We start from the raw sequence: 72,089 nt of genomic DNA on the forward strand, positions 1-72,089 counted from the left end.
AGGCAAAGAAACAAATGTCTAGAAAGTTCAATTATCAAGGGAGGACAAAAGGTCAGATATGTTGGGCCACAGAAAGAACCGCCATGCTGAGGAAACATAGGATCACCCGCTAAGCCGTATAATTCCAATTTCTGGAGAACCAGCAACAAATCTAAATCAAAATTGTTGGACAACTAATTGAGCTGAGAAGAAATTAAGCACAGAGTAATGATCATCCAAACGCAGGTCAGCAAGAAGATAGGTCACTCCCGCTAAGCCATATAATCCCAATTTCTGGACAACCAGCAACAGATCCAAATCAGAACTGTGGGGGGGCTAAAGTTGAATTGTGGAGAATGAATTAAATAGAGGGGTTCATAATCATCCAAACACTGATCAACAAGAAGATAGGTTGCTCCTGCTAAACCTTATTAAGCCCAATTTCTGGAAAACCACAAACGAATTCAGAACTGCCAAGGACTAATTGTACTGCGCAAACCAAATAAATTGAATTGGGATGAAATTCATTATCCAACTGCAGATCACAAGTTTCAGGTTGGCAAGAGATCCTAAGCTTCATTATCCAATCAATCAAAACGACAAACAGAAACCAAACCTCCACCCTATGATTCATCTGTGCAGAAATACTACACTCCTGCATCTGCTGCAAGCAAAGGAGCACAAACACACACCAAAAGTGCGATCAGCTGCTACAATAAGAATCCACCAGGACCTCTAATCCACCTCATATTAGCTGATGATGCGTGATGAGAACCAGAAGACCACACCAGCGATAGCCATTTAAATCTGACCTGCTCAAATCCCCTTCAACATACAACACCAAAGGGATCTCCACATTCCAGATCCAATCCTGCAACCAATGTGTGGAGGAACACAACTAAACCAAACAAACCGTTGATAGAACACTGACCTGACTCACTGTACAGAGATTTGCCCATAAGCACAAACTTCCTAAATATGGCCTGCAGTCGACAGGATAAGAGTACAGATAACGAATTGAAACGCATAGAGATAGATTGCAAACCAAACGATTTTAACAGATTTCGACTCACTACCAGCACTCTCTGGGCTAAAATAAATCTGCAATCACAGGGGCAGAAGCAAAAAAGCCTAAATCAAAGGCATGAAGAAGTAGCTACGTGATATAAAAAAAGAGGAGGCAAGAGTTAAAAATGGAGGAGTCTCTTTTTTGTTTGTAGGATTTGCCAAGTTTGAAGCTCCATTCGTGCACCTTTGAGATAAATCTGAATTCAAAATATTGCCTAGTGAGAAGATCTTAAAGGTTATCTAAGTAATGATGAATTGATTAGAAAAAACTGCAAACAGATTCAACTCAGCATCAGGTTGGACTTTGCATTCGTCAAACCTGCAACGAGCACGATACGCCTCTGTAAATTATTGGAAAACTAGAATCAACTAAAGTATGCTTCAAACGAGGAGGTAAAAGTTGTAAGGAAGTTTGGGCTGAGAAGGTCAGGTAGACAGCACCGATTCCAATTATATCCCTTCCAAGATGGTTTCTGCAAGAGCTGAGAATGACAAACTAAGGCAGAGAAACTTGTCTGGTGTGTTCTAATTATATTATTGATGAGTAAGAAAATGTTGAGCCACAGAAGAACCGCCGTGCCGAGGGAAAACTGGGCCACCCGCTAAGCCGTGTGATTCCAACATCTGAAGTACCAGCAACAAATCCAAAATCCGAATCAGAATTGTGCCAACACTAACTGAACTGTGGAGAAAGGAAATAAACAGAGAGTAATGATTATCCAAACACAGGGCATGAAAGATGACAAGTCGCTCCCGCTAAGCCGTATAATCCCAATTTCTGGACAATCATCAACAGATCTAAATCAGAACCGACTAAAACTGAGCCGTGTAGATGAAGGAATTAAACAGAGGGGGTAATATAATAATCATCCAAACACAGGTCAAGATAGGCCGCTCCACCCTATGCCTTGTAATCCAATATCTGGAGAAGCACCAACAGATTGAAATCAGAATTGCCGTTGACTACTGGGGGAAAACAAGAAACTAAACTGGGAGGGATTTAATTATTATCCAAACTCAGATCACCGGCTCCAGGTTGGTAAGAGGTCGAAAGCATCATCACCCGAGAAGATTTGACCATATCAGAATAACCGCTGAACCGTAACCAGTCAATCAAAATAACGATGTACAGAAATCAAACTTCACATATCAGAACTCGTTATATGCAAGAATCCACGAGGGCCTCGAATTAATCCACCTCGTTCTAACGGATGATTAAATCTGAAATCACGGGCGAACGCAGGTGACAGGAACCAAGCAACCGATCTGAGCGAGCACGTACGGGAAACTGACCTTGCCTCGGCCTCCAGCTCCACAATTTAGAGCTCCAATTCCGAAAACCAGGCTCGACGATCCTGCAACCAACGCGCGCGGATGCGAATACGAATACGAGGAACACAGGATCCGCAGTTGCAAACAGAAGCGGACACACAAAACAGATTCAGAGATAGAATCGCAAACCAAACGGAGGCCACAAGTGGATGAATCCCCCGATCGATCGCTTCCCGAGCTCGCACGGAGGCGGAGGACACGGGCCGGATTCGAATGCCCTGCGAGCACAGCAAGGCAACGGCGACGACGAGTGAATGAACTCAAATCAGACGCGATTCGAAGCGAGGGACGAGAGAAAGGAAGGGGAAACAGTCGCGCAAACGCGAGGAGGCGAGAGCGGGGGCGCGGCCCGTCACGAACGAGAAAGGTCGGAGGAGGGACGGGACCGGAGCGCGGGGAGGAGAGGGCGCACCTGGGCGCGTTTTATAGCCGCCGCGGAGGCGGTGGGGGAGGGGGAGGCGGCCTGGCGCCAACCGGTTCCTTTCCTTACCGGACACGGCTTCGCCGCGCTGGCGGACGGGTGGGCGCTGGGCGGTGGAAATCAAAAGGTTTGGCTCGGGTGGGTGGGAGGACGGCAGGTAGAGGTAGGTCGGCAAAGCCACGCGACGCGCGTCCGTCTCGGGTTGGGTTGGGGCGTGGGACGCACCGAACGGACCGGGAAATTTCTAGGTTGCTCGGGTCGCGACGGGCCATGCGATGTGATGCCCTGTGTGTGGCGAGGTTGCCGTTGATCGCTGACCGTGTCCGCGAGGGACCGCGAGCCACGACGAACGCGTGGATGAGAACGTGGAACAGGCGGTGCGGTGGCCGGTGGGCGATTCTTGTCCCAGTCCTAGACGTGGTCCGCGGAATCAGCTGCCGCGTTTACGCGTTCGATGTGCTCACAAATTATTTTATTTAATAATTTAATAATTTTTGCAGGTGCACATCTCATGATCCTTATCGTCAGACTTAAGTTCACATGCGCAAGCGTGACCCTTTTATATTTGTTTGCGTCCACTCATTCAACTTTTCTTTCTAGTACATAATAATGAGTAACGCAGCATTCTAATTTTCCACCAAAGTATTAGCATTCTTCGTCCTTGCAAGCAGTTCATCTATAGCCTGGGCAATATTTAGTTAATCCTGATCATTGTTTTTAAGGCGTCCTGCCTTAGACGCTTAGGCGATAAGGCGCCCTGGCAGCGCCTTACAAATATGCCCGTCTTAGGCGCTTAGGCGTCTTTGCCAATAAAGGAAAACACGTAGTAAGTAGGCTTGCTTTTTCGTAGCCTAGGCGCTAAGGCGGGTGGTGCTCGCCTTAGGTCGCCTTGCCGCCTTAAAAACAATGATCCTGATAATGGCACTGTATAATACAACTTTTTTTTCTACTGGCTATACAACACATTTAATTCAACAGACCTCTATTATTTGTCATTCCATTTTTTTCCTTTGTTGAGGGTATAACCTGTGCTACAATGACTACCAAAGGTTAACTGGTTTTAATATTTCTGGGATAAGCAGCACTGCAGCAGGAACCCTTGACTGAGCTGGCTGAAAGATGTCAAATGTTGACGATGCTAGTGATCTCCTGGATGCCATAGGGGCTCATGAACTGAGATATTATTCTTGACCATCGTCGCTCGATAGCTGGTCGAATTATCGTTCACTGATCTCAGTTGAGATTCCAGATTACATTGGCCACGTGATCGCTCGGCCTTCTGAAGAGTGTTAATAGCACTAGGACTGTATGTACATCTGAAATATCTCAGAGCTATTACAGGACCCATGCCAACTCCACTGATTAGCTGAAACATTGATATCATATCGTCGTGAGAAACGTGTGTGCAATTATAAACCAAGCAAAACAACATGACAGCAATACTTACCAGTTACCAGCATTGTTATCCAGTATGGCGGCTGTCTACAAAGGCGGTACATGATAGTGTACATCCCAGCAGTTGGTATGGTGCTGAACTGCTGATACAGAAATTTATGATGTAGTAGAAAGCAGCAAAGTTTCCCCATATAGCCAGAAACTGCAGAAAAGTGAAAGGACTGCAAAATGGAAAGATGCGTTAGAACAAGTATAGTCTACAATGCATAAGTTGTTATAAGCATTATGATTCAAGATCTTTGCTTTCTAACTTCATCTCTAATGTCACAACAGACAGATGCCTGCAACCAAATACTTCATGAGAGAGCAACCATTGACGACACCTCCATCTCACTTTTTTCATTGGCATAAGCATTAATGGTGATTAAGAAAATAACAATTGCCTGAAACCAACCAAGAAAAGAAGAACCTCTCATCAGCCACGTCAAAATCTGTGCATTATTACAAATTGGTTGGTTCAGTCTCCTCTCCATGACCTTTCTATTTTAATAAGACTTCCCTTGCCCCCTCACCACAACCCGCACCAACCCATCCGCGTAATAGCAGCAAGAAACAAAGAATTATGAAAAAATGTAGTTCGTGAATTAACTTCAGTCCACCGCAAGAATGCCCGCTGTTACTAGCTTTCAGAGCACCTTCCATTAGTCACTAATAATGTGCAGATAACAGAGGCCATTCACTAGAAATACAATGTACCCACATTTCGTACGAGTGAAGGAACGCGAGTAAATAACAAGTAAATAATGTAGTTCATAGATTTAAAAAAAAAAACAAGTTGACAGTAACTACTTACTGAGTTTAAGAACTCATAATTCTAGTGAAATGCATGAAAATTATTTCATGTTTTTTGCAACTGTCATTTGCAGATTAGAAGCATCGCATGGTGCGCCAAAGATGTACTCACATGATATAATGATCGACCAAACCAACCAGCAAAAGTACTTGGATTAAAAGCCTGCAAAATATGCACATACTGTATTAGTGAAGGCAACAAAACTTGATTCCAAAAAATTACAGATAATTTATTGCATATACCAAGTTACTAACAGAATATATAGAACATATGGATGCTGTCAACAACAAATGAAAGGAGATATAATCTACCTTCCAGCCTGGCAGTAAAGTAAAATTTCTGGGTTCTGTGCCACTGTCTTTTCAGATAAATCCTTGTCCAGAGCAGTAGTTAGAACAGGAATGCTTGCATAGAAGACATTATAAGCCATCCAACTAACTGAATTGAATAAACTTGTTCGGCAATAACTGAAACAAAAGAAAAACTGCATGCATACAATATGAGAATGCTGACAAGAGCAACTAGTATCCAGTATGCTTAAATGAAATATGAGAAAGATATTACATATAAGATCTGAAGGTGAAATAAGGACTTGTGACTTTGTTTGTGACTTAAGAGTATCTGAATAAAGCAAATTGACAATGACTTGTAGAATGAATACTGCGAAAGGAAGGCAGTACGGTTGTGCGAGTATCGTCCATGGACAAGAATAAGCCTTTTCAAGAACCGGAAGTCTGCCAAGAAGGAAAAGCAGAAATCAAAAACCATCAGAATTTCAGTGCATTTCAGTGTTTCAACCATTATGTAATCAAATTATGAGACCAACAGTTGAGCAATTTCATAAAACACAAAAAATTATCTAGGTAACATATAATCAAACTCTTGCCCACAACTTCAGTTGTATTTTGAACATTTCAGGGGAAAAGTTACACTGTTGTTCACATCAACACAGCTTGGGATATACTTTTGGCTAGCTAAATCTTCTATGAGCTCCGTTTACATGAGAAACATCTCAAGACATTAGAACGATGGCCCAGTGACATTTTAAGGAGAAAGCATACAAAACTCAGCAAGTGGTTAGTGTTGCATAATTTACTACCACGGTTAGTATTGCACTATTGCATATGATTTAATGAGACTTAGCAACAATGAGCTGGAAGCCTGAAATGATAGGCATCAATGCAGCGGCTTGAAGACTTGGGAGTAGGGCGACACGACAGCCTCCTGCACCATCTTCCTTGGGTCGCCTGGATCGGGCCCCCACCTCACCTCGCTCATGTTGGGCGTCTCGACGAACATCATGGTGAACTCGCCCACCTTCTCCATTCGTCCTCGCTTCCCGGCGCGCAAGAACAGGTTGTTGCCTCTATGGTACGAGAAGATGCCACTCGTGAGCCGCACGATGTCCCCAGACTCGAAGGCATCGCACTCGGTGCCCCACAGAAGGAAATGCACCGCTGCCGTCTCGTCAGCCACTAGTGACGGGCATGTCTCCTCCCTGCCGTGCGCGTTTGCGTGGGCCGGGCGTGGCGCCTTGTCAACCACGATGAACGTCGTGTTCACTGTGTTAGTCGCTGCCGGGACGAGGTCCTTGAGCTTCACCTCCATCCTCCTGCCACCTATGGTTTCTTTGGCCTGCAACAGATTTGTTGATAACCAGAGTAAGTGTGCATGAACTAGCTACATTTGCATTACAAAAGTACGACCTCGCTGCATCTAGTCCATGCTCAGTGTTCATGACGAAACAGCGTTCAGCCTGTACTGGCCAATTGAACGAACACCTTGTGGTCGTCTAAGGAAAATCTCTAGATCAGTGTCCAGGCAATAGAACCAAACACGTGCTTGCCTTTATGCCGCCGCCTGAGTTAACCCTCGCTCTTCGCCATTTCTCCCCACCGGGGCCTCTGCTCCGCCTTATGTTTGGCTTGGTGCGATCCAATCATGTTGATTGCGGCAGGATCGGTACCCATTTTGTCCGGCCTTGTTGGGTCCATCTCCATCAGACGAACCACATCACCCTTCCACCCCATACTCTAGCCCGAGACACGACATCTCCCCCTGCTCCATCCCTAAGCAATTCCATCCACCACTACCAACTCACCTACTTAGTTTTGTAGATCAAGTGCACAGACTAAAGGTAGCTCAGTCAACTTCTACAACAGCCGCTAGACTTGGAAAGGAAAAACGGGAACTTGAAAATCATGGTTCCAAAATTGTAAAACAAAATTTAATGATCTACCATACCCAATAGAACTATCTTGCAGCAGGCAATTAAAGCACCTTACCCAGACAATCAAATGCTATTTTTTTTTCTTTTCCTGGTAGAACAATTCTAACCAGGGTAATTTTCATGTTAACAATAGAAGTACAAATGTGTTGTAAATTTCTCCTCGAATTTGAACAGATGAATCAATGTCATTGAAAGGAGTAGGGCATGTCTGTAACTCTATAAAAAAGACAACATGATGCACTGCCTAATAAATGCACCTCAAAGATTGCTAGAAGCCCTGTTTGAAAATTACAGAACAGATTAATACAATGAGTGAGAAACATGATTAATTAATTATCAGAAGACGACATTCCTTAGACATCGCAGAACAGTTTAGCAATAATAAGAATGGTGCAGCCCACATTCTGTTCTCAGCTAGATGCCAAATTCAGTCAGCCTAATACAAAGGTGGAAGCTCCTTCTAGTTCCTCTAGTATACAACAGAAAGAAACATTGCATTCTTGGTGGGTGCTAGTGTGTAATGTGGGTGCTAATGTTCTCATGGGGATATAGACTTGAATATTTAATTAAACCAAGCATCAAAACTTAAAAAGTAAAACATATTCTCCGGTGAGACATGTGAAATGAAGCAGCATCTCCGAGTGCAACTCTAGCCTACAAACACTATAACAGTAACACATAATCTGAAATTCTCTCTGAAAGAACTATATATAATCTGAAGAATCATACAGCAGCGAATAATGACAGGCTGCAACCACTTATTATATCTGTATGTGTAGTACTAAGCACCACAATATGGCTGACCAAGTATGTTCAATATGCGATACCGAATCAAGTGCTATCCTGGCTTTAGTTGCAAGCAGCTTCAGCCCTGCACCTTCTATGCAGTGCATGTTTCGGTTTCCAATCAAAAGCTACTGAAGAACTATCAGCGGCGGACCTAGGATACCCTATCCCACATCTGTTTCCTATGTAATCCGTGTGATGTTCTTCAGAACCAGATACTAACTACAACAGTGTTAAACAGTTGGTGTTAAATCCAGTGAGGAGATAGGTCACCCCACGACCCCACCCCAGTGGCAAAAGCAGCATCTCTGGGCTCTGGCCAAAGACTGCAAGGAAGGCTCCGGACAACAGGGGCCGGGGCGGAGGAGGGGAGAGGCGGAGGGAGGTGCCGGTGCCGGGGCGGAGGAAGGGGCCAGCCAGGCTGAGGGCTCCATCACCAGAGAAGAAGGTAGAGGAGATGCAGATCTTACCGGAGAGAAGGCGGCAGCCGGCAGTCGTCGTCTCCACTCGTCGCCCGCGCCGCCGCCTTCGCTTCCCTGTTTCCTCCCTCGGTAGCGCCTCGCCTTTTTTTTTAAGGAAAAGTAGCGCCTCGCGTGGACCCTGGAGCTTGCCTGCGATTCACATCTGCGGGCTAGGCCTGGCCTGCGATCGCGTCGCCCGCAGCGCATTGCTCACAGCCTCGCAATAATAGGCCGGCCCATGAGCGCAGTTTTTTTTCACACATGGTTTTTTCCTACGTCGATTTTTGTTACCTATGTCGGTTTTATAATTAAAATATTGCGAAATTAAAAATAATGTTCGTGATTCAAAAATCAAATGCAAAAAATGTTCATGAATTCAAAAATTTTGTGCAGATTACAAAAAATATTCACGAACTCAAAAATGATCATGAGTTCAAAAAATTGACAAATTCGAAAAATATTGTGAATGCAAAATTTGTTCGTCGATTTGAAAAATGTTCACGAAGTCAAAAAAACACCCATTTGAAAAAATGTTCTTGGATTTGAAAATAAAAGCTTTGCAAATTTGTAATACGCGTGAGGATTTTAAAACGATCAACTTTTCAAATAGTGAATTTAAATCCAAAAAAAAATTAAATTTCCAAATAAATTTTTGAAAAATTTAAAGCATTTTTTAAATTTATGAACATTCTCAAAAAAATTAGGTTCAGAACATTTTAAAACATGAAAATTATCTGAAATTGTTATCTTAACACTCACAATGAGCGATCTATATCATTTCCGCACGCTGAGGGTGTCAAGGTAACTCCAACTCGCCCCTAAAACGTCCGGACCGGGGTGTGTGGATGATTTTTGCCATCCTATGTCATGCCTCAAATGTCCGTGGGCTCATTTGGGCGTCCGCAATCCCACAAACTGGCCAGAAAGCTAGGGGAGGTTTGCGGACGTTCGGACCTCTGCCACGTAGGCATCCAACATCCCAGACCCAGCCAAAACTAAGGCTGAGCCCGCGCATTTGGACCATTCCGCAATGTTTTCGCATGAAAAAGCCTGCAATTTCCCACCATCTCCGCTCCGAGCGTCGCCACCCTCTAACCAAGTTCCTGCCCTTTTCATCGTCTGACGCCACGATGGAGCCGACGGAGGAGCTGATGGAGATAATCGTCGTGCCGCCAGAGTCGGAGGACCCATTGACTATGGCCGCCTATAAGGTCAACTCGGCCACACGCACCGCCACAAAAATAGAGGAGCGAGGAATTAGCAGTTGCGCCGCCCGATTAGCCGCCATCTCGTAAGCCAAAGATGGTGATCCGTCTGCCCCAACAAAAAGAGGGCTGGAGCCAGCCAACAAGGTCAAAAGGAACTGGTGGAGGAAGGAGGAGAAAGAGAAGCGGGAAGGGGCGACTACCAAGATGACAAAAAGATTTGAAGTCATCATGGAAAAGAAAGAGAAAGCATGTGTGAAGTGCCTGAAGGAAATATGCCCTAGAGGCAATAATAAAGTTATTATTTATTTCCTTATTTCATGATAAATGTTTATTATTCATGCTAGAATTGTATTAACCAGAAACTTAGTACATGTGTGAATACATAGACAAAACAAAGTGTCCCTAGTATGCCTCTACTTGACTAGCTCGTTTATCAAAGATGGTTATGTTTCCTAACCATAGACATGTGTTGTCATTTGATGAACGGGATCACATCATTATGAGAGTGATGTGATGGACAAGACCCATTCGTTAGCTTAGCATTATGATCGTTACAGTTTCGTTGCTACTGCTTTCTTCATGACTTATACATGTTCCTCAGACTATGAGATTATGCAACTCCCGAATACCGGAGGAACACCTTGTATGCTATCAAATGTCACAACGTAATTGGGTGATTATAAAGATGCTCTACAGGTGTCTCCGATGGTGTTTGTTGAGTTGGCATAGATCGAGATTAGGATTTGTCACTCTGATTGTCGGAGATGTATCTCTGGGCCCTCTTGGTAATGCACATCACTATAAGCCTTGCAAGCAATGTGACTAATGAGTTAGTTGCGCGGTGATGCATTACGTAACGAGTAAAGAGACTTGCCGGTAACGAGATTGAACTAGGTATTGAGATACCGACGATCGAATCTCGGGCAAGTAACATACCGATGACAAAGGGAACAATGTATGTTGTTATGCGGTTTGACCGATAAAGATCTTCGTAGAATATGTAGGAGCCAATATGAGCATCCAGGTTCTGCTATTGGTTATTGACCGGAGATGTGTCTCGGTCATGTCTACATAGTTCTCGAACTCGTAGGGTCCGCACGCTTAACGTTCGGTGAGGATCGGTATTATGAGTTTATGTGTTTTGATGTACCGAAGATAGTTCAGAGTCCCGGATGTGATCACGGACATGACGAGGAGTCTCGAAATGGTCGAGACATAAAGATTGATATATTGGACGACTATATTCGGACACCAGATGAGTTCCGGGGGTCACCGGATATTTATCGGAGTGCCGGGGGTTATCGGAACCCCCGGGGGATATAATGGGCCAACATGGGCCTTGTGGGACAGAGAGGAGAGGGCCTAGGGTTGGCCGTGCCCCCCCCCCCCTTGGGAGTCCGAATTGGATAAGGAGGGGGGCGGCGCCCCCTCTTTCCTCCCTCTCTCCCTCTCCTTCCTTCCCCCTTCCTCCTTCCTAGTTGGACTAGGAAAGGGGAGTCCTACTCCCACTAGGAGGAAGACTCCCCCTCTCCTTGGTGCGCCCCAAGGCCGGCCCGCCTCCCACCTTGCTCCTTTATATACGGGGGCAGGGGCACCCTAGAACACACAAGTTGATTGTTCCAAGCCGTGTGCGGTACCCCCCTCCACCATATTCCACCTCGCTGCTACCTCTTGAGCACTGCGTTGGTTTTTCCCTTGAAGAGGAAAGGGTGATGCAGTAAAGTAGCGTAAGTATTTCCCTCGGTTTTTGAGAACCAAGGTATCAATCCAGTAGGAGACCATGCTCAAGTCCCTCGCACCTACACAAACAAATAAGAACCTCGCAACCAACGCGATAAAGGGGTTGTCAATCCCTTCACGGTCACTTACGAGAGTGAGATCTGATAGATATGATAAGATAATATTTTTGGTATTCTTATGATAAAGATGCAAAGTAAAATAAAAGGCAATAAAAATAACTAAGTGTTGGAAGATTGATATGATGGAAAATAGACCCGGGGGCCATAGGTTTCACTAGTGGCTTCTCTCAAGAGCATAAGTATTACGGTGGGTGAACAAATTACTGTCGAGCAATTGATAGAATTGAGCATAGTTATGAGAATATCTAGGTATGATCATGTATATAGGCATCACATTCGCGACAAGTAGACTGACTCCTGCCTGCATCTACTACTATTACTCCACACATCGACCGCTATCCAGCATGCATCTAGAGTATTAAGTTCATAAGAACAGAGTAATGCTTTAAGTATGATGACATGATGTAGAGGGATAAACTCATGCAATATGATATAAACCCCATCTTGTTATCCTCGATGGCAACAATACAATACGTGTCGTTTCCCTTTCTGTCACTGGGATCGAGCACCGCAAGATTGAACCCAAAGCTAAGCACTTCTCCTATTGCAACAAAGATCAATCTAGTAGGCCAAACCAAACTGATAATTCGAAGAGACTTGCAAAGATAATCAATCATACATAAAAGAATTCAGAGAAGATTCAAATATTTTTCATAGATAAACTTGATCATAAACCCACAATTCATCGGTCCCGACAAACACACCGCAAAAGAAGATTACATCGAATAGATCTCCACGAGAATCGTGGAGAACTTTGTATTGAGATCCAAAGAGAGAGAAGAAGCCATCTAGCTAATAACTATGGACCCGAAGGTCTGAGATAAACTACCCACACATCATCGGAGAGGCTATGGTGTTGATGTAGAAGCCCTCCGTGATCAATGCCCCCTCCGGCAGGACGCCGAAAAAGGCCCCGAGATGGGATCTCACGGGTACAGAAGGTTGCAGCGGTGGAATTAGGTTTTCGTGGATGCCTCTATTGGTTTGGGGGTACGTAGGTATATATAGGAGGAAGAAGTACGTCGGTGGAGCAACATGGGCCCCATGAGGGTGGAGGGCACGCCTGGGGGGGGGGGGGGTAGGCGCGCCCCTGCCTCGTGCTCTCCTGGTTGATTTGTTGACGTGGACTCCAAGTCCTCTGGATCACGTTTGTTCCAAAAATCACGTTCCCGAAGGTTTCATTCCGTTTGGACTCCGTTTGATATTCTTTTTCTGCGAAACACTGAAATAGGCAAAAAACAGCAATTTGGGTTGAGCCTCCGGTTAATAGGTTAGTCCCAAAAATAATATAAAAGTGTATAATAAAGCCCATTAAACATCCAAAACAGAATATAATATAGCATGGAACAATAAAAAATTATAGATATGTTGGAGACGTATCAAGCATCCCCAAGCTTAATTCCTGCTCGTCCTCGAGTAGGTAAGTGATAAAAACAGAATTTTTGATGTGGAATGCTACTTGGCATAATTTTCAATGTAATTCTCTTAATTGTGGTATAAATGTTCAGATCCGAAAGATTCAAGACAAAAGTTTAATATTGACATAAAATAATAATACTTCAAGCATACTAACTAAGCAATTATGTCTTCTCAAAATAACATGGCCAAAGAAAGTCATCCCTACAAAATCATATAGTCTGGCTATGCTCTATCTTCATCACACAAAGTATTTAATCATGCACAACCCCGATGACAAGCCAAGCAATTGTTTCATACTTTTGGTGTTCTCAAACTTTTTCAATCTTCACGCAATACATGAGCGTGAGCCATGGACATAACACTATATGTGGAATAGAATGGTGGTTGTGGAGAAGACAAAAAGGGAGAAGATAGTCTCACATCAACTAGGAGTATCAACGGGCTATGGAGATGCCCATCAATAGATATCAATGTGAGTCAGTAGGGATTGCCATGCAACGGATGCACTAGAGCACTACGTTGGTTTTTCCCTTGAAGAGGAAAGGGTGATACAGAAGGTTGCGGCGGTGGAATTAGGTTTTCGTGGATGCCTCTGTTGGTTTGGGGGTACGTAGGTATATATAGGAGGAAGAAGTACGTCGGTGGAGCAACATGGGCCCCACGAGGGTGGAGGGCGCGCCTGGGGGGGGGGGGGGTAGGCGCGCCCCCTGCCTCGTGCTCTCCTGGTTGATTTGTTGACGTGGACTCCAAGTCCTCTGGATCATGTTTGTTCCGAAAATCACGTTCCCGAAGGTTTCATTCCGTTTGGACTCCGTTTGATATTCTTTTTCTGCGCACACTGAAATAGGCAAAAACAACAATTTGGGCTGGGCCTCCGGTTAATAGGTTAGTCCCAAAAATAATATAGAAGTGTATAATAAAGCCCATTAAACATCCAAAACAGAATATAATATAGCATGGAACAATAAAAAATTATAGATACGTTGGTGACGTATCACTCGGTCATATCGTAGCAGTGCTTAGGCAAAGCCCTGCGTCGGTAGCTTCATCATCACCGTCACCACGCCGTCGTGCTGACAGAACTCTCCCTCGAAGATCTACTGGATCGTGAGTTCGTGGGACGTCACCAAGCTGAACATGTGCAGATCGCGGAGGTCCGTACGTTCGGTACTAGGATCGGTCGATCGTGAAGACGTACGACTACATCAACCGCGTTGTCATAACGCTTCCGCTTACGGTCTACGAGGGTACGTGGACGACACTCTCCCCTCTCGTTGCTATACATCACCATGATCTTGCGTGTGCGTAGGAATTTTTTTGAAATTACTATGTTCCCCAACAGTGGCATCCGAGCCAGGTTTATGTGTAGATGTTATATGCACGAGTAGAACACAAGTGAGTTGTGGGCGATAATAGTCATACTGCTTACCAGCATGTCATACTTTGATTCGGTGGTATTGTTGGATGAAGCGGCCCGGACCGACATTATGCGTACGCTTACGGGAGACTGGTTCTACCGACATGCTTCGCACACAGGTGGCTGGCGGGTGTCAGTTTCTCCAACTTTAGCTGAATCGAGTGTGACTACGCCCGGTCCTTGTTGAATGTTAAAACAGCACATACTTGACGAAAAATCGTTGTGGTTTTGATGCGTAGGTAAGAACGGTTCTTGATAAGCCCGTAGCAGTCACCTAAAACTTGCAACAACAAAGTAGAGGACGTCTAACTTGTTTTTGCAGGGCTTGTTGTGATGTGATATGGTCAAGACATGATGAGATATAATTTATTGTATGAGATGATCATGTTTTTGTTGAAGTTATCGACAACTGGCAGAAGCCTTATGGTTGTCTCTTTATTGCATAAGATGCAAGCGCCAAATAATTGCTTTACTTTATCGCTATGCGATAGCAATAGTTGCAAGAGCAATAGTTGGCAAGACGACCATGTGACGACGTTGATAGAGATCAAGATCATGGAGATCATGGTGTCATGCCGGTGACGATAGAGATCATGACGGTACTTTGGAGATGGAGATCAAAGGCGCAAGATGATCATGGCCATATCATGTCACATATTTTGATTGCATGTGATGTTTATCTTTTATACATCTTATTTTGCTTAGTTCGGCGGTAGCTTATAAGATGATCCCTTACTAAAATTTCAAGGTATAAGTGTTCTCCCTGAGGATGCATCGTTGCAACAGTTCTTCGTGCCGAGACACCACGTGATGATCGGGTGTGATAAGCTCTACGTTCACATACAACGGGTGCAAGCCAGTTTTGCACACGCAGAATACTCGGGTTAAACTTGACGAGCCTAGCATATGCAGATATGGCCTCGGAACATGGGAGACCGAAAGGTCGAGCGTGAATCATATAGTAGATATGATCAACATAGTGATGTTCACCATTGAAAACTACTCCATCTCACGTGATGATCGGACATGGTTTAGTTGATATGGATCACGTGATCATTAAGATGACTAGACGGATGTCTATCTAAGTGGGAGTTCTTAAGTAATATGATTAATTGAACTTTAATTTATCATGAACTTAGTACCTGGTAGTATTTTGCATGTCTATGTTGTAGATCAATAGCTCGCGTTTAGCTCCCCTGTTTTATTTTTGATATGTTCCTAGAGAAAACTAAGTTGAAAGATGTTAGTAGCAATGATGCGGATTGGATCCGTGATCTGAGGATTATCCTCATTGCTGCACAGAAGAATTATGTCCTTCATGCACCGCTAGGTGACAGACCGATTGCAGGAGCAGATGCAGACATTATGAACGTCTGGCAGGCTCGATATGATGACTACTTGATAGTTTAGTGCACCATGCTTTACGGCTTAGAATCGGGGCTTCAAAGACGTTTTGAACGCCACGGAGCATATGAGATGTTCCAAGAGTTGAAATTAGTATTTCAGAATCATGCCCATGTCGAAAGGTATGAGACCTTTGACAAGCACTTTGCCTACAAGATGGAGGAGAATTGCTCAGCTAGTGAGCATGAGCTCAGAATGTCTGAGTACTACAATCACTTGAATCAAGTGGGAGTTAATCTTCCAGATAAGATAGTGATTGACAGAGTTCTCTAGACACTATCACCAAGTTACTAGAACTTTGTGATGAACTATAATATGCAAGTGATAACAAAAATGATTCCCAAGCTCTTCGTGATGCTGAAATCGACGAAGGTAGAAATCAAGAAAAGCATCAAGTGTTGATGGTTGACAAGACCACTAGTTTCAAGAAAAGGGCAAAGGGAAAAAGGGGAACTTCAAGAAGAACGGCAAGCAAGTTGCTACTCAAGTGAAGAAGCCCAAGTCTGGACCTAAGCCTGAGACTAAGTGCTTCTACTGCAAAGGGACTGGTCACTGGAAGCAGAACTGCCCCAAGTATTTGGCGGATAAGAAGGATGGCAAAGTGAACAAAGGTATATCTGATATACTTGTTATTGATGTGTACTTTACTAGTGTTTATAGCAACCCCTCAGTATTTGATACTAGTTCAGTTGCTAAGATTAGTAACTCGAAACGGGAGTTGCAGAATGAACAGAGACTAGTTAAGGGTGAAGTGACGATGTGTGTTGGAAGTGGTTCCAAGATTGATATGATCATCATCGCACACTCCCTATATTTTCGGGATTAGTGTTGAACCTAAATAAATGTTATTTTGTGTTTGCGTTAAGCATAATATGATTTGATCATGTTTATTGCAATACGGTTATTCATTTAAAGTCAGAGAATAATTGTTGTTGTGTTTATATGAATAAAACCTTCAATGGTCATACACCCAAGGTGAATGGTTTATTGAATCTCGATCGTAGTGATACACATATTCATAATATTGAAGCCAAAAGATGCAAAGTTAATAATGATAGTGCAACTTATTTGTGGCACTGCCGTTTAGGTCATATTGGTGTAAAGCGCATGAAGGTTCCATGCCGATGGGCTTTTGGAATCACTTGACTATGAATCAGTTGATGCTTGCGAACCATGCCACATGGGCAAGATGACTAAGACTCCGTTCTCCGGAACAATGGAGCGAGCAACAAACTTGTTGGAAATAATACATACTAATGTATGCAGTCCGATGAGTGTTGAGGCTCGCGGCAGGTATCGTTATTTTCTGACCTTCACAGATGATTTGAGCAGATATGGGTATATCTACTTGATGAAACATAAATCTGAAATATTTGAAAAGTTCAAATAATTTCAGAGTGAAGTGGAAAATCATCGTAACAAGAAAATAAAGTTTCTACGATCTGATCGTGGAAGAGAATATTTGAGTTATGAGTTTGGTCTTCATTTGAAACAATGCGGAATAGTTTCGCAACTCACGCCACCTGGAACACCACAGCATAATGGTGTGTCCGAACATCGTAACCGTACTTTATTAGATATGGTGCAATCTATGATGTCTCTTACCGTTTTACCACTATCGTTTTGGGGTTATGCATTAGAGACAGCCGCATTCACGTTAAATAGGGCACTATCTAAATCCGTTGAGACGACACCATATGAACTGTGGTTTGGCAAGAAACCAAAGTTGTCATTTCTTAAAGTTTGGGGTTGCGATGCTTATGTGAAAAAGTTTCATCCTGATAAGCTCAAACCCAAATCGGAGAAATGCGTCTTCATAGGATACCCAAAGGAGACAGTTGGGTACACCTTCTATCACATATCCGAAGGCAAGACATTCGTTGCTAAGAGTGGATCCTTTCTAGAGAAGGAGTTTCTCTCGAAAGAAGTGAGTGGGAGGAAAGTAGAACTTGATGAGGTAACTGTACCCGCTCCCTTATTGGAAAGTAGTTCATCACAGCAATCTATTCCTGTGACTCCTACACCAATTAGTGAGGAAGCTAATGATGATGATCATGTAACTTCAGATCAAGTTACTACCGAACCTCGTAGGTCAACCAGAGTGAGATCCGCACCAGAGTGGTACGGTAATCCTGTTCTGGAGGTCATGTTACTTTACCATGACAAACCTACGAACTATGAGGAAGCGATGATGAGCCCTGATAACCCACAAGTATAGGGGATCACAACAGTTTTCGAGGGTAGAGTATTCAACCCAAATTTATTGATTCGACACAAGGGGAGCCAAAGAATATTCTCAAGTATTAGTAGTTGAGTTGTCAATTCAACCACACCTAGATCTGCAGCAAAGTATTTAGTAGTAAAGTAGTATGGAAGTAACGGTAACGAAAGCAAAAGTAATATTTTTGGGTTTTGTAGTGATTGTAACAATAGCAACGGAAAAGTAAATAAGCGAAGAACAATAGGTGAAAAGCTCGTAGGCATTGGATCGGTGATAGAGAATTATGCCGGATGCGGTTCATCATGTAACAATCATAACATAGGGTGACACAGAACTAGCTCCAATTCATCAATGTAATGTAGGCATGTATTCTGAATATAGTCATACGTGCTTATGGAAAAGAACTTGCATGACATCTTTTGTCCTACCCTCCCGTGGCAGCGGGGTCCTAGCGGAAACTAAGGGATATTAAGGCCTCCTTTTAATAGAGTACCGGACCAAAGCATTAACACATAGTGAATACATGAACTCCTCAAACTATGGTCATCACCGGGAGTGGTCCCGATTATTGTCACTTCGGGGTTGCCGGATCATAACACATAGTAGGTGACTATAGACTTGCAAGATAGGATCAAGAACACACATATATTCATGATAACATAATAGGTTCAGATCTGAAATCATGGCACTCGGGCCCTAGTGACAAGCATTAAGCATAGCAAAGTCATAGCAACATCAATCTCAGAACATAGTGGATACTAGGGATCAAACCCTAACAAAACTAACTCGATTACATGATAAATCTCATCCAACCCATCACCGTCCAGCAAGTCTACGATGGGATTACTCACGCACGGCGGTGTGCATCATGAAATTGGTGATGGAGGATGGTTGATGATGACGATGGCGACGGATTCCCCTCTCCGGAGCCCTGAACGGACTCCAGATCAGCCCTCCCGAGAGGTTTTAGGGCTTGGCGGCGGCTCCGTATTGTAAAACGCGATGAATCCTTCTCTCTGGTGTTTTTCTCCCCGAACACGAATATATGGAGTTGGAGTTGAGGTCGGTGGAGCGTCAGGGGGCCCACGAGGCAGGGGGCACGCCCAGGGGGGCAGGCGCGCCCCCACCCTCGTGCACAGGGTGTGGGCCCCCTGACGTGGATTCTTCTTCCAGTATTTTTAATATTTTCCAAAAATACGTTCCGTGTAGTTTCAGGTCATTCCGAGAACTTTTGTTTCTGCACATAAATAACACCATGGCAATTCAGCTGAAAACAACGCCAGTCCGGGTTAGTTCCATTCAAATCATGCAAGTTAGAGTCCAAAACAAGGGCAAAAGTGTTTGGAAAAGTAGATACGATGGAGACGTATCAACTCCCCCAAGCTTAAACCTTTGCTTGTCCTCAAGCAATTCAGTTGATAAACTGAAAGTGATAAAGAAAAACTTTTACAAACTCTGTTTGCTCTTGTTGTTGTAAATATGTAAAGCCAGCATTCAAGTTTTCAGCAAAGATTATGACTAACCACATTCGCAATAACACTTAGGTCTCATGTTTACTCATATCAATGGCATAATCAACTAGCGAGCCATAATAATAAATCTCGGATGACAACACTTTCTCAAACACAATCATAATATGATATAATAAGATGGTATCTCGCTAGCCCTTTCTGAGACCGCAAAACATAAATGCAGAGCACCTTTAAAGATCAAGGACTGACTAAACATTGTAATTCATGGTAAAAGAGATCCAGTCATAGTCATACCCAATATAAATTAATAGTAATGGATGCAAATGACAACAGCGCTCTCCAGCTAGTGCTTTTTAATAAGAGGGTGATGACTCAACATGAAAGTAAATAGATAGGCCCTTCGCAGAGGGAAGCAGGGATTTGCAGAGGTGCCAGAGCTCAATTTTGAAATAGAGATAAATAATATTTTGAGCGGCATACTTTCATTGTCAACATAACAACCAAGAGATGGCGATATCTTCCATGCTACACACATTATAGGCGGTTCCCAAACAGAATGGTAAAGTTTATACTCCCCCTCCACCACAAGCATCAATCCATGGCTTGCTCGAAACAACGAGTGCCTCCAACTAACAACAGTCCCAGGAGGAGTTTTGTTTGCAATTATTTTGATTTAGTTTGCATAAAGCATGGGACTGGGCATCCCGGTGACCAACCATTTTCTCGTGAGTGAGGAGCGGAGTCCACTCCTCTTGAGAATAACCCGCCTAGCATGGAAGATACGGATAGCCCTAGTTGATACATGAGCTATTCGAGCATACAAAACAGAATTTCATTTGAAGGTTTAGAGTTTGGCACATACAAATTTACTTGGAACGGCAGGTAGATACCGCATATAGGAAGGTATAGTGGACTCATATGGAATAACTTTGGGGTTTAAGGGATTGGATGCACAAGCAGTATTCCCGCTTAGTACAAGTGAAGGCTAGCAAAAGACTGGGAAGCGACCAACTAGAGAGCGACAACAGTCATGAACATGCATTAAAATTAATAAACATTGAGTACAAGCATGAGTAGGATATAATCCCCCATGAACATAAATATTGTAATGGCTATGTTGATTTGTTTCAACTACATGTGTGAACATGTGCCAAGTCGAGTCACTTAAATCATTCAAAGGAGGATACCACCCCACTATACCACATCACAACCATTTTAATAGCATGTTGGCACGCAAGGTAAACCATTATAACTCATAGCTAATCAAGCATGGCACGAGCAACTATAATCTCTAATTGTCATTGCAAACATGTTCATTCATAATAGGCTGAATCAGGAACGATGAACTAATCATATTTACAAAAACAAGAGAGGTCGAGTTCATACCAGCTTTTCTCATCTCAGTCAGTCCATCATATATCGTCATAATTGCCTTTCACTTGCACGTCCGAATGATGTGAATAATAATAAGAGTGCACGTGCATTGGACTAAGCTGGAATCTGCGAGCATTCAATAAACAGGAGAAGACAAGGCAATATGGGCTCTTGGTTAAATCAACAGTAATGCATATAAGAGCCACTTCAACAATTTTATTATGGTCTTCTCCTATCGACCCCCAAAGAAAAGAAAAAGAAATAAAACTATTTACACGGGAAAGCTCCCAACAAGCAAAAGAAGAACAAGAAATAATTTTTTTGGGTTTTCTTAAGGTTTATCAAACACACAAGAAGAAAGCAGGAAAAAGAAAATAAACTAGAATGGATGATACAATGAAAAAGTATGAGCACCGACATCTAGCAATGAGTGTGTGTGAACATAAATGTAATGTCGGTGGGAAATACGTACTCCACCAAGCTTAGGCTTTTGGCCTAAGTTGGTTTATTGCCACAGATGGTCTGGCGGATATCCATAGTTGTAGCTGGGGTCGTACTGCGATGCGGAAGACTCCGATTGCCACCGGTTGGCAATCATCTCCGGATCCCACTGGTAATTAGACTATCGTGGAGGTTCAAATTGTGGTTCCGGCTCCGTGGCCGATGTAGGGTTCCGGTAGGCGTGAATGGCCGCCAGCGGAACGAGATACGGTCCTGCAGATAAATCAAACAAGGAAGGAGCAGGCAAGGTAATAGTCTCAGGGTGATGTTTATCAAAGAATAATTTGTATTTAAGCGCCCCTTCCCTATTCTTAACAATAAAGTCATGCGCTACCATACTCTTATAATCTAAATAAGCAGTGGGCAGCAATTTTTCTTCTTTTTCATAGTGCCTAATAGGTATGTTATAATGTGCAGCAAGGCGTGAAGCGTAAATACTTCCAAAAATGGGGCCCTTTGTACGGTTCAAACTTAACCGTTTAGCAATAATACCGCCCATACTAACAGTGTTATCGCAGAATAAACCATGGAACAAAATGATAATATCAGGAACACTAAGGTTTCCACAGTTTCCGCGACGAATTAAGCAACGACTAGCAAAAATGGCAAAGTAGCGTAAAACAGGAAAATGTATGCTAGTGATTCTTGCATCGGAAACCTTCCTAGTTTCCCCTACAGTAATAGTATCAATGAACCCGTCAACATCTTTACGATGTGGTTCCTCTAAACTACCCTCGAAGGGTATTTTGCAAACCTTGCAAAATTCATCTAGTGGCATCTTCTTAACCACATCATATAAATGAAACTCTACTGAAGGAGGTGATTCCTTAGGATAATAGTAGAAGTTTTGCACGAAAGTATTGGTGAGTAAGAGATACTGTTCGCGTTGGTCGCGGAGGAAGTCGGTGAGGCCTGCATTCTCAGCCAATTCATAAAAATCATCATAAATCCCGGTTGCTCTCAAGAAATCATTGGAAGGCCATTCACACGGCCGAACCTCCGCGGTGCGAGGCAGATTATATTTGGGCCTCTCAGCTTCTTCACTTTTCTTTTCCTTCGAGCTTTGGCTCGATGAGCCCCTCAAAAATCTCTTCATCATTTTCTGAATTTTTTTGAAATTTTAGTAACTTCAAATAAAAGTGAACCAAGCTCAACAAAATTGATAGCAACTACTCCTACAAGTGCCTAGAGCCTATATCAAGCATTAGAACTACTTGGAACCATATAAATTTGACATGCAAGCTCAAGAACATGGTCACCTAGGCAGCACAATTTTGCAATGAATAAAGCACTAGAACAAAAACTAATTGGACCAATGGAGGAGTCACATACCAAGGAACAATCCCCTAAAGCAGTTTTGTGAGAGGTGCTTTGAGCAAGCAGATCGAAAATCGCAGCAAAATGAGCTAGAACTCGTGCTTGAGCTGGATGGTGATTTTTTGGGGAGGAAGAAGAAGTGTGTGGGTGCAGGAATAAGTGGAGGGGAGCCACCGTGGGCCCACGAGGCAGGGGGCGCGCCCTGACCCTCGTGGCCAGGTGCCAGCTCCCCCTGATGTGTTCTCAGTGCCAAATATTCCAGAAAAAATCATATTTCAATTTCAGGGCATTTGGAGAACTTTTATTTTCGGGGTATTTTTATATTGCACGGATAATTCAGAAAACAGACAGAAAATACTATTTTTACTTTACTTCAACTAAATAACAGAAAATAAAAGGAGGGTACGGAAGGTTGTGCCTTCTAATTTCATCCATCTCATGCTCATCAAAAGGAATCCACTAACAAGGTTGATCAAGTCTTGTTAACAAACTCATTCCGAATAACATGGAACCGAAGAAATTTCGAATAACACTATGTTACCTCAACGGGGATATGCACATCCCCAATAATAAGAATATCATATTTCTTCTTAAAAGTAGGAAGAGGAAATTCAAAACCTCCAAAAATAATCGATGGAATTTTTCCAATAGAATTAATGCTGTGGACTTGAGGTTCTTTCCTCGGAAAGTGTACTGTATGCTCATTACCATTAACATGAAAAGTGACATTGCCTTTGTTGCAATCAATAACAGCCCCTGCAGTATTCAAAAAAGGTCTTCCAAGAATAATAGACATACTATCATCCTCAGGAATATCAAGAATAACAAAGTCCGTTAAAATAGTAACGTTTGCAACTACAACAGGCACATCCTCACAAATATCGACAGGTATAGCAGTTGATTTATCGGCCATTTGCAAAGATATTTCAGTAGGTGTCAACTTATTCAAATCAAGTCTACGATATAAAGAGAGAGGCATAACACTAACACTGGCTCCAAGATCACATAAAGCAGTTCTAACATAGTTTCTTTTAATGGAGCATGGTATAGTTGGTACTCCTGGATCTCCTAGTTTCTTAGGTATTCCACCCTTAAAAGTATAATTAGCAAGCATGGTGGAAATTTCAGCTTTCAGTATCTTTCTTTTATTTGTAACAATTTCTTTCATGTACTTAGCATAAGGATTCATTTTGAGCATATCAGTCAAACGCATACGCAAGAAGATATGTCTAATCATTTCAGCATAGCGCTCAAAATCCTCATCATCCTTTTTCTTGGATGGTTTGGGAGGAAAAGGCATGGGTTTCTGAACCCATGGCTCTCTTTCTTTACCGTGTTTCCTAGCAACAAAGTCTCTCTTATCATAACGTTGATTGTTTGATTGTGGGTTATCAAGATCAACAGCAGGTTCAATTTCTACATCATTATCATTACTAGGTTGAGCATCATCATGAACATTATCATTAACATTATCACTAGTTTCATGTTCATTACCAGATTGTGTTTCTGCATCAGAGATATAAATATCATTGGGATTCTCAGGTGTGTCAGCAACAGGTTCACTAGAAGCATGCAAAGTCCTATCATTTTTCTTTTTCTTCTTTTTAGAAGGACTAGGTGCATCTATATTATTTCTCTGGGAATCTTGCTCAATTCTCTTAGGATGGCCTTCAGGATACAAAGGTTCCTGAGTCATTTTACCAGTTCTAGTAGCCACTCTAACAGCATAGTCATTATTCTTATTATTCATTTCATTTAGCAAATCATTCTAAGCTTTAAGTACTTGTTCTACTTGAGTGGTAACCATAGAAGCATGTTTACTAATGAGTTTAAGTTCACCTTTAACTCTAGACATATAATCACCGAAGTGTTCAATCATATAAGCATTTTGTTTTAACTGTCTACCAAAATAAGCATTAAAGTCTTCTTGCTTAACCATAAAATTATCAAATTCATCCAAACATTGGCTAGCAAACTTAGTAGGAGGGATTTCAGCTTTATCATATCTATAGAGAGAATTTACCTTTACTACCTGTGTCGGGTTATCAAGACCATGAGTTTCTTCAATAGGTGATGGATTAAGATCATATATTTCTTCAACAGGCGGTAAATTAAGACCATGTATTTCTTCAATAGGTGGTAAATTCTTAACATCTTCAGCTTTAATACCCTTTTCTTTCATAGATTTCTTTGCCTCTTGCATATCTGCAGGACTGAGAAATAGAACACCCCTCTTCTTCGGAGTTGGTTTAGGAATAGGCTCAGGAGTTGGCTCAGGAAGTGTCCAATTATTTTCATTTGTCAACATATTATTCAATAGAATTTCAGCTTCATCCGGTGTTGTTTCCCTGAAAACAGAACCAGCACAACTATCCAGGTAATCTCTGGAAGCATCGGTTAGTCCATTATAAAAGATATCAAGTATTTCATTTTTCTTAAGAGGATGATCAAGCAAAGCATTAAGTAATTGGAGAAGCCTCCCCCAAGCTTGTGGGAGACTCTCTTCTTCAATTTGCACAAAATTATATATATATCCCCTAAAGCAGCTTGTTTCTTATGAGCAGGGAAATATTTAGCAGAGAAGTAATAAATCATATCCTGGGGACTACGCACACAACCAGGATCAAGGGAATTAAACCATATCTTAGCATCACCCTTTAATGAGAACGGAAATATTTTAAGGATATAAAAGTAGTGAGTTCTCTCATCATTAGTGAACAGGGTGGCTATATTATTTAATTTAGTAAGATGTGCCACAACAGTTTCAGATTCATAGCCATAAAAAGGATCGGATTCAACCAAAGTAATTATATCAGGATCAACAGAGAATTCATAATCCTTATCAGTAGCATAGATAGGTGAAGTAGCAAAAGCAGGGTCAGGTTTCATTCTAGCATTAAGAGATTGCTGCTTCCATTTAGCTAATAACTTCTTAAGATCACTTCTATCATTGCAAGCAAGAATAGCTCTAGCGGATTCTTCATCCAGAACATAACCCTTAGGCACAACAGGCAATTCATATTTATTAGGGGGAGAGTCTTCATCATCACTATCTTCAATATTATCAGTTTCAATAATTTCATTCTCTCTAGCCCTAGCAAGTTGTTCATCAAGAAATTCACCAAGTGGCACAGTAGTATCAAGCATAGAAGTAGTTTCATCATAAGTATCATGCATAGCAGAAGTGGCATCATCAATAACATGCAACATATCAGAATGAATAACAGAAGCAGGTTTAGGTGTCGCAAGCTTACTCAAAACAGAAGGTGAATCAAGTCCAGAGCTAGATGGCAGTTCCTTACCTCCCCTCGTAGTTGAGGGATAGATTTTTGTTTTCTCGTCTTTCAAGTTCCTCATAGTGACCAGCAGATATAAATCCCAAGTGACTCAAAGAATAGAGCTATGCTCCCCGGCAACGGCGCCAGAAAATAGTCTTGATAACCCACAAGTATAGGGGATCGCAACAGTTTTCGAGGGTAGAGTATTCAACCCAAATTTATTGATTCGACACAAGGGGACCCAAAGAATATTCTCAAGTATTAGCAGTTGAGTTGTCAATTCAACCACACCTGGATAACTTGCACTACAAAAAAAATACACTTCCGTGATGATACGTGTTTGTCACAGTAGGTCGCGTTTTTGTCATGCATGTACATCCATGACAAATTTATGACAAAATCAAGATAGTCATACCTGTGCTGTCGTAGAAGTGTTCCATGACATTACCAAAATTATCATCACGGAAGTGTCCACTTCCATGACGATAAATCGCGCGTCATAGAAGTGCTTTCGTCAAGGGTGACCGACACGTGGCATCCACCATAATGGAACGCCGTTAAGCTATCGGGTCGGGTTTTGGATCCGATAACCCGTTAACAGCCCCGACCAATGGGGATTTTCCACGTGTAAAATCATCATTGGCTGGAGGAAACACGTGTCGGCTCACCGTTGGGACAGATGTCATCCGCTCATTGGACCGAAGGCGCCTATGATACGGCGACACGTGGCACGGCCCAACAGAGGCCCATTCCTTTGAAAGGCCGGCCCGTTTGACTTGGTCAAAAGGTGGCGGGCCGGCCCACGGAAAGCCTATTAACGGCCTGTTCGCATATAGCCCATTTACAGCCCGCTAACCTAGGGCCCGTTACGCCCTACCCGAATTAGGCCCAGTAGCGTCATCTGGGCCGTCCAATATGATTCAGCCCGTTTTAACTTCCGGCCCATGTGTGGCCCATGACTTCTTTCGGCCCATATGAGGACCTTTGTAACTCTTGGCCCATTAACGACCCGTGGTGAAACTGGCCCGTAATGAACAGTGTATCACTTTATACCCATTAACGGCCCATTATTCCATTAGGCCGTTTCCAGCCCAAGTTATCTTTCGGCCTTCTCAGGGCCCATTGATTCTTGGGCTCATTTGCAGCATTCGGTTACATACGGCCCGTTACTGTCATTTTCTGCTTGTGGGCCAAATTCAGCCCGTCGTTACAGTCGGCCCGTTTGCGGACCGTTAATACGTTGGGCCGTTTTCAAGTCAAAAAAAACCCGTTGGGCTGTTTTCATAGAGTTATCAAATACGGCCTATTAACGGCCCGTTATGGTCCACGAATAGTACGGCCCATGATTGGCGAAATGATGATACGCCCCATAGAAGGCCCTTGGATCCTACGGCCCGTATGAGTCCCATGGATAGTACGGCCCGTAGAAGGCCCATGGATCGTACGGCCCGTAGAAGGCCCATGGACCCTACGGCCCGTAGAAGGCCCATGGACCCTAAGGCCCGTATAGAAGGCCGATGGATCCTACGGCCGGACGAAGGCCCATGGATCATACGGCCTGCAGGAGGCCCATGGTTACAACAGTCCGTGTGTTGCCATGATTATTTTGTCCTAGTTACCAAAAATAGGCTATTGTGGCCACTAGAAAAAAACAGAAAAAGAACTGCAGTGACTACAAGCAAACAACTAAACAAGACAATAAGGAAATAAATAAGCAAGCAATTAACGCTAGCCTATTACCGCTATTACACATATTACATCCACTGGGCATCAAAGTTCGCCACCAGTGCACATATAGGGAACAAAGCAGCACATTACATACACTGGCCGTCAAAATTGGCCACCAGTGCAAATAAACGCGGCAACAAAACAAGAGCATAACTGAAACAACTTCAGAAGAGCTCAAGAAACGTTATCCTGGGTATCCACCATGCTGGCAATAAGCTTAGCAAGCTGATTAGCTTTGTCCTGTTTGGCGCTAAAATCCTCCAACGCTTGCTGTTGCACCAGAAAGTATGCATCTGAATGCTCCAGGGACTTCCGCAGTCCTTCCACTTCTTGTCGCAGCACAGCTGATCGATGTCTTTCAGCTTGTAGTTGAGACTCAAGAAACCGAAATGATTCAGACAGTGAGTTTGAATAGCTTGTGCAAGCGGTAGTGGCCAGTAACTCGAACACTAAACCAAGACAGGACTTTGGGGTTGTCTCGTTGTCTTCAAGATAGTCTTCCTTAGCTGTTTTATCAGCTTTGTTGGAGACCAACAAGGATGTGTCACTATCCTAAACCTTATCTGCATTACTTCCTTTACCATTGCTTAATAAGGCACTCTTCCCCAATATTCTGTCAGCATTCTAAAAGAAGAAACAAGCAGACACATAACAAGTTTAGCATGTACTAGTATATGAAACTCATTTCGGTGAACCATTTCATTAGTAAGGTGGACAGGATTAAACTACCAAGTCTTCTATTGCCAAGTACTAGTACATAATGAAAGCATCAAACAAACATATATCTATGTCCTATGGACACTGCATTGTCTTGCCAAATCAAAATAGAGACACGGTTCAAATCATATCAGTTCAAGACAAAGCAGCAGTGAAAGAATACAAAGCGTGGGAAATTACACGGCACAACAAGATTTCAGATGGGTACCACGGGTCTACATGTACAACAACACTATTGGCTCTGTTGTGATGCTAGTAATGTGCATGATATGAAAGTCAACTGTATACACAATTGAAATTGAAATCAACAGAGCTATTGATAAGAGCAAACCTGTTAAAGAAACATGCATGAACATACCTGCTGTGCCATTGGAGTTTCGATTGGATCCTTCAATTTAAAAATAAGTTTGTATGAGTAAATATAGTGATACAAGAGCAAAGCAATCATAGTTAAAAAAGGCGCGCCTAAGCGAGCGCTTAAGCGCGCCTAGGCTCTAGGCGTTGGCAAAACGCATTGCGCATAACTACGCATAATCTGTGCATAACTGCGCATAAGCATGCGCTTTGGTCAGTAAAGCGCAAGGCGGTGGCAAAACGCACAATTAACGCCTAGCGCTTTGTTGAACTATGATAGCAATGGAATCTTAAATTAGAACAGTTGTTCTTCAGGTTTAGGCACTTGTTCTACATGAACAGAGTACAGTAAGACGCAAGAATATAATACTTAAAAATAGAAAATGAGCTCATAGACCTTACCACATTCTTGGTTCGGGACCAGTATAGAACAAGGCGTTCCCAGTCATCGTCCAGTAAATGTGTCTCAGGAGAACATAAGGGAATTTGATGAGTTTCTTTGCCGGTGAAGTACGTTTTCTTCAGGTAATTCCGATACTACCACCAAGCATTCTTGAAGATAGCAGAGGTATTAGCACAGGTTACCTCATCCTGAGTTTCCAAATCGGTCCTTCTCTATAGAGAAAAATGGGAAAATTTGCTGTATTATAACCATCATGCAGGTAGGATGTATGGGACGAAGCAAAGTAATTGCTATGAATAACATTACTTACACATAACTCCTGGACAAACACCTGCAACTGGCATTTTCCTTCATCTTCAGTATAATATTTCCAAGATGGGAAGATACGCACATACGATTTAACAACATCAAATGCGATAGATGCTAAACTACGACTAGCTGGTTGTGCTTCCTCCACAGGAATAGGCGTACTAACTGGTGGAGTTGGGGTTCGCCGTGATAGTACTGGCCCTTTGGGCACTGGAGCTGCCTTACTAACTGCTCTTGTTTGGGAGCTCTGTGGTGGAGATGGTGCTGTGTCAACAGGAACTGGGTTACTATCGGCTAGGGTTGGGGTTAGATTGGGTGAAGCTGGTTCTCTGTCCATCGCAGTAGGGGTACAATCTGCGAGAGTTTGGGTTATGTGTGGTAGGGCTGGTTCTTGTGCATGTACAACCGGGGTGCTATGTCCACCAAGAGGTAGCACTGTTTTATTTGAAGACCGTATTTTTAGTCCGCTAGATACTGGCATCACCCACTCCAATTCAAATGGCTGATAAACAGGAAACATAGTTGAATGTACAGACATTGTAAGAGAGACAGATGCAATAGATAGTGTGGAAAAAAGAGGGCATGAAATAGTTGACATGTATATTGTTTAACTAAAACGGATAGCATGACATAATTTCACATATATGATGTCTATCTAAACTGGATAGCATAGCATAACATAATTCAAAGATATGATGAATAACTAAACAGGATCGCATGACATAATTCACCTACATGTTATCTAAGTAATCAGGATTGCATCATTTAATTCACATATGTGATTTATATGCTAAACAGAGGGCATTCGATATGATGTCTGAACTAAGAACATGGTGTTGAATATTGTGTATATGATGTCTAAACTATGCAATGCAAGACACCGTATGCATGATATGAGCAGTATAACCGTGCCAAGTTAGAGCATACACCTCAGTGGGGGAATAGGACTGGTCATCTGTCTCTGAATCCATCTCTGAGGAGCTATCGGGACCCAACAAGAGATCTGCTTCGACAGGTAGCACTGTCTGCTCCAAAGGCCTTGTTTTCACTCCAGATTTTTCCATCTCCCACCCAAATGGCTGATTCACAGGAAGAGTAGTTTAATGTACAAACATTGTCAACAAATGGAAATGTAATGAAGAAAAGGATGGGCAAGATATCATTCAAATATATGATGCCTGGTTAAACAGGATGGCATTGCACATTTCACATATATTATGGCTGGCTAAAAGACACGAGACTGCATAATTCCCATATATGATATAGAAACTAAACAGGTGGCATTATAGAACATGTCTAAACTAAGCAGATGACATATATGATGTCAAAAGTAGGCACTGCAAGGCAACATATGCATGATATGACTAACATCATCATGCCAAGGTAGAGCAAACACCTTGGGGGGTAAATAGGAGTGGTCAGCGGCGTCTGAATCCGCCTCAGAACAGATATCTTCCTCTGGATTACAATCTGGAGAGGGATGGGGAGGGTTTGCCATTGAACCCACCATGGAGCGATGTCTGCATGACATTGTATTGCCGCGCAAAACTCTTCTCTTTTTCTCTACATGTTCAGCATGACTGTGTACAATATTTGACATGCATACGAAAAAAATATGGTGAGATTATGTAAGGAGAGCATGCAAAAATTTAGAGTGATGGTAACAACCAGTGGATCGACGTTTTTCCGTTGAACCAAAATAGCCCTAATGGATCGACGTGAATGTATAGTAATAAGTGATGCAACAAGTGTACAACCTCTTTGCCGTAGCCGTGTCGACCTCAGCATCATTGGGTTGGTCGCTGAAGTAGTTGAGGCAGAGGTGGCTGTCGGAGGTGTGGAGGAAGATCTGAGGAATCTGTAGACGGCGTCCAGGGCACTGCTCTGTTGTGATGGATTGTTCTGTCGTTGGAGCAGCTCCGGTGAGCCGTAAGACGTCAAGGCTGAAGCAGCACAAGACACACATCGTCAATCTCAAGTGGGATTCTAATAGCATCTCCAATAGATGATGTAAAATGGATGTAAAATTAACATCACCAAAAACCACCTGACTACAACAGATGAGGTAAAAACTGTTGACTCTGAACTTAACTGTCGAAACTAAAATTTACTGTGGAATCTGAATGCTACTGTCGAAACTGAACGCAATGGTAGCAGAGAGGCACTTGACATGTAGTTTAGGGAGGGCCTGCAGTTCATCTTCAACCTGCACCCCCCTGAGCCGCCAACCACCACCGGCCGAACCGCCGGCCCCAGCGCCGCCTCGCCGCCCCGAAACAACTCGCCACCGCCGCCCCGGCTAGCCCTCTAGGCCCCCCGCCCCCACCCTGAACCCTAAGATAGATAGTGGGGTACCTCTCCGGCGAGCCCCCGTCCCCGCTGCGGGTGGTTCTTCCTTAACTCCGGCGAGCCCCCCAACCCCTGAAAATTGACTGACCCAAAAGTCGATTCAGTCGACCGAAGTGTGGCTTAATCGGAGCAGAGCAGCAGCACGAGCAAGGGGGAGAGCAGCAGCAGCAGCTGGGCGAGCGAGCGAGAGCCGGAGCAGCAGCAGCAGCGCGAGCGAGCGAGCGAGAGCCGGAGCAGCAGCAGCAGCGCGAGCGAGCGAGCGAGAGCCGGAGCAGCAGCAGCAGATCCGGCTGGTATGGACGCCGCCGCCGAAGGGGCCTCGCACTGGGGGAGAGCCGCCGTGGAGATGTCGCCCGCGGCGCCGGCTTCAAGGTAGCCGCTCCATGGGGGTGCGGGATGGAGCACCGTCGGCGCCGGGAGGTCGAGTTAAGGAGAAGGTGCGATGCGATGAGTGTACAACCTCTTTGGTGGCGCCGAGTAGGCCTCGGCTTCGTCCGAGGAGTCGGTGAGGATGCTGCGGTTCCGATGGAGCAGGTTAAGGCGGCACTGTGGGGATGGAGCAGCCGCGATAGACGAGGCGATCGTCGGAGCAGCTCCTTTGGAGGTGGAGGACGGGGCGGCTGAACCGGCGGGATGGCGAGATGGACGACGGATCCTCATCCGGGGAGGTGGACGAGGGACGTCGAGCTGTTGTGGTGGACGACGTCGTCGGGGAAGAGGCTCCGGCTGGGCAGCGGTGACGTGGCGGACGGAGGAGGGTGGGGTTTCGCGGCTGGAGCGGAGAGTTTATGGCGGCCTGGGATTTCGAATGGCGAAAAGGGGGCGATGGGAGGGGGTGAAGCATGACTTAGGGACGCGCTTGTCCAAAATGTAGGGTGTGTTACAAAAGTACCCCCCACCGATTTGAACTAGCGGCCCTTTCGGCTCAGGGTTAGAAGGGGGATTTCGCGTGTCGGGATTTGGCAGCTGGAGGGAGTTTTCGCGCGCGTTGTAATTTCGGGATAGCAAGGCGCGGGTTGTGAAGGCGCCAGTTTTGGGAGCACGATATCTGAATTTTCGGGATATAACAAGACGCGGGTTGAATTTTAGGGACCTAACGTGTAGTAATATTGTACTTGTACGTACCAAATCAATTCGCACTTCCCTCAACCAAAAAGAAAACGAAAAAATAAACTATTCACACCACACAAAGAGAGAGTCTTGCCCCGTTTTACTATACAAGTGCTATTCAAAGCTACTCCCTCCTTCCATCTATATAGGGCCTAATGCGTTTTTCGATGCTAACTTTGACCAAATATTAGACCAATGATATATGACATGCAACTTACACAAAGCACACCGTTAAATTCGTTTGTGAAAGGTTCTTTCAATGATATAATTTTCACATTGTGCATGTCATGTACTATTAATCTTGTCAATAGTCAAACACGGTCTTAAAAATCTCATTACGCCCTATATAGATGGAAGGAGGGAGTATGAGTCCATGTTATGTCCGATTAAATTTTTTCGCTTGCTGTATAATGCATGTAACCTACTCATACCAACATTTTAGTGCATTCCAAATGTCTATACTACCGCTGCAATTCGAACTAAATTTGAATTCGTTTCTCTATTTCAATAAGAATCTACAATCATGATTGTTGCCAACTTCAACCATCATAGTTTCCTTGCTATCCGCCAGATATAAATCGGACGGCCTATAATGCAGGATGGCAGGCACACCATCATCAACAACTCCATTTTTTTATAAGAGTAGAGATAAAATATATTAAATGTAGTATAACATGTTCATAACCACACCATGTGTATCACCGTTATATATATTCACACATGCGTCGGTTTGAAACACTATGATAAATTCTTCAAATATCCGAATTCGCTTTTTATAATGAAGTATATATGATCTCTATTCGTCTTTTACACCCACACAACCCTCTTATCTTTGTAGCTAGCGCTAACTTTCTCTTGTGCATGCACACGCCCGCATCCCTCTCACCCTCCCTCAGCATTCTCTAGCTCCATCGCGCAAATTCGTCTTTTCACTTTAGATCGTTCACCCATGGTGTGTGTAGGCCCCCCAGCTCCTTCTTTACGACACACATCGATCGATATGCCTCTCTAGCCAGGTGTGCCTAGCACAAACACAAGCTTCCCCTCTTCTCTTGTCACCGTCCATGCCTCACTCCCACCACTCTTTTCATCGTTCTCATACTCGCACACTCCTCCCCCTGGATATAGTATGCCTCTCGTACCACCTCCTACATGCATCCCTCTCTCTCTATCCTTCTCCTCGTGCCTCATTTGCTTCTAACACACACATGCATGTATACCGATCGATCTCCCAACATATACCTAGGTCGACTTTAACTACCCCCCCATCGATCGACGTACCTCACAAGTTATGTCTCTCCTTTCTCTAACAAAGGGAGATTGATCTTCCTATGTAGTTACGTCTGCTTACCACAGCCACATCGTCCCCCCTCATCATTCGTGCATGCCTCCTGACCCGTCTCTCACACGCACGTGCACAGACAACAAGCAGCCATCTCCTCTCTTATTGATATTGCGGGCGTGCCCTCCGTTTGTCTAGCAAGCCTATCCCACCATTTGTTAGAAGCAACTCCACTACAACCCCCTCCAACACTCTAGCTCTGTCTCTCTCCCAACCTTATTCCTCTCCTGCACATATGCATGGATGCCGATCGATCTTCCTTAATACATTAATTGAGTTTCTGGACTTTTAATGTGCATAATCTAAATATGAATTGCATGCACATGCTCCAGTGCACCAAAGTGGGTTGAAAAATCACATGTGTGTCCTTGGTTGAATTTCTAGGTCCCATGGAAGAAATGAGAATGAAATTCAAACATCTGGGCGTCATGACTCGGCCGAGAACATCGAGAAACTTTGATTTTAAATTCATGTAAATCCAAAACTCGCCTGGAAATCATGAAACTTGGCATGGTGTCATGTCATGGCACTAACATGTTGTGGTAAAAAATTGGGCCGATTTGGAAGCTCGTGGTTCTAAGAGGAACGTGCCACCTTTGAGTGTGAAATGATATACGCTGCCCCCCTTGAGTTTCTTAACAAAGGCAACATAGAACTACATTAGTGCCCTGTTAAATTTTGGAATTATTCCCGGTTCGTTTGTAGTTTTTTATACATTAATTGAGTTTCTGGTCATTTAATGTGCATAAGTCAAATTTGAACTACAAGCACATGCTCTCGTGCACCAAAGTTGGTTGAAAAATCACATTTGTGTCCTCGGGTGAATTTCTAGGTCCCATGCAAGAAATGAGAATAAAATTAAAACATCTGGGCATCGTGGCTCGGCCGAGAACATTGAGAAACTTGGTTTTAAAATTCTTGTAAATCCAAAACACGTCTGAAAATCATGAAACTTGGCATGGATCTCATGTCATGGTAAAAAAATTGGCCGAATAGGAACAGATTTTGGTATAAGCTTCTTGCAAACCGAAGCTTCTCTCAAGAAGGCTCGTGGTTCTGAGAGGGAACGTGCCACCTTTGAGTGTGAAACGATATACGTTGTCCCCCTTGAGTTTATTTACAAAGGCAACATTGAACTACATGAGTGCCCTGTTAAATTTTGGAATTATTCTGGCTTCGTTTGGCCTTATTTACACATTAATTGAGTTTTTGGTCATTTAATGTGCATAATTCAAATTTGAACTACAAGCACATGCTCCCGTGCACCAAAGTTGGTTGAAAAATCACATTTGTGTCCTCGGGTGAATTTCTACTCCCTCCTTCCATCTATATAGGTCCTAATGCGTTTTTCGAGGCTAACTTTGACCAAACGTTAGAGCAATAATATATGATATGCAACTTACACAAAGCATACCTTCAAATTTGTACGTCAAAGGAGCTTCCAATAATATAATTTTCATAGTATACATCTCATGTGCTATTAATCTTGTCAATAGTCAAAGGCTGTCTTGAAAAACACATTAGGCCCTATATAGATGGAAGGAGGGAGTAGGTCCCATGCAAAAAATGAGAATAAAATTCAAACATCTGGGCATCGTGGCTCGGTCGAGAACATTGAGAAACTTGGTTTTAAAATTATGAAACTTGGCATGGTGTCATGTCATGGTAAAAAAAATTGGCTGAATAGGAACAAATCTTGGTATAAGCTTCTTGCAAATTTGAGCTTCTCTCAAGAAGGCTCGTGGTTCTGGAGGGAACGTGTCACCTTTGTGTGCATAATTCAAATTTGAAATTCAAGCACATGTTCCAGTGCACCAAAGTTGGTTGAAAAATCACATGTGTGTCCTCGGGTAAATTTCTAGGTTCCATGCAAGAAATGAGAATGAAATTCAAAATTCTGGGCGTCGTGGCTGGGTTGGAAACATTGAGAAACTTAGTTTTTTAATTTCTGTAAATCCAAAACACGCATGAAAATAATGAAACTTGGCTTGGTGCCATGACATGGCACCAACATGCTGTGGTAAATTTGCAGTCCGATTTGGGAAGGCGCACACATTAACAATCAACAAAGTCATTTTGGAACAAGTGATGTCACGTTACAATCGGAAACACAAGTATTATTGAAACCGTGGGCGTTCTACTTACTAGTACCATTTACGTGCCGCCACGCGTCCCCATTTTTTATTAGCTAGGAGGCGCCGTGCAGGGTAACTATTTGAGTACGAGAGGCGTGCGATCAGACCCCTGCGCGTGCTTATCGAGAGGAGAGCCCTTTGACCTCCATCTGCCGTCCACCTCTCTCCCAATGTCTCCATTAATGGCGCCCGAGCCTCTATTTAATGGCGTGGCTATGTCTCACTCGACTGAGATTTAAGAGAGAAAAAAGAAAATCTGAAAGCATGGATCTTGTTGTAAGATCCGACGGACCTATATAGCATCTATTGCGACTTATAGCAAGACTGATGAATATATAAGGACGCGGCAGTCCGCGCAGGCCAGGTGCCCTCCCTTGCACTGCAGAAATCAATCGAACAACACATCAATCAAGAAACCTGCACCTTGCTCAATCAGCCGAACGGACGAGGTGTATTCGAACCTCATACACTGGAGGCGTCAAGGGGCGGAGGCACAAGGGGCAGTGGAGCACGGTGAGGTCCATCGAGACCTTAGAGAGCTCCATCGTCGGGTCCTGTTCGGTCTGCATGATCTCGCCCTCCTCGTGCACAACCATCTCTCGACTTGGGCCGGGGTATTACAAAGCTTTACCGCCACATATTTTATACTACTTCAAGGTGCATTAAATCAACACATGCAAGTATCAAAAGGAGAGTCACGGCATGCATGCATGCGTTGTAATTAATGCATCGGTAAACGCAAATTATTGAAATATATCGAGTGCAGTGCTTTGATGTGTCGCGTCAACTCGTACATCAACGAGAAGTTTGATTATCCTCTCCCTCGCGGACTTAACTGCACCTGCCTTTGGCTGTATGATAGGTTGGCCACACACCTGTTGGGCCCACCTGTCATACACGCAAAGGCAGGAGCGTCCCTCCCTCGCCCATGAGCGTGGTGGCTGGCAAGACTAGGAGAAGCTTTCGCTACACGCTCTCCCTCCCGCACGCGGTGGACATGCAGCAGTTCAATCGGTGTCAGATGGCCAGAAGCGTACTGTAGTACTCCTCCAGTGCAGTAGTACTCCATCATTGTTCGACTTCCCGAAGAGGTGAAGAGCCAAGCGCAGCCCGGACGCTCGTGTGGTAGTTTCATGTGTAGAGTAGTCTAGGATAGCGTGTACCGTGCGTGTAAGCTTAAAATCGTTGGGGTCGGCTCCATGCTATGTGGCCGTCTCGAGTTTTAAAAAAAATTAAAATAGTCTTCTGGCCCTACCTGACACCCTGGTGATTGTAGTTTGCACTCTCATCTGGTCAAGACAGGAATATATATTTTATTTTGTTTTTTTTCAAAAAGGGGGGACTCCCCGGCCTCTGCATCAGAACGATGCATACGGCCACATATATTTTAATTTGTGGTGGGTAAATGTTAGAGGTTGCAGCAAATATATTGTACACTGTGGGTCTTTCAGCCAAGTTTAGAGGCAAGCATGTGGGGCCAGTGCTATGATGTGTCGCGTCAACTCGTACAACGAGGAGAAGCTTGATTTTACTACACGCCTTCTCCCTCACCCATGCGCGCGGTTGCTCGCAAACGAGGACAGGCTTTTGCTTAGTAGTACTTCTACAACAAGCTATCCGTTCCGCTCGCGGTGGATGGACATGCATCAGTGGATTCGACATTGTAGAAGCAGTAGTAGTAACATCATTGTTTGTCTTCTCGAAGAGGCGAAGAGCCAAGCGCAAACCGAACGTTGCAGTTGCGAACATTGGAGCACGCATATAGCCAGGCTCTTCACTACAAAAAAAGACACATCCGTGACATTTTGGGCCGAACGATTTTTTTTCTGTCATACATAGATGTGGTGGGCTCCTACTTCTATGACAAAAAATCATCACAGAAAATGGGCTTTTCGTCCTTGGCGGGCCGGAGATGCAGCTGCATGACATTCTTTGGGCCGTCCATGATGGAAAAAACCGTGGTAGAAGCGAGGGCGAGGAAAATTTCGGGGAGTTCCCGGTTACGGTGGGAGGTCGGGGGCCGAGCGATGCACGTTTCTCTCGTACACGTACGCGCGTGTGTGCGAGGCGTTGGCTCTAACTGAACCTAAGCGAGGCGTTGGGCTCTAACTGAACCCGAGCGATTGCACTGCAGGCTACGCGTTACTGAACCCGAGCGATCGATCGATGGCTGTTAACTGAACCCGAGCGAGCGATTCCTTCGCTACTACTGCTAACTGAAGCCGATCGATGCTGCCTCTGGGATGAACAGTGAGCGTTGCGGCGGGGGGGGGGGAGGGGGTTTGCATGAACAGTGAGCGGTGGCGTTGCCTCTGGATGAACAGGACCCCGTGGTGTGGTGGAGGGCTGGATGAACAGTAGACGGTGGAGGGGTGCCCGTGGAGGGGTGGTTGAACAGGACCCCGTGGTGTGGAGGGCTGGATGAACAATAGACGGTGGAGGGGTGCCCGTGGAGGGGTGGTTGAACAGGACCCCGTGGTGTGGAGGGCTGGATGAACAGTAGACGGTGGAGGGGTGCCCATGGAGGGGTGGTTGAACAGGACCCCGTGGTGTGGAGGGCTGGATGAACAGTAGACGGTGGAGGGGTGGTTGAACAGTAGCCGGTGGAGTAGCGTGCGGTGGAGGCTGGATGTACAAGAGCCCGTGGAGGCTGGAGGAGGTCGACGGTAGCCCGTGGAGGCTGGAGGAGGTCGACAGTGGAGATGAACAGTATCCCGTGGAGTCTCGTTTTGTGGTACGCCACACCCCTCCCGATGAACAGGACCACCGTTTTGACCGTAGGAGGTCCGTTTCGTCCGTTTTGCGGTACGCCACACCCCTCCCGATCGACAGGACCCCCGTTTCGACCGTAGGAGGTCCGTTTCCTCCGTTTTGCGGTACGCCACACCCCTCCCGATCAACAGGACCCCCGTTTTGACCGTAGGAGGTCCGTTTCCTCCGTTCTGCGGTACACCAGGCCTCGTTTCCATCGCCTGTTCCATCCAAGCCCTCCCGATGAACACGACCACGCATTCCGTTCCGACCCAGCCGGTTGGCTCCCACGCGTTCCGTTGCCTCCCGATGAACACGACACATTCCGTTGCCTCCCCATGAACACGACGCATTTCGTTGCCTCCCCATGAACACGACGACGACGAAGCTGTTTCTCCGTTCCGACCCAGCCATGCACACGAGCCCTGGCCGTATGTATGCGCGAGTAGGCGTTCGAGACCCTGCCCGTATGTACACATACGTGGCCGTATTTTCTTTCTTGCACCCTGGCCGCTGTACGTAGGTGTACATGCTACGTGCGCGCCTCTACTACAACACGTGCGCGCCTCTACATCCACCAGTATATATGTACGTACACGTTCGCGACCAGAATGACAACGCTATGTACGCTTCGACCAGGTGGGTCGCGACTGTCAGGCACTTCCTTGCCTGCGAAGATGTAGCTGGTGGGTCCCAGCAGTCAGGGGGGCGACTCATTTTTTTTGCCCGGACGCACTTCCTTGCGTGCGAAGATGTAGCTGGTGGGTCCCGGCAGTCAGGGGGAAACGTTTTTTCGCGAAATACAGTGGCCCGTCCGGTGGGTCCCAGCTGTCAGGTGGAGGAATCATTATTTTCCGCGTAATAAGGAGGCACTTCCTTGCTGCGGCCGTGGACCCAGCTGTCAGCCTCTCCACGTACAGTCCACGTCCGATGGAAGTCGTTCCTTGATCATGTTGACCACGCCGCGCCGAGAGTACCAGGGCGGTGGACGACGGCGAGGCCTAGGAAGGGGACGACGGGGAGCCGGGGAAGACGCGGCAGTGGAAGCCCGCGCGGAGAGGAGTACGAGGGTTCACTGGTTCGGCTGCGGTGTGAGGCTGCCGTCGCCGCAGGGCCTGGCCAGCGGTGGGAATAGTAGGGGGCGGTGAGGCCTCTGTGGCAGCACAGCCGGCCACGGGAGGCAGGAGCATGCGGCACGACCGGCGCTGCTTTGGGCGGCTGGAGCAAGAAGACCAAAGGTTGAAGAAGCACTACGGCCGTTGGATGGACATCGTACGGTCACTGGAGCTAGAATCGTTCATATTGACTAAAGTTGACAAAGGCCCCCGTCCCAGTCAACTTAGTAGGCCCACAAGTCAGCCTCCCACCATGGTGGGTCCCAGCTAGCAGGGGGAGTATTCATTTTTTGTGTGCGTAATAAGGAGGCACTTCCTTGCGTGCGAAGATATAGCTGGTGGGTCCGAGCTGTCAGCGGCGGTAACGTTTTTTTCGCGAAATACAGAGGCCCTTTCGGTGGGTCCCTGATGTCAGGTGGAGGAATCATTATTTTGCGCGTAATAAGGAGGCATTTCCTTGCGTGCGGCCATGGACCCAACTGTCGGCCTCTCCACGTACAGTCCACTTCAGATGCATGTCGGTCGTTGACCACGTTGACCAGGCCGCGCCGAGAGCACCAGGGCGGTGGACGACGGCGAGGCCTAGGAAGGGAACGACACGGAGGCAGGGAAGACTCGGCAGTTGTTTCCCACGCGGAGGGGAGTATGACTATATGAGGGTTTACTGGTTCGTCTGCCGTCGCCGGAGAATAACAGCAGGTGTGGGTGAGTAGAGGGATGGCTAGGCCAGCGATGGGAGTACGGTGGGGCGGTGAGGCCTGCGCGGCAGCAGAGCCGGCCGCGGGGAGGAGGGAGCAGGCAGCCCCGCTGGCGCTTGTTTGAGCGACTGGAGCAGGAAGAGCAGAGATTGAAGAAGCACGACGGCCGTTGGATGGCCATCCAACAGTCACTGCTTGTGCGTCAACCTTTTTTTAGGAAAGCCTCAAATCTGTGGAAAACAGCATACAACCCATCTGCCATTATTTCTAATAATTTACAGCCCATTTGCTAATTATTAAGGTTTTTTTGGAGCCCATATTCTTTTTGTTAGCATTACAGCCCATATTGTGGCCACGGTTAAAAAATTATACAAAATTTTGCATATTTCGGTGCGGTCCGAACTGTTTTTAATCCCAAAATTTCGACTCACATTCAAACTAATTTTAAAAATAAATGTATATCAATATAAAATCCAACAAATTCTCCACGCATAAAAATTAATGTAATTTAAAATCTCAAAATGAAAAAAGATATTTGAAACTAATTGCCGGTTTGATGTGTTTTAAAAATGTACAACCCATTTCTCATTACTGATGGGCCATTTTCTCGGCCAGCCAAATGAAAGCTCTCCTTGTCTTGAAACATTTGCAGCCCAACAGGCCTGACAAAGCGACTTACTTGGCAAATCATAAAAAACTGGGCTGTGGCCGTGGACCCAGCTGTCAGCCTCTCCACGTACAGTACTCTTCCGATGGAAGTCGTTCCTTGACCACGCCGCGTGGAGAGCACCACGAAGGTGGACAATGGCGAGGCCTAGGAAGGGGACGACGCGGAGCCGGGGAAGACGCGACAGTGGAAGCCCGCGCGGAGAGGAGTACGAGGGTTCACTGGTTCGGCTGCGGTGTGAGGCTGCCGTCGCCGCAGGGCCTGGCCAGCGGTGGGAATAGTAGGGGCCGGTGAGGCCTCCGCGGCAGCACAGCCAGCCACGGGAGGCAGGAGCATGCGGCACGACCGGCGCTGCTTTGGGCGGCTGGAGCAAGAAGACCAGAGGTTGAAGAAGCACTACGGCTGTTGGATGGACATCGTACGGTCACTGGAGCTAGAATCGTTCATATTGACTAAGTTGACAAAGCCCTCCGTCCCCGTCAACTTAGTAGGCCCGCAAGTCAGCCTCCCACCATGGTGGGTCCCAGCTAGCAGGGGGAGTATTCATTTTTCTGTGCGTAATAAGGAGGCACTTCCGGTGGGTCCGAGCTGACAGCGGGGGGGACGTTTTTTCGCGAAATACGGTGGTCTGTCCGGTGGGTCCCAGCAGTCAGGGGCAAACGTTTTTTTTCGTGAAATACGGTGGCCCGTCCGGTAGGTCCCAGCAGTCAGGGGGAAACGTTTTTTCCGCGAAATACTGGTGGCCCGTCCGGTGGGTCTCTACTGTCAGGTGGAGGAATAATTATTTTGCGCGTAATAAGGAGGCACTTCCTTGCGGCTGCCGTGGACCCAGCTGTCAGCCTCTCCACGTACAGTACTCTTCCGATGGAAGTCGGTCGTTGACCACATTGACCACACCGCGCCGAGAGCACCACGGCGGTGGACGACAGCGAGGCCTAGGAAGGGGACGACGCGGAGCCGGGGAAGACGCGGCAGTGGATGCCCACGCGGAGAGGAGTACGAGGGTTCACTGGTTCAGCTACGGTGTGAGGCTTCCGTCGCCGCAGAATAACAGGGGGAGTGGGTGAGTGGAGGGATGGCCTGGCCAGCGGTGGGAGTAGTATGGGGACGGTGAGGCCTCCGCGGCAGCTTAGCCGGCCACGGGAGGCAGGAGCATGCGGCACGACCGGCGCTGCTTTGGGCGGCTGGGGCAAGAAGACCAGAGGTTGAAGAAGCACTACGGCCGTTGGATGGACATCGTTGACCACGCCGCGCCGAGAGCACCAGGGCGGTGGACGACGGCGAGGCCTACGAAGGGAACAACACGGAGCCGGGGAAGACATGGCAGTGGCTGCCCACGCGGTGGAGAGTACGAGGGTTGACTGGGTCTACAAGTACAGACTGATAACTGGGATGCAGCACGGATATTTTTTTATCGTGATAATAAGTGCATGCACTTGTTTCGAAAAAATTGGAGAACTGGGAATTCGAACGGCGGGTGCTTATGCTACCCATCAAATAAAAATCAGGTGCCTAAAAATTCGTTTCGAAACAAATGATTCAGCTTTATATCCACGTCGACCCTCAGCATGATGGTTGGAAGCAAATGCAAGTTCATACCAAAAGATCGTTAACAACAATACCAACTTGCGGACGACAAGGTAGTACAACTACCAATACCAAACTAACTTATAATCTTTTTACTCCTGGCCCTAGTGTTCGTCTTGTAGAAAATCTTGCAGAGGACCAGCTCCCGCTCCTTCTCTTGCTCCAGGTCCCCGAGGTGGTACTGGTGCATCACCCAGTTGGTCCTCTGCTGGTCGAAGTTCTTGTTGGTGTGCAGCACCAGAACCTTTTTTGCTGCCCGTTTGCCGGCCGTTGACCATCACCAGCAAGGTATTGTCGGTCTTGTGCCACATCGCGTGCATGCCGCACTCCAACTGTATCTTGCGACGCGTCCACGTGCCCCTTTTAAACGCCCTGGAATTGCACTGGAAGAAATGCTTCCTTAGGCCACTCAGTGTGATACCTGCAGTATTGTGGAATACAGGTTTTAGTGTACCTAGTTGGCATTTTCATAACATCTTTGGCATGTTGCAGTCACTTGTTTCACTTTTTATTAACTGTCAAATTGTAATTGCTTCACCAGGTCTGCGTCTAAAAAGAAAAATAGAGCTATAAACAAAGGAATATGTTTGTGCAAGTAGACGGCCGATCGGTGTCTTACCTGGAAGTTTCTCAGGTTGGGTGTAGCATATGCCGTGCTCGCTGTCGATGGTTGGTATGAACAAATCGATGAGGGACTGAAATCTCGTGCTGTCAGCACTCACTTTGGCCTCAAGGTGCTCGATCAGCTCCTGATCCGTGGGATCAAACTTGACGCCAGCCGGCAGCACCAGCCAATCCTTCTTCGACTTGCATCGGTAATTCCAGTTATATGGTACTCAATGTATGATCAATCGACTGTTTTAAGTGAATGATGAAAGATTTTGACAGATAAGTGGTACTCCAAATCTGAAGTCCAGAATACCCGAACACGCCGCCGGGATTCTTGTGTCACCTCACGCGCAGCGTGTTGTCACGTCAATTCAATGTGTGGACATGATGAATAATTTGACCAACGTATACTAGTACTGCTACTGTACTACTTACTAGTCGTATTTAGTGTCACAATTTACACATAGGTTTAACTAACAAGTACGCACTTATCAGTACATCCTACGCAGGTGAGTTAGGATGCACTTGATCCCAGGAAGGTATCTATCCTTCAAACCAGAGGAGTGGTTCAAACTAACAACAATACATAATATCCAACAAAAGAGGGTCATGCTACAGCAGCAGAATACATGGCTCAGTCTAGATATCAGCACGAATCAAGTTGTGCATATTTGTTGTTGGCATGAACCACATCGCCGCATGTCGGGTTTGCAAAAGCCATCCATCGCATGGAAGCTTGATGCCTTTCACACACTGAAGATTATCTGGCAACAAGCTGTGTCGACGAATCTCTAGATATGGTGATTCATGAAACCCATGGTATGATGTGTAAACACAGCCCCCCTCGCGAATGGAAGTTGCATAACACAGTAATCATCGCCGGTGATATGATCGATGATTGGTTGGATGATCGGATAATTGAGCCCGAGGAACAAGGAGTGGTTGCCGAGGCTGTAAACCCGCCTCCAGTTGAATACGCCTGGCCCAACGGAGCTGGGATCTTTATCGAACATGAAGCAGCCATAGCCATCAATATCACGAACGCCCCACGCATTGTACTGCATGTGGTTTGATGTAATGGTTTGGTCAATTTGGTACGTGCGAATGAGCATCAAATGACCGCCGTCAGCTGAACGAGCGATAAACCACCACCCATCGGCTGGTATGATTCCAGGTCCTGGAATCATGAAGGCCAGCGCATTTGCGTCTGCTGCAACAATTCAAATTGGAGACCAAAAGGACAAAAATAAACAATCATGTTCAGAGTATGTGTGGAATTAAGATTATTATAATAGTGACACATATCATAGACAGAGAATTGCAATGCCGTGGTCATAATCATACCCCAAGTTAAAAAAATAAGCCAATGGCTTTCATATTCTAGCAATATGTCATGGTTCAAACATCATGTAACAATGAGAGGTAAACAGCTATGACAGCACCTACTCATATTCTACCATACCACTTACTACTACTGTTCTGATATCAACTCTAAGCAATAACATGCGTTGTTATAAAAATCTTGTAAACGAGAGTAACATATAGCAATCATGATGTTATGCTCATAATATGTATTCTAACAATCATTAGATGCCAATTGTTCTCATATCAACTCTAACAATAACATGTGTGGTCATAAAAATCTAGGAAATGAGAGGAACATATAGCAATGATGTGGTTATAGACATGCTATGCATTCTAAATTTGTAAAAAAATGAACAGGCAGTCGTATTCATAAGGTAAAGATGAGATGAGATAGAACAATTACACGACGATAGATTCCACCAGTATAGGCAGCCAATCTGTGCGTCGACCGCGTAAACGATGCCATCGTGCACTATAGCATCAGACAGAAATGTTGCCTCAACAGGATTGATGATGAGCCATAACCATGTATGGCGACCGGATTCCAGATAGACTAATCCCATGTTGAACAAGGCAATGAGCTTGTAATCCATGTAGTCTTCTGATGGTGTGGGCACTTCGCAGATTACAACTTTCTGCAAACGGAGGTCGAGCCAAAAGCTTGACGCGTCTCGTGCGTAGAAGGCAGGAGTGTCCGGCGGGCCGCGAGGCTCGATGGCAGCGGTATCCAACGATGGAAGGGTGATCTCTCGCTGGGTGTAGATATCCACGAGACGCCACGGACTACCGGTGTGGTGGATGAGGACAATCCAGTTGGCCTTCATGCCCGCCCAGTAGTGGCCGCGCATGAAGGACAGGTGGATGGGTAGTGGTAGCATGTCGAGGGGCACCACGGCAACCTCCGTAGGATCGTCAAGTCGGTGTCTGGGCCACCTGCGAGGATCGTGCATCAGCAAGCAGGGTGTCTTGAAAAGAGCCGGCCGGTTGCAGACGAGTAGACGGTACAAAGACACCGAGCATGCGGCCAGACGAACGGTGCTGAGTAGGTCCATACGACTACAGATCTGCTCCAAGAGAACATCGGGGAGGGAATTCCAATCGCGGCTCTGCGTGTCAGTCGGTTCTGCCATTGGGGTTTTCGGTGCCCGCGAGCCAGCGGGGAAGTGGATTCGGGCGGGCGAGCGAAGAAGCTTCTCCTCGTGTGGCCGAGCAGTGAGCGGGGGGATATGGTACGCGTGAGCTACCAAGGAAGATGGCGCGGGCGGGCGAGCAGTGAGCGGGGGTAAATGGTGTGCGGCTGACCATGGGGAAGAGGGAGGAAGAAGAAGAGAGGAGGAAGAAGAGTGGAAGACGGGGAAGAAAGTGCATTCAATCTCAATTCTACTAGTACTACTACCAGGATATACCGTCCTTCGGAGTGTAAATAGTTACACCGATGACATGTGGGTCTACCACAACAGGGCCCATATGTCAGTTAATGGAGGACAGAGGTGCGTAGGCGTATTTGCGGAAGCGTGCTCTACTGGCAAACATGATGGCAGTACTGGGTAAGGCTGATTTAGTAACACCAACACGTTGGTTCAGCTTATTAATTACGTGTCCCATCTGCTGCAGCGTGTATTGTCACTTCACTGTGAAGACTAGTTGAATAGTTCTCTCTAACCGAGATGGGGAATAATGGATCGCGAGGACTTCCTTTCTATAGTATCCCTATGCCTCTACGCTCACTTCACTCATTTTGCTCCGTACCTAGTCACTTGTTGAAATCTGTAGAAAGACAAATACTCCGTATTTGGGAACAGAGGGAGGCTTTTACTCCGTACTATTTGGGAACAGAGGGAGTATCACCATATGGAGGGAACAGAGGAAGCTTCAAATATGAACATGTCAATGGGAGGGAGTAAGCCCCATGCATGCATGCATGCAACATGCAACACCCACACGTACACATGGACGCACGCAACACTCACGCACCCATGCGGCACACAGCACACGACGCAACACACACGCTCACGCTCAAGTGCTCAACCTACTCCCTACGTCCGTGAAAGACTGTACATTTAGAGATTTACACATTGACCAGGGCATAATTAACGCCCAAAAGTAGCAGACTTATGTGTGCATGCGACCATTGAGATAAGAAGATTAAATGAAGGCCGTTGCATGCTGTAATTAAGGATAGACATGTAGCCTATACCTACAGCACAAGTTGGTGCATTAGTCAATCAATATCGATTTAGATTAAAGGCTAAATGCATTGGAAGTGTAGATGTACATCATGTACTACACTCTTTGTTTTATAGCCGATGTACACTCTTTGTTGGAAGACCGAGGGAGGACACGTGCATGCACTCACATACACAGCCAGGGCGGTTCGCGCGCAAGGGTTGGACTCGTGTCGCGCCTGCGTAAAGTTTTGTTTAACTGATTTCTTTGCTCTGCCAACTGACAGGTGGGACCCAGAAATCAGGTGACAATTTAACCAGTCAACAAAGTGCCACGTCGACTATGTGGCCGGTCAGTAGGGTGCAATACGGTGCTCTACGATGAGCTAGTGATCGTATAATCGCCACAAAACTATATGTAGTGACCGTAAAGAGCGTATTGTTACATACGTTGACCGCCAGTGTATTTTTCTTGTTTCAAATTAAGCCATATTAATTGGAAAGGACGCAGTATGGACTACTACTACTAGTACTAGTACTGCTTTGATGTGTCCCGTCAACTCGCCGAACGAGGAGAAGCTTGCTTACTACGCCTCTCCCTCGCTCACGCGCGCGGTGGTTCGCAGGACGAGGAGAGGGTTTTGACTACATCACCCTCTCCCTCTCCCTCGCCCTCGCCCTCGCGGTGGACGTGCAGCAGTTCAATCGGTGTCAGATTGCCAGAAGCATATTGTACTGTAGTATCATCATTGTTGGACCTTCCGAAGAGGCGAAGAGCCAAGTGCAAGGTTCACACGAGTACGAACTGTTGAACCTCCCGAAGAGGCAAAGAGCCAAGCACAAGGTTTTATAGGAGTTGTCCTAGTAGGAGTGTACTAGAACTATAGCGAACGATGCTACTGTATGATGCCGCCACGTCACGTATATCCAAAGTTGTGCCACCTTTTTTTCTCAAAGAGCGTGTTGGAGCCCGTGCAACAACCACACAAGTTGCACGTACACATAACACATTTACTAGTAATAAATTCTAAAGGACAAATGCCAGTATGCCACACAAGTTCATCTCCAATTCATGTGATAAATTTGTGCACGACTAGTCTACATATATTCACAGCGCTACCGTTCACAATTACCGTACTCCACTTACACGTTATAGATGGGCTACATGTCCTCCTCCAGGTTCCAGTCCCAGGTGTTCTTCATGGATGGCACGATCCATAGCGGTGGGCAACGGGAATCATTGTCGCAGCTTTCTAGTCCGGTTCCACACGATGGAGACTCATCCAAGCTGAAGCGGCATAAATCAGGGATAGCGTGTCCCAGCATGACGTTCATCCAGCGGTGCGCACTGAAGACACAACCATGCTTCATGAACGGCAGGCCTTTCGTGTCGTGCACGGAAGGTGGCATCCGCTTCACAATGGGGTAGCTGTCCCCGATGAAAAGTGAGTACTCTCCAAGAGTGTTCCTCGGCACCCACGTAGCATCACGGGGGTCAAACTCGGCGCCGTTCATCTAGTACACACGGCATCCCAGATCTGCACACATGGTGACGTACATAGTCAAGGTCCATGCATAATAATGTTGTGCTCAAATATGGCGGTCAGTAATACTGTGCAGCAAATAGTACTACTCCAGTATAGAGGAAGTAAAATAACCGGCTTATTATATATAGCCACTCTTGGCTACATGGATGAGATAGTAAGACATGGAAAAACAAAAATGGTGGCAACTAGTGGGTTCAAGTCTTCAAGGGCCTAGCTAGCTATACGCGTCCTCCAAGGGAAAAAGTACTCCTACTAGTACTACAAAGTATACTACTAGTACAACAATGAAAGAGAAGGCGAGAGGGTTAAAAAATGGAATACCTGGGTAGATGGTGACGGCCCGATCATGGTAGATTGTGTGACCATGTTGCACATCAGTGGTACCATGGGTAACGACTGCTAAGATAGTTGATCCCAATATGCCAAAGTCAGCTACAAGGTTCCAGGTTAGACCGAATCGTGGATGCAAATGCACATCCAGGATCGGCGATCTTATTTTGATCGGGGGATGACTGGTCCCTGCAAAATAATGGACCTGGCAAATGATGGTTTGTGCATTCCGTTTGTAATCTCCCGTACCGTAGGATGGCAACCAGATGAAACAAGTCCCCTGGCTTGTCACCGCAAAGATGCGGCCTAGATGGCGCACGGCGTCTTCGAACGTGTAGGGGTACAAATCTGCTGCCGCCAACATGCGCCAGCCTCTGCCGTTACTGCCTCTTGCATTGATGGCAATCCTTATGTCGAACACCGCGATGAGATAGTAATCGTCGTAGCCGCGTCGCTTTGTCGGCGGGTCCGCAATTGCTATCTTCTTCAATCTCATGTAGGCATCATCATACGTATTCAAGCCCAGCCAGTCCGGAAGGCCGATCCCAATGGTGGAGAAGGGGTCTACCGGAACGGCCGCACTGCTGTGGATGTTGTGCAAAATGATGGTGGTATCCGGCCGGAGGTATGCAAGCCAATCTTCGTTGGCACCGACCCAGACCTATATATAAGACGGTGGGCAGTGGAGAAATTACGGGATGGAAATGGAATAACTACGTACTACATGATCAAACTCCATTACTGACCTGCTCATCGGACAAAATCCGACTACCTCTCAACGTCGGCAACTCTAGCGGAGTCAACGTGCAACCATGGCCAGGGAGCGGTGGACTGTTCGAAGGATTGTCCCATAGAAGAACCTTCTCCTCGAGGACGCATGGAAGACCAACAAGCATGGCCTTTCCCAAGCCTGTTTAAGCAGCGTCTTGAAAAAGTTGGTGCAGGAAGCACCGAGTCTTGCGGCGGTGAGGACGTCGGAGCGGCGTGCGATTTCTCCCAGAGGATCGTCGTCCAAGGTCTCCCAGCCCCGACGAGGAGGAGAACCGCCTGGCGAATCCATGGGTGCAGCGACGAACTGCCTTCTCTTTGGGGGGAGAGGAACTGGCGAGGAGGAGATAAGAGCGTAGTAACCGCAGGGCCTCGTCCCTTCCAACTGTAGATCGTTCCTCAGCGAAGGGGTGAGGCTATTATTTACTACTAGTACTAGCATTATGGAACGTTATGGGATTGCATTATACTGTAAATAATAGCACTAGTAAGAAATTTTTGGCACTAGGTAGTAGTTTTTGGAGTGGATTAAGAAATTTTGGGTATGTTTTTGCCATTTTTTGTACACGCCAACTAGTGTCAAAAAACGTCTTACATTATGTGACGGAGGAGTACGTACTCGTACTATAGCAGTACTAGTACTACTTTTCTTAACTAGTAGTGCGATGTACTGTACTTCTAGTCTAGTCTAGTATAGTGCACCAGTTTTGAACTCTTGAATCTCAGGGCCAAGGAGCTACAGTTGGAAGTGGAGGGTACTACTGTTCTCTAGAACCATCGCTGTACTATCAATGCAGGGGAAGTACACCTGCGTAGTGGCCTAGTGGGTACTCTCGGTGCTCTATTCAGCCGCTCCTCTCACGTAGCTGGCCTACTCAGCCGCTCCTCTCACGCACACACTAGCAACCTGTTTATCAGCGACGGTTACTGCGGGAGCAAAACATTTGAGTTATTTGATACAGCGAGACAAGGCTTTTCGCTTCCATTTGTGGAGGTGTAATGGATCTCGTCGAACTTTGTTAGTAGTTCCTTCTATATGAATGAGATGAAGCAAAGCTTTTGCCTCCGTTTCAAAAAAAACACATCAAGAGGAATTTCTTTTATAGTAGAGCCGATAATGGAGTGAAGTCCATGCGTGCAACGCCACAAGCTACAGAGTAGTAGTAGAGCACTTTACGTACAGAGCCATATTGCACAGTTCCCAATGCCCCGCCAGGCTTTTCCGGCTCCTCGGGCTTAATTGGGAGGCGCTAGTTTAAATATGCTACTAGCTGCAAGCTGCAAGCGAGGTGTGGCTAGGGCGAGCACGCGAGCCACGGGATGCTGGGAAGGAAAACCCGTTCAGATGGCTAGGCTGTCCAGTGCACCCAGATTGTGGGGCCGCACGTCCGTTTGACTTCAAAACTCAAACTACCCGTGTAAAATATTGGCTCGCAGCGAAGTGTAGTAGTACTATTTAAAAAAAAGGCCGCCGTGCGTTCGGCCGGGATCGAACCCACAAAACGAGGTATACACTCCCGCAAGCACTAGTAGTACTCGTTGGAGTACAACGCAACCTAGAATCGCCTTTTGTCGCTAGTAGTATGTACATTGTTCCTTACAAGAAACCCCTAATGGTTAATAGTATAGCCAGCTGCTGGCTATAAGCCAGTGCCATGTCATCTACAGCCCATCTTATAGCCAACATGTACAATAATAGATCAAAAGAGTGTACTACTTTTTTATTATGTGGCCCACTTCTCATTCTCACAAAGTGCCTAGGAGCACGTGCTAGAGCTGGCTCTTCACGAAGAGCCCGCTTACCTTCTCTCTCCTCTCCTCTTTCCTCCAACTAAGCAGAAATATACTAGTTTATTTCTTATAGCCCGCTGACTCAGCTCTATTGTACTTGCTCTAATAATGCAAGAAACCACTAAAATGCCAAGAAACTACTACCACTTGCATACGTGGCAGACTTAAGATAAGACTACCTTATCAACCATTGTACATGCTCTTACCAACAAAAATCCTCGAGTGACCTCCTACCTCCGGCCCGTCCACCTAGTCATCCTCGGCCATGGGACGCAGCTACCGCCGCTGGCAGAAGGCGAGCTCAAAACCGCCGGCGGTGCGGAGCCCATGTTGCGGCAGCCCGGATGCCAGCTCCGTCCGGCGCTCGCGGCCGCTAGCTAGCCAAGATAGCTCCGTCCAGCTGCTTGTCTGCAAGGTTTGCTAGCTAGATTGGCACGGCAGCGCGGCGGCTTGCTCGCGCGCGCCGCGCTAAGGCCAGCCATCTGGCTCGAGCGAAGGCCAGCGCGGCGGCTTGCTCGCTCGTGAGTCACGCTCGGGCCAGCCTGCCAACCCGTGCGGAGGCCAGCGCGGCGTCCGGCCCGTCCGGCGGAGCGGCGGCCAACTCGCTCATCACCGGCGCCACCGACGAACACGCATCAGTACTGTTTGAAGTAATGTTCAGGAAAAATAATGATTTGAGGGGGAATAACAGATAGAAGGTCAGATGTGGGTCCCTCGTGTCAACGGTCAAACAAAATGTGTTGGTTTAAGCTGCCTCTCAGCACGGACGTGTGGGCCAACCCTGTCATAAATGGGTTTAAACGTACCTAATCGGTAGGAGTACTAGGTAGTTTTTGGCGTGGATTAAGAAATTTTGGGTATGTTTTTGCTATTTTTTGTACAATAGATTCTTCCTAGGGCTGGTTGAAAGTGGTAGTTTTTTGTTAAATACTCTACATATTGTAAGTAGGAGTGAAAGTTAAGCTTTGGAAGCCAATAAGCAAGGCTAGTTACATAGTGCATATGTGTACATGATTGAAAGTAAATATTAACCATGAGTGACTAATATCTTGATGGAAAAATCGAAACTATGGAATACTAGGAAAAAATGCATGGTTGGAAATACTAGCAATGTTCATGTCCGTTGCAACGAATCATAATTAGAATAATACTTATTCACAAACTTGGTACAAAACACTCTAATTTTGATATACATATGTCACTAGAGATATTTATGTTTCAATTAGAATATATTCCTTGGGCTGTTTTGGTGAGGTCAGGGAGGGATGTGGTTGGTTTTAAGATACTAATTATGGGTTTTTCTACAAATTGGTAGACAAGTGGGATGTTGGTGAGAAAAGGCAACAACTTACCTCACAATCGTTAGATGTAGATCTAATGGTCAGAAACGACGGATGGCAGACACACCAGCATCACCAACTTAGTCTTGTGTAGGAGTACTAGCAAGATCCGTGCATTGCACGGAACATCAAGATGCATTTTTTTATAAAACACTTGTTGTGATTGACCCTTGCGGGAGTAATCCCATGTGTAAAAACTAATGATATCTCGAGAAATATGAGATAAGGTGAAGAGGAGTGGGGTGTGGTGGTGGTTGGTGGTCGGACTGAGCGGAGGCATGGGGATTGACGACGCCGGCAGCGGCCACCAGGCCAGTTTGTTCCAGAGGCTTCCTTTCTTAATTGCTCAACAATGAGGTTTGTTGGAGATAGGGATGAACGAGGGAAGGCCTTGTCTGCAAATGTGGAGAGGGGTGCGGGTATCTTTTAGTTTAATTTCCATCCGTCAGATATAGATCGGACGGTCTATATTGCAAGATGGCACATGTACCATCATCACCAACTCGGTTTTTTATAAGGGAAGAAATATAAGTATGGAGATACAAACGTATTATCGATACCTGCTTCCGTAAACTAGCATCTACATTCTATTCAACGCCTCGGCATGTGGGGCCTTAGCACAATGACTTCTCGACTGTGTAAAACAAAGATTTTCCCGTCGCCGACAAGGAGGGGGTGAAGGCGGCGCGCTTTTTGTCTTGCTCTAGTCCTAGTAGTCATACTAGGTGGTCTAAGCACGTGTAGATTTATTCTTTTTCACGTCTCGTGTTCGCCGTACTGCCACGACTGTTGATGAATAGACGGTAAGTTATTCACGGGGAAACCCTTGTTGAGCGTGTTTGCGAGAGAGAGAGACAGTGTGCGTGTGTGATATGTTAGAGGCTGAGGCAATGATAATAGATTCTTTGTGTCTATGTGTGTGGAGGATAGAGAGAGACATGTACATGGGGCTTTGTGTTGTGTAACGTGGAGACACATATACATAATTAGAGAGTGAGTGTGTGAGATACACATGCGGACATGAGGAGAGATGAGGATCCAAATAAATGGGTGTTTGTGTGTGTCTGTGTGTGTTTGTGCACACGTTTGTGTGTGAGAGGGAGAGATTTTATGTCGAGTAGAGAGACCACTGATGATGTAAACCTAGTATAAGGGAAGGGGGAATGGTGTGACATGTGTAGTAGCGAGATAGCACGGGTGCGGGCGGGGGGAGCAGACTATTTGGAAGAGACATCGAGTGTGTGTGTGGGAGAGGGGTGTGAGAGCGAGAGAAAGGGAGAGCTAGCGACGGAGAGAGAGAGAGAGAGAGAGAGTAAGAGAGGGGGCGAGAGGTGTCGTTTGTGTCCATAAATGGCATATAGATAGGGAGACAATGTTGATGTTGTCCGAAATTGGCCTATGAACGGAGACGCAAGGGAAGCGAGTCATCATGTGTGTGATAGGGACTTCATGAGAGATCTAGAATAGATGGTGTAGAGAACAATGTGCGAAATCGAGAACGATTATACATTAGGGAGCTATGCAAAGAGTCACGACATATATGTATACAGGGAAGGAGCTGGGGCGGGTCCGCATGTGGGAGAGATAGAAAGAGGAGAGTGGTGCACAAGGAGACAAAGTGTGCTTCTTTGCAGTGGGGGTGGTGTGTGAGGTGAGTGCGCGAGAACCACATGACTAGGGAGATAGATGTTTGGGGGCGACGTTTTGTGTGTATGGGAAATATACACTCTACATAGTGCGTGTGCTTGGGTAAGAGAGATAGCGGGAGACCTAGAGAGTGAGGGAAGAGATGTGTGCATGCCCGAGAGACAAAGTGATAGAGACCTATGTTGGGGTCCAGACTTTACAAGAGAGAGGGGTGTTAATGTGCTCGTGTGTTGGTGTTTGGGGGAGAGAACGACTTCTCTATCTGTGTGTGTGTGCTGGTGGTGGGGGGGTTGACTTCAGATAAAGAGCGAGGTGTCTATATTTGAGGGACTTTAGCGTAATTGAGATATTGTGCACTCATGGTTGATCAATTTGTTTCACAGTTTGTAATATGAGATAACGATACTTTTGAACATGCGTGATATACCTTGATGTACCAGAATTACAAACCTAAGATTGGAATTTTGGAATTCGACTCCATCATTAGCTTTTGTAATTCATTTAAACGGAGGTACATTTTTTAAGCCGGGATTTCATGATTTCAAATTCATATATCAAACCTAGAGATATACACATACGGGCATGTTCAAACTTTATAATCATCCACTTTATTCATACACATACACATTTTTGCTTTTGTCATCATATTTAGGATAAACACGTTTGGAATTTCATTTGAATTGGACCGTATGATGGTATTTGCTTGTAGTAGCTCAATGATCCATATTTGAATTGAATGGGCAATCTAAGTTTCGAGTTGGAGACATTGATTTTCAAAACTTGCACTTTTTTTTGCGTGCAAAACAAACAAATAGTCGGCCATGATATCATAGTCGGCCGTACGAGAGCAGAATACTTATAATTTTAGGCGCCAAAAGCTTTCAAACTTCCCGCTCACATCGAAATATCACGCGCCCGAAAGTTTAGCCCTGCGATATTCCTGTTTTACCCCTGCCACTTGAACGAAAAAGGGCTGCTTTGGTAACTCCATTGTTTTCCCCTCTTTGCCCCCAACATTTTTCCCCAGAGCCCCTCCCCTTCCCCTCCCCGACCCCCCAACCACGGCAAGCCGTCGAATCTAGTCCTCCGCCGCAGCGGTGGACCACACACCCCGCCGGATCTACCTTCCGCACCTTGGAACCCCCAACTGCCAACTCACCACTTCACTGGAGCCGCTTCAGCGACTGGCTTGTCCACCGCTCCAGATCTCCTTGACCGCCATCATGGTCCACCGCACCGGATCTGCTTAACCGGCGCCCTCGTCCACCCCAGCGTAGGCCCTTCACTGACTCCCTCGTCCGCCCCTTCGCTGGCCCTTCATACAAGCCCTCCTCCGCCGCAACAGATCCGCCTCACCAAAAGCACTGTACAACGCGCCCGCCGAAGCCTTCGTCTACTGCACCGGACCCGCTCCACGGACGCCATATTCAACTCCACCGGCCCTGCTTTACCGACACCGCAGCCTCATCAGGTTATTTCGATTTTTACTCCTCCGGTTTTTCTCTTTATCGTGCAACTGTTCACTTAGCACAGATGAGCTTTCTTGTATGTCGACAGGCGCCGCAACCGTAGCACCGGAGCCGCTTCAGCGACGGCGACAGCCGGCCCAAACTCAACCGCAACACGAGCACCATCGACGATCCTTAGCTATCAAGTATGACAACGATACCCATACACCGCCGAGAATCAGGTACTATTATCCAACGGCCGGCGCCTACGTTCACTTTCCTAGCATAAGCACCGCACCTTTGAATTTCTTCAGGGCATCATTCAGTTTTTCATGAGATGCGTTATTCTGCTTGCACCTGTAGGGCCATACTTCTGGCAGTGAACATGTTACATGTGCTAAATTACATACCAGTGCACATATAGTTAATATGCTTTAGTTTTGTTCTGATGCCACCTGTTGGTTCCATCAGACTGCTTAATGTTCTCTATGCTTAATTACACATCAGCAAACTAACATGTGGTTCCGCTGCTTTTTGTTCGTTTTACCCTACATTTTCTGATGCTAGCTATTACATCACTGCTCCGAGCCTCTGTTCATTACTTGTTTGTGTGTTCTTGATCTTCCCAAGTTGCATGACTAATTTCATGCTTCTATTAATTATAGAGCTGCCAACCCCATCAAGCAAAATATTTGTTCTTTTGGGGCTGGCACCTCGAACAAGCATAAAAATATAGGGAAGCAGATATATTGTCGTGTATGCACACACCCTTATTTCATTAGTTTAGATGAACCATTGATGATCAATTCGGACCAGTGCATGCGATTAAAATCAATTTTACCTAAATAGATGGTGCCGAATAAACTACAACAACTAGATTTGCAACCACGGGATGCTGACGATATCTTCAAAGAACATTGCAACAGCGGCTAGGCTTCACAGCAACATATGGTAAGCCAGTGTGTTTTAGTACATGTGAAATGTAATGCGAGTGGGTTGCTTTCTTGGCTTGTGCCCTCAACGTGTAATCCTACCGAATTACAAATAGTTCAGTTGTCTGCTTTGCTGTATTGCTTGATTTGAATGCTTATTTGTTGTTACGCTATACCTGAGTTGGCCAATATGTTAGCAGTGCCTGCTGTACTATCGTAAAGAAATGCATGCCTATTTCATTTGAGTCCTTAACTTTTCCTCTCAACTTCATCACAAGACTGTCTTCGTAGTTTATATGAGGCCACACTGTTAGGTGCTTTCTCAGATTATTTCAACTGCTTAGATGCCTTGGCAACTTAAATATAGCGGTTGTACACTCCCTTTCAACTAGGGATGTCAACTGGGTCCCGTTTAATCCCGATTAAAGTCCACCAGTGGTATGATAGTTCAAAAGAGTTTTTGTTTTTGAGGAAAATGAACTAGGGAGGTAGCAAAAACTAACTAGATGGGACTGGCGGATGTCGTTTATTTGCCACTTACATCCCTAGTTTCATCTTACCATTTTAATTTCTTTTCGGCTGATGCTGCTTCGAACCATTTAAATATAGTTTGTCATGCTCAGCAATAATTCGTCCGTCCTTTACCATGTTGTGACGCCCCCGATTTGACCGTACACTAATCATGCACGCAAATGTGTACGACCAAGATCAGGGACTCACGGGAAGATATCACAACACAACTCTAAAACATAAATAAGTCATACAAGCATCATAATACAAGCCAGGGGCCTCGAGGGCTCGAATACAAGTGCTCGATCACAGACGAGTCAGCGGAAGCAACAATATCTGAGTACAGACATAAGTTAAACAAGTTTGCCTTAAGAAGGCAAGCACAAACTGGGATACAGATCGAACGAGGCGCAGGCCTCCTGCCTGGGATCCTCCTAACTACTCCTGGTCGTCATCAGTGGCCTGCACGTAGTAGTAGGCACCTCCAGTGACGTAGGTGTCGTCGTCGACGGTGGCGTCTGGCTCCTGGGCTCCAACATCTGGTTGCGACAACCAGATAGAAAGGAAAGGGGGAAAAGAGGGAGAGAAGCAACCGTGAGTACTCATCCAAAGTACTCGCAAGCAAGGAGCTATACTACATATGCATGGGTATATGTGTAAAGGGACATATCAGTGGACTGAACTGCAGAATGCCAGAATAAAAGGGGGATAGCTAGTCCTGTCGAAGACTACGCTTCTGGCCATCTCCATCTTGCAGCAAGTAGAAGAGAGTAGATTGAAGTCCTCCAAGTAGCATCGCATATCATAATCCTACCCGGCGATCCCCTCCTCGTCGCCCTGTTAGAGAGCGATCACCGGGTTGTATCTGGCACTTGGAAGGGTGTATTTTATTCAGTATCCAGTTCTAGTTGTCATAAGGTCAAGGTACAACTCCGGGTCGTCCTTTTACCGAGGGACACGGCTATTCGAATAGATAAACTTCCCTGCAGGGGTGCACCACATAACCTAACACGCTCGATCCTATTTGGCCGGACACACTTTTCTGGGTCATGCCCGGCCTCGTAAGATCAACGCGTCGCAGCCCCACCTAAGCACAACAGAGCGGTCAGCACGCCGGTCTAACCCTATGCGCGTAGGGGTCTGGGCCCATCGCCCTATGCACACCTGCACGTTGCGTACGCGGCCGGAAGCAGACCTAGCCTAGTGGCGTTCCAGTCCAATCTGGCGCGCGCCACTCAGTCCTCCCTGACGTCAAGAAGGCTTCGGCTGATACCACGACGCCGGGATACCCATAACTACTCCCGCGTAGATGGTTAGTGCGTATAGACCAAATGGCCAGACTCAGATCAAATACCAAGATCTCGTTAAGCGTGTTAAGTAACCGCGAACGTCGACCAGGGCCAGGCCCACCTCTCACCTGGGTGGTCTCAACCTGCCCTGTCGCTCCGCCACAAAGATCCACTTGCGGGTACTCCTACGAGCCGACCCGACTTTAGTCATCACATGTGTCATGTATGTAGTATATAAGTATATACCCGTGATCACCGCCCGGTGATCACGGCCCGATAGTATAGCACAGCAGACGGACAAGAATGTAGGGCCACTGATGGAAATCTAGCATCCTATACTAAGCATGTAGGATTGCAGGTAAAGGTAACAACAGTGGTAGCAAGGATAGGCTATGCATCAGGATAGGATATCGGAAAACAGTAACATGCTACACTACTTTAATGCAAGCAGTATAGAGAAGAATAGGCGATATCTGGTGATCAAGGGGGGGGGGCTTGCCTGGTTGCTCTGGCAAGTAGGAGGGGTCGTCAACTCCGTAGTCGAACTGGGCAGCAGCAGTGTCGGTCTCGTAGTCTACCGGAGAGAAGAGGGGGGAAGAAACAGTAAATACAATGCAATCATAAGCATGACGATGCGTGACATGACAATGAACAGTGCGAGGTGTGTCCTAACGCGACAGTAGGTGGTACCGGCGAAGGGGGGGGGACATCCGGGAGGTATTCCCGATGTTTCGCGTTTTCGGACAGACGGACCGGAGGGGGAAAGTTGCTAGTTCGATAGGTTAGGGAGGTGTGGTGGACGAACGGACTGCGTATTCGGATTCGTCTCGTCGTTCTGAGCAACTTTCATATAGAAAACATATTCATCCGAGTTACGGTTTAAAAGATATGAATTTTCAAAGATTATTTGAATTTCTGGAATTATTTAATTAACAGAAAAGGGATATGACGTCAGCATGACGTATGAGTGACGTCAGCGGTCAACAGTCCGGTTGAATGGTCAAAACTGACACGGGGGACCCACCTGTCATAGACAGTGGGTTAACAGAAGATTAAACTAATTAATTTTTAGTTAATTAACTACTGGGCCCACCTGTCAGTGAGTGATTAGATTAATTAATTATTTTTATTTATAAAACATTTTCCTTTTCTTTTCTTTTTTTTTATTTTTGCGGCGGGGCCCGCATGTCAGTGGCTGGGCCTGCCCAGTCAGCACGTTGACTGGGTGGACCCAGTCAACGGGGCCCACGGGCCCACTGGCAGTGGCACTGGGGGGCCCAGGCCAGCCACGTCGGCGGCCGGCGCCGGAGCAACTCCGGCGACCGAAACAGCGGCGGCCCCTCGCCGGAGTTGGCCGGAATCGCGCTACGGGGCTCGGGGAGGAGCGGGGCTAGGCCCATTCGAAAGGGCTCGCAGCGCCGCATCCAGGGGTGGCCGGGGCTTCGCCGGACTTGGCCGGAATCGGCGCCGGCGAGCGGCGGAGGCGGCGGCGCGCACGGGTGCCCGACGGAAACGAGGCTACGGCGGGCTATCGAGCAAGCGGAGGGGCTGGGGGGCATCTACGCGAGGTGGGGAGTGCAACGGGCTTGAGCCCGTGACCATAAGGTCACCGGAGACCCGCCGGCGGCGAGCTCCGCGGCGCGGCGTTCGGGCGCGCGCGGGGAAGAAGCTAGGGGGCGCGCGAGAGAGAAAGGACAGGGGAGGAGGGGGGAAGAGGCTCACCGCGCGGCACACGGAGGCCGGTGAGAGCTTAGGAGCAGCAGGTCGGCGCCGGGGAAGGAGGGGGTCGCCGGCGTCCGAAGTTGAAGGCGAGCTCGGGGAGGCCGTTGCAGTGGCTCCGAGCTTCAACGGAGAGGCGGAGGTGGTGTAGTCGAGGGCGGCGACGGCGTATGACACGGCGAGGTGGCGATTGGGGCACGGTGGCCGTGTGAACGACGGGAACGGCGGCGAGCGCGTCGGGCGTGGGGAAGAAGAGAGCGGCGCGGATCTGGGGGGGGGAGAGGGAGGCGCAGGGGCCGAGAGGAGAGCGGGGCGAGTGGGAGAGAGGCCCGAGGAGGCGGGGGGGAGCTGGCGCCCTTATCCTCCCCGTCGCTGGCGAGGGGGTGCGGCGGGGACGGCCCCTGTTCCGACCCCGGTCGGGGGAACAGGGAAGGGGGCGAGTGGGAGTGGGAGATGGGCTAGGCCGGCTGGGCCGGGGGTCGGCCCAGTTGGGCCAGCGGTCCAGTGGGGGGGGAGGGCCTTCTCTTTTTTTTCTTTGCCTGTGCTGTGTTCTTTTGCTTTTTCTTTTTATTTGTTTATTTTCTTTTCTGTTTTATTTCATTTAAAAGTATTTAGGTATTTTATAAAAATGTGTTTTCTCCACCATAATTACCAGTGTATTATTTGGCACCCACCGAACATTTTTGTTCAAATTTTTGAAAACTTTTATTTTCCACTTTGATTTTAATTGAAGTTTGAACTAGGAGTTTGAAAAGAAATTTGATGCAATTGTGATCAAGCCCTGTTTAGCAACATGATTAGCTTAATCTCAGAGAGTTACTGTAGCATGATTCTCGGGGTGTTACACATGTAAGCTTACTGCCTGGATCATACGATAACTATCTCTTACTGATGTCCAGCAGAAACCTTTCAGGATGCCGTTCACACTAGGACACAATGTACAACCCCAGAATCTATTTGTGGAAGCAGTGCGCCATCCATGTTACCAGATGGTAGCAGTTCAGAGGCAACACCGCCGGAGAGTAGTCTGAGCACAGATATTATAGTGCTTGAGGCTCTACTAGAGGCAGAAAGAGATGGTGTGGCTGCCATGAATGAGGTAATCTTTATCTTGAGGCTGGAAATTATGGAATTAGCGGCACGCATTATGCAAGCAACCAAAGAATTGGAGGAAGTAAGAATGTTGCATTTGAAGATGGAGGAGGTCCTGCTGTTTCTGCTATCTGAAGCCCAAGGTAATCCCGGTTCTTCTTTAGATACCAGTTGAAATTGTCATTAGATTATTGTACTTGCATGTTGTGTCATGTCTCTGAATGGATTATGTTGCAAGACCCCCTATGTTGTCCATGTGTTGTAATGATCCGAAATTTTTAGGCGAGGTAATTCTCAGTACTTGTATGATTGACATAAGGTGAACTGTTTTTCGTGTGAGCATATTGTATTGGATGAAATAACTGTTTGACTCAGAGTGTATCCAACCTACTGAATTCGAAGATCACGACATTTCTAAATCATAATCATATATAAAGGTGGAATAAATCTTTGTTGTGGTTTTGAAGAAATAAATAACAAAACGTATAATTATCTGTGGATATTCATAATCGAATACAAATTGGATTTGAATTTATTTTGCCAGGTCCCAGGGCAAACGTGAATGCTAATTCTCCCAAGTTTTGCACGAAGCGGCTAAACACCCACTATAATTTGTGGGCTGCCCGAAGCAAGTGTTTGCGAGATGGAAATTACTATCTACCCCTGACACTTTGACATCCTTATCGACCGGATTTACACTGCTGTCGATAGGGGCAGACTAGTAACTTCAATCAGACGTGACACGACGGCCTCTGAGCCCATTCAGACACGGTGGGCGCCAAACGTGGGCGCCAAAACACATTTGATTCAAGCTCGTCCGAAAGACATGTGTCTCTTCCTCCATTTCCCCATTCATACACGGTGGGCGGCAAAACAAAGTCTCCTCGTCCAAAATCGATGTAGGCTAATATTTTAAATAGGGGCAGATGTGTAACTTCCATCAGACGTGACACAACCTCCCTACCTGTCAGGCCCGTTCATACACCGTGGGCGCCAACCGTGGGCGGCAAAACACCCTCTCCTCGCCCGAAATAGTTACCGGCAAATATTTGGGAGATGCGAGATTACCGTCCTATCCCCAACCGACGCGATGTCCGAAATTTTAAACGGGGGATAAGTTCGTAACTTTCCCCCATTTCAGAGAAGCGCGTCCCAAAGTTTGAGACCACCTCCCCTCCATTTCCCCATTCATACACCGTCGGCGGCACGACAACCTCCGCACTGCGGCCAGCCTCCTCCGTCCGCCACCCCATCCTCCACCTTGCCGGAGCCGCTACTCCTACCCCGTCGTCCACTGCAAGAGATGGACGTCTCTCATCCATGGCGCTGGACCAGGATCCTTTCATCGCCTCCTCTCGCTTCATCGGCGCCGTCGTCCACCTTGCCATTGCCGCTCCTACGACCGCCTCGTCCACGGCAACAGGATATGTCCCCCGACCCGGCCGTCTGCCATCTAAAGTCTTCTTCCCCGCCGCCGACAGCCATCGCACCCGCAGCACCCTCAACGTATCAGCATAGGCCTACACGACGTCGCAAGAGAGGTGGTACTCTTCCATATGTGCTTAAGTTATTGATCTCACCCGGAAAATAGATCGTAATTTGTTTACTGTACTTTTCTTGTCCGTACCAAATCGTAGTGGCTAGTTGGAAGCAAACATTGGTTGCGAAGTAGCTTTGTCCGGTTTGCACCTTCAGATCCGGCATGGCACGGGCACTATACTCATAAAGCTTATGGTTTCCCCCCTTTATATTCACTACCATCATCGTAGGTGCTTCGTGTCGTGCTAGCACTGCTCCTCAAGACCTCAACCCAAAGCTTACGTGTTGAAATACGAATCTGATATGATGCTCATATCACTAAAATAGAGAACGTTTAATTGGTCACCTAATGTTCCTATATTCGTTTTGAAAAGCATGTGCGCCACCCACTGGTCCAGCTAGTTCCACTTTCCTGATTTTTCTCTTAATGCTTAGGGTTTTCCCCTTTTATCTACTCTACTATGATCTGCGTAGGTGCTTTCTGTCGTACTAGCATTACTCCACCCTTCAAGCTAAACAACACAACACTCAGAATTCGAAAGCTTAGTTGTTCAAATATGATTGTGATATGATACTGATATTAGTTAACTGACACATTTAATTGGTTAGCTAAAGGTCCCACTTGTGTTTCCAAATGCATGTCGCGACATATAGAGAGACAACATAATTGCATTTCTTTGTCACTTGTTGACCGTACTTTCTTGTCCGTACCAAATCTTAGTTGTTATTTCAAAGCAAACATCGGTTGCTAACTACCCTTTGCGCGGTTTGCAGCTTCAGATCTGCCATCCCACTGCCACGGTCAACACTGTACTCATCATGCTTATGTTTTCCCCATTTTATGATGACCACAATCAGCCTACGTGGTTCGTGTTGTAATAGCACTGCTCCACCCATCGAGCTAAACAAGCTTAGTTGTACAAATTCATATATGATATTATTGCTGATATTAGTAAAACTGAGAGATGTTTAATTGGTTAGCTAAATGTTCCTACTTTAGTTTCGAAATGCATGTGAGCCACATATGGAGAGACCGGAAAGAATAGTATTTCTCTATGCGCTCTGGTTCATCATGGGTGGCCAACCGACATTGTATTGAAAGACTTGTAATATCTTCAATCTACTTGCTATTCTGCTCTTCTTTAAGATGATACTCTTCTCTTGCGGTCGACTAGTCAGGTCGAGTTGTTCTCCCTTAGTATATTTTGAATCTGTCAGGTCAGGTCGACTTGTTCTTCTTTACTATATGTTGAAGCTATCATCTGCGAAGTGTCATCACTTCTGGAGCTCTCATATTTTGAGTAGTAGGCCACATTATATTAATGCACACAACAAATTACAGCATGCATGTCATCTTTAAAAAATTGCAGAGATAGCACAAAGGGGTTTACAGGGAGGCAGTATTGGATTAGAATCACTTCTGCATTACAAAGAAAATCTCACTTGTTTTTATGTTTTCATGCATGTCAGATATTGAACATTATCAAAATGAATATGAGAATGGGCGCACGAGAGGAATATTGCGGAACGATCCACTGGCTAACAAACTTGGCATGGTGGAGGATGGCCTATCTTATTCACCCATCAAGGTGCTTGCTCTAACTTTGCAAAATTGTATTGGTCGCACATATTTTGCATCTGACCTCTTGCATTACTTCTACTTTGTTACACCATCTGCTTAGTTTAAGCATCATATATGAGTATATGCCATACCTATCCATTTTCTGTACCTATTCCATGTGTCGTCACACTATGTTTTTCCAGTCAAATGTTGTTCTTTCGTAATAGATGTCCACAAGGAAGAGGGTGAGTGCACATCCTCAATGAGTACAAACTAGGTATTTGGAAAAGGTAGTGATACCTGTTAAATCAGATAGATCAGCAGCCACAGAAAACACAGGCCCAACTGTACCACACTTTACCCCTACTCCAGTGGCCAAACCCCTATTAGAACTGCTGGGAGCCCAGCGTCAGGTACTGTCTATGATATCAATTTGAACTCCTAAATTTCTACTTGCGCCTTACCTTCTCTCTTGTATGAAAACTAATTTCAGATGAATCTCCTTGCTCAAAGGATCATACAATCTCAAAACAATAATGGGCTCTGCACTGCTCTTGTCAGTACCTCTCTCCCTTTTGCCTTATAACGCTGTACTTAATTAATTGCTATTTGATTATGTATCATCAGTCTGCACCTGAGCTTCATTATCCTCTGTTTCTACCAATATTATTTGATCTATATTTACTCTTTGCAAAATTGTCGGGTGCTAGGTGCGACATATGCCAACGGGTGGCTTATCATTGTGGGAGCCAGTAAGACGTCGCCGGTGCCTGGAAACGGGATGAGGCGAAGACATGCACGCCGGCGAATCTTACCCAGGTTCGGGGCTCTCCGTGGAGATAACACCCCTAGTCCTGCTCTGCGGGGTCTCCGCATGATCACTAGATCAAGACAAGTAGCTACAAGTGCTCCTTGAGCTGTCGGGTTAGAGGGAGAAGAAAGGCAAGGCTAGCTCTCCTTCTCCCTCTATGTGGTGTGTCAAATTCTATGGGATCAACCCTTTGCATGGGTGTCCCGGGGGGTTTATATAGGCCTACCCCCCAGGGGTACAATGGTAATCCGGCTGGGCGCGGGTCCCAGCCATCAGTGTCTATGCTCGCCGGCTTCTTCGCCGGTCATTGGGGCCCGCCGACTGGTGGGTCCCGTCGGCTGCCGGCTTCCGGCTTCTTGGCCGGCACGCCGGCCCCACCGCATGGGGGCTTTGTCGGCGGCTGGTTACTGTTACCTCGCCTCTGATGACGAGGGCTTTGTCGCGGTAAGCATGGCTACAGTGTCGCCGCCTTGCGAGCTCTCACTGTAGCCTTACCTCGTCTTGTCTCCTTAATAGGGCGCATGCTTCGAGGGAGGGAGGTAGCCGGCTGTTGGGAGCCGGCCACATCCCTGGCCGACTAGAGGAGGCCGGGCTGTCCTCAGATGTCTCCCTGGCAAAGGGGCCTGCCGCCCGCGGGCCGTTCTGGCACCTGTCGTGGGTGACATCGGGGCCAACATGGCTACAGTGCCGCGCCGGACGGGGGATGGCTGGCCCGTACGGCGCCCTGTGTCCATGCCTGTTCCGGGATTCGGGGGTAGTGTGTTGTACTGCGGCCACGCCCCCATCCTATCACCATTATGTGGGTACAGTCTTAGTGGGCGCAGTCTTGGCCGGCTTTTGGGAGTCGGCTTTCTTCATGGCCGGCTTCTGGGAGTCGGTCCTCTTGGGGCCGGCTTCCTGGAGTCGGCTATCTCGTATCTTTCTTGGGGGAGGTTTTCTGAGACTGGGTCGCCTTCTGGGAGTCGGCCCTGGGGATAGCCGGCCGGGGGAAGGCGGCCCTATGCTTTGTATGCTTGAAGGCTTGAATGGCCTGATAATTTTTCGAAGAGCCAGGGGGAGTCGGTTAGGCTACCCGTGGCCATTTACTCCGACAGTAGTCCCCGAAGCTGATTGGGCTTCGACGTTGAGTGGATGTCGAGAAGCTCGGGCAGCTTCTTATCTTGACGAGCCAGCAGCTGGGAGCCGGCTTCGGTTGGGCGCGCCGTCTTGGCGAAATTTTTAAAGTCGGAAGGCGGGAGTCTGTTGGCGCGTGTGCCGGGCTGCGGGCCGGCCGCTCGCCGCCTGCGAACCACGTGGCATCCCCTAGCTGAAGAGAGCCTGCCAACCCACGCGCGTGACAAGACGACGCCGTAGGCCAAGGGCCCACCACTCCTACGCCTAGGCCCAGGCGCGGATTCTTTGCAGCCCAAAGCCGTCCGCACGTCTTTAGGGCGCAGTAATCGTGGGACGTGGGGGAGTGGGTGCAGTTAATCCCACGTCCCACCCCACGCCTCGCCTCCTCGGCTTCGCCGCACGAGGCTATAAGTAGGGGGAGGAGGGGAAGCGGCAGACGCTCGCACGCTCCTCTCCTCTCCGCCATCTTCTTCCTCCTGCTTTCCCTCACAGCAGCGCCTCGCCACCGCGTCGTCCCACCATTCTTTTCCCTGCCGCCGCGCTCATTCTTGCCGGCCTCACGCCGCCATGCAGTACGGCGGGGACTGGGACGGCTCCAACGTCCATATGGACCACGTCGAGTTCCTCCGCAAGACGCGGCGGCTGCCCGGCGTGGACAAGGTGCGGGTCCGTCTTGCGCCTGAGAAGGAGATCACGCCGGAGCCGGAGGAAGGCGAGCGGGTGGTCTTCCGCTCGCATTTCCTGCGCGGCATCGGCTTGCTAGCGAGTGCTTTCTTCCGTTCCTTCCTCGAATTCTATCAACTCCAGCCGCACCACCTCACCCCAAACACGGTGGTGCTGCTGTCCGCCTTCGTCACCTTGTGCGAAGGCTATCTTGGCGTTCTCCCCACCCTCGAGCTCTGGGGGGAGTTCTTCCAATCCAAGCTGGGCACGCGTATGCAGGGCGTGCCGGCCCAGAGTGGCGCCTTCATCGCGACGCAGAGGGTGGCAGCCGACAACCCCTTCCCCGTCATCAGGCTAATCCAGTCGGTGAAGCTCTGGCAGAAGTCATACTTCTACGTGAAGAACGTCGCCCCGCAAGGCGACTACGTCAATTTGCTGGCTTATGTAGCCGGCCCGCCGGCGGGCAGGCGGCCCCAGTGGTCCTATCGGGCCGTGACGCTGACGCCGGCTGGAGCCGCGGCCGTCGCCCGACTGTGGGTGATGATCCAGTCGGAGGGCCTGACTGGGTCCGACTTGCTGGCCGCCTTCGTCGCGCGCCGGGTGCTTCCGCTTCAGATCCGCCCTCACCTGATCTGTCAGATGAGCGGCCAGCTCGATCTGAGTCGGATGTGCACCAAGGACATGTCGCACGACGAGGTGGCCCATATGGTGAGTTACCTTGCGAACTGCAAGCTCTCCGCAGAATGGCAGTTTGGCAAGGAGCCATATTCCCGGGCACATCCGCCGCCCACGGTATGTTCTCTTTTTCCCTTTCTTCTCTTAGTTTTGTCGCCGAGTTCCTTTTGGCCGACTCTGACCAGTCGACATGTCTCGGCAGAGCCCTCTCCTTCGACCTACAGGCGGGTCGGAGGCGGAGCGCCGATTCCTCCCCGACCGGACGGAGCATGACCTGGAGGAGCCCGACTTGGGGGCGGCCGCCATGGATGAGAACACCGAGGCGGGTGGCGGCCAAGCCGGCGGCGAGGCAGGCGGCTCCGGGCTTGGAGTCAGCTTCGACGACTGGCCGGATGACGACGAGGCGGAAGTCGTCCCACGCCGCCAGCCGGCGTCTGGCCATGGCGCGGGTTCCTCCGCCGCGCCGCCTGCTCGGGGCGGCGGGCAGAAGCGTCGTGCCGCGTCGGGCTTGTTCGGCAGTCGGCCGAAGAAGCCCAAGGGCGGGGCAGCGGCGACCAGGCGGGATGAGGCGGCCGCGAAGGCGGCCCGCTTCCGCAAGGCCGTGAAGGAGCCGCAGACGGTGTCGGCGTAAGTGTATACTCCTTCGTGTATTCTTTCTTCTTTTCTTTGGTAGTTCCTGAATCCTTGTCCTTTCTCAAAAAATCAGGGCTCCACTGTCGCTCGAGCGGGTTGCTGCCGCCTCCGTCGTTGGATCGCCGGGAGGATCCGAGAGCACCACTCGCCGCGTGGACCCCCGTGCCGAGCTTGAGGCGGCGACGGAGCGAAATGCGCGGGAGGCGCGGGAGGCGGAGGAGTTGAGGGCGGCCGCCGCCAAGGCGGCGCAGGAGGAGGAGGCGGCGAAGCCGCGCGCCGATGCAGCGGCCAAGGCCCAAGCGGAGGCTGCGGCCGCGGCGATGGCGGAGGGGGGCCTTGCTTGTCACCCCTCTGCGCGTCGCTGCGCCTGAGGCCCCAGAGCCCCTGCCAGAAGAAGCCGGCGGTGACCAGCCGAGATTGGAGAGGGAGGACGACGTCGTCGTCCCGAAGAGGGAGGCAGCACCGGCCCCGCCGACTGAGGCGACCCAAGGTGGCCGGCCTAACTTGCCGCCTGCGCAATTGGCCGGGGGCGAGCCGGCCGCGAGGACTGATCTGGTGGTCCAGACGTCGTCGCGCCAGTGCGCGGGGAAGGCTGCATCGGAGCCGCAGAAGGCCGCGGGCTCCAGCTCGTCGGCCCAGGACATGAAGGCGGCCAGCACCAGCTCGGGGTGGACGCCGGGTCGAGGGACGGCTGTGGTGAACGTGGCCGCGCAGGACGTCCGGAACCGGCTTCAAGCCCAGGCTGCGGCGCTGAGGAAATATAATGACGAGTTCCTTGCGACGCGGGCGGCCATTCTGGTTAGTCTTCTTGTCTTTGCTTTTTTGATCTTGGTTTCTTCCGTGGGGGCGCATCAGCGCACCCACTGGGTGTAGTCCCCGAGTTCCGAGTCAGCTGCAGAGCAGGCGGCTTGGAACTTCCTAACGGGCCTTGTTTTGCTACTCTTGTTCTCATTCGCTCCTCTGCCTGACTTGCAGGACTACCACAACCTCCGCGCGGCTGCCTGCAACTCCCAGGCTCGGGAGCTGACCCAGAAGACTGCTGACCTATCTGAGAGCCAAGGTAAGTGCTTCATCTTTTATCTCACGTGGGCGCGCGTCAGCGCACCCACTGGGTGTAGTCCCCGAGATTCGGGCCGACTGCTGAGCAGTCGGGTCGGATCTTCCTTGACGACTTCTCCCTTATTGCTTCTTTCTTTTCTGCCATCCCTGCAGCGGCCAACGCCAGTCTGAGGGAACAGCTGGGTGGGGCTCAAGCCGCCCTCCGCGCTAAGGAGGCCGAGCTTGCCGCCTTGGCACAGGAGCGTGACCGCCTGGCCAAGAGGTTGGCCGACCAGGAGGAGAGCCACAAGGCGGCCCTGAAGGCGGTGCAGGACAGCGAGGCCGCCCTCCAAGCCGAGTATGAGACAGAGGCGGCCAGCTGGGCCGAAGCGAAGCAGACGCTGATCAACGGCTATGGCCAGATCGAAGACTTGGTTGACGGTAGGCCGCCTTCCTCTTCGTCCTTGCTTGCCGCTTGCCGCTTTAGCTCATTTTCTGACTTGGTGTTTTTCTCTTCTTTCTCTTTCTTCTTTGCGCAGAGTACTTCCCTGGCTACTCTACTGCCGCCAACCAGGTCGTCGAGGCCCACCGCGAGGCACGGAGGCAGGTTGGCGCCGAGATCGCACCAAACGCTCGCCGGTCGCTGGAGGAGCAGCTCTTGGCGATCCAGGCCCACCTCCAGCCGGCTCATCGCATGCTCCGCCGGCTTCAGCGTGTTGGGGCGCAGGTGTTGGCCGCTCTCTGGCCTGGTGAAGTGATTCCCCGCACCCCCAGTCGGACTGCCGACTGGCTAGAGGTGGCGGTCGGCCGCTTCGAGGCCTGGAAGGCTTCGGCGGCTCGGTCCGGCGCCAGGCGGGCGCTGGAGTTCGCCAAGGCCTGGTATCCCGAGCTGAGTCTGGACCAGCTGGCCACCTGGCGGCAGGAGGCCGACACGGAGCTGGAGCCGGCGCGGCCGGCTATCATCCAGCGGGCTTCGGCGATCGCCGACTACGCCGACACCGGCGCCTTCGCTCCTGAGGTGGACAACAACGGTGTTGCCCAGCCGGAGGAGTGGTTCGGGCTGAACCCGTCAGACGGCGAGGACTCGGCGGAGGAGATCGACTCCAGCGACGAGGGCGAGGAGGAAGAGGAGGAGAGTGAAGACGCCGGGCCGGAAGGTGGAGCGGCCGGTCAGCCTCAGCTTGACCGTGCCTCCAGCAACAAGGCACGCGCGGGTGCACCGCCTGCAGCCGGCGATGATCAAGCCGAGACCCGCCAGCCGGCCACTCCTCCAGCCGGTGGCGCCGTCTCCACCGACCAACCCGGCTCCCACACTGCGCCCTTAGTCTAGTCTGCTGCCTCTATTTTCCTATTTTACCACTCTTGGAACAGTATTTTGTTAGGTTTGCACAATTCCACCCACTGGGGGTGTATTCGAATTATATTGATTGCCGGCCTGTTGGGGGCCTTATGTGTAAATATAATTATGCATGCGTTTGGCTTTCCCTTGTTCTTTGCTTTTCATCCTTCTGCTGTTTCCTTTGCCGCCCTCCCTTGGTTGCCGCCTCCCCAGTCGGTCAGTTGCTCTGCAATCTATGGCTGGAGAAGTGCTTGGCCAGTTGGGAGGGCAAGTACTCTAGCTTTGTTGGATTTTAGCGAAGTGACTGGGAGGCCGGCCACCCGACTGTTTTGACAGCCGGTGGGCGTGGTTGGAGGCCGACTTGCGTTATATAAGTTCGTTAGTCCTTAGCCGTTTTTCATGTGGGCATCCTTTCCGCCTTTGGCTCTTGCCAGTCGGACAGTCGGTTCTTCGAGCTGCGACTTTCAACAAGAGAAGGCTCGGGTCCCGGCACACTACTTTGTCTGACTTTAGGTAGAACTTTTAATATAACTTAAGGCGGCCAGTCCCCGGGCCGACTAGTCGAACCCGGTGCCAGACAGAAAATCAAATGTAATAATACATTCATGAATATGACACTCGTCATTCATAGATAAAGGAGGGCAGTCCCCGAGTGCTCCTCGGGGGGCCCGTTGTTTCGTACTTAATACAAAAAGGTAGCATGATACATACTGCTTTCAGCTGTAAAATCTTCTCAGGAGGTTCGCGTTCCATGGTCGCTCCGACTCCTTGCCGGAATCATCCCTCTTGCGTGCTCTTGGTTTTTGTGCGTCGATCAGGTAGTAGGAGTCGTTGCCTAGTGCCTTGCTGATGACAAAAGGGCCTTCCCAAGGGGCCGAGAGCTTGTGCTGGCCGGCTGTTCGCTG

General features: G+C 47.5%; 1 protein-coding gene across 2 annotated transcripts; it reads right to left on the reverse strand.

Moving 5' to 3' along the window:
* Positions 1 to 3,640: 3,640 nt before the first annotated feature.
* Positions 3,641 to 8,658, reverse strand: LOC109768870 (uncharacterized). Of its 2 annotated transcripts, XM_020327606.4 has the most exons (6): positions 8,535 to 8,658; positions 5,613 to 6,683; positions 5,360 to 5,532; positions 5,160 to 5,210; positions 4,248 to 4,416; positions 3,641 to 4,166 (listed from the first exon to the last, which is right to left on the reverse strand). In XM_020327606.4, the coding sequence occupies exon 2, from the start codon at positions 6,654 to 6,656 to the stop codon at positions 6,225 to 6,227; it is 432 nt and encodes a 143-aa protein (XP_020183195.1). In that variant the 5' UTR covers positions 6,657 to 6,683; positions 8,535 to 8,658; the 3' UTR covers positions 3,641 to 4,166; positions 4,248 to 4,416; positions 5,160 to 5,210; positions 5,360 to 5,532; positions 5,613 to 6,224. The 2 variants fall into 2 exon arrangements, with proteins under 2 accessions (XP_020183195.1, XP_073356163.1); XM_073500062.1 differs by having other exon boundaries at positions 5,360 to 6,683.
* Between the last annotated feature and the right edge of the window lie 63,431 nt (positions 8,659 to 72,089).

Source organism: Aegilops tauschii, chromosome 1 (assembly GCF_002575655.3).
Source record: "Aegilops tauschii subsp. strangulata cultivar AL8/78 chromosome 1, Aet v6.0, whole genome shotgun sequence".
Classification (NCBI taxonomy): Eukaryota; Viridiplantae; Streptophyta; class Magnoliopsida; order Poales; family Poaceae; genus Aegilops; species Aegilops tauschii.

What these genes read in the sequence shown, in the direction of transcription:
- LOC109768870 (XM_020327606.4), bottom strand. Translation starts at nt 6,656, where the DNA reads ATGGAGGTGAAGCTCAAGGACCTCGTCCCGGCAGCGACTAACACAGTG.